At 43.0% G+C, this 65,787-nt stretch overlaps 14 protein-coding genes across 19 annotated transcripts; 3 read left to right on the top strand and 11 right to left on the bottom strand.

Annotated features, from left to right (window-relative positions):
* Nucleotides 1-5,085: 5,085 nt before the first annotated feature.
* Nucleotides 5,086-9,000, bottom strand: LOC131888427 (uncharacterized). Its single transcript, XM_059237278.1, has 2 exons — nt 8,001-9,000; nt 5,086-6,312 (listed from the first exon to the last, which is right to left on the bottom strand). Exons 1-2 carry the CDS (start codon nt 8,187-8,189, stop codon nt 5,329-5,331), a joined length of 1,173 nt encoding a protein of 390 aa, XP_059093261.1. The 5' UTR covers nt 8,190-9,000; the 3' UTR covers nt 5,086-5,328.
* An 8,379-nt stretch (nt 9,001-17,379) lies between these two features.
* On the bottom strand, nt 17,380-20,608 carry LOC131887648 (serine-rich adhesin for platelets-like). The gene has a single exon (XM_059236290.1). The coding sequence runs from the start codon at nt 20,336-20,338 to the stop codon at nt 17,771-17,773; it is 2,568 nt and encodes an 855-aa protein (XP_059092273.1). The 5' UTR covers nt 20,339-20,608; the 3' UTR covers nt 17,380-17,770.
* Nucleotides 20,609-21,458: 850 nt separating this feature from the next.
* LOC131887651 (serine/threonine-protein phosphatase 2A regulatory subunit B'' subunit gamma-like) lies at nt 21,459-25,302 on the top strand. The gene is made up of 3 exons (XM_059236294.1): nt 21,459-22,130; nt 23,361-23,641; nt 24,497-25,302. Exons 1-3 carry the CDS (start codon nt 21,529-21,531, stop codon nt 25,012-25,014), a joined length of 1,401 nt encoding a protein of 466 aa, XP_059092277.1. The 5' UTR covers nt 21,459-21,528; the 3' UTR covers nt 25,015-25,302.
* Nucleotides 25,303-25,398: 96 nt separating this feature from the next.
* Nucleotides 25,399-27,706, top strand: LOC131887649 (pseudouridylate synthase 7 homolog). Its single transcript, XM_059236292.1, has one exon. The coding sequence runs from the start codon at nt 25,539-25,541 to the stop codon at nt 27,657-27,659; it is 2,121 nt and encodes a 706-aa protein (XP_059092275.1). The 5' UTR covers nt 25,399-25,538; the 3' UTR covers nt 27,660-27,706.
* Nucleotides 27,648-30,452, bottom strand: LOC131887650 (uncharacterized). Its single transcript, XM_059236293.1, has 5 exons — nt 30,244-30,452; nt 29,880-30,048; nt 29,270-29,594; nt 28,960-29,201; nt 27,648-28,887 (listed from the first exon to the last, which is right to left on the bottom strand). The coding sequence occupies exons 2-5, from the start codon at nt 29,968-29,970 to the stop codon at nt 27,737-27,739; spliced, it is 1,809 nt and encodes a 602-aa protein (XP_059092276.1). The 5' UTR covers nt 29,971-30,048; nt 30,244-30,452; the 3' UTR covers nt 27,648-27,736.
* Nucleotides 30,453-30,566: 114 nt separating this feature from the next.
* Nucleotides 30,567-31,577, bottom strand: LOC131887610 (prostamide/prostaglandin F synthase-like). The gene is made up of 5 exons (XM_059236239.1): nt 31,527-31,577; nt 31,453-31,465; nt 31,261-31,398; nt 31,080-31,195; nt 30,567-31,009 (listed from the first exon to the last, which is right to left on the bottom strand). Exons 1-5 carry the CDS (start codon nt 31,575-31,577, stop codon nt 30,791-30,793), a joined length of 537 nt encoding a protein of 178 aa, XP_059092222.1. The 3' UTR covers nt 30,567-30,790.
* Nucleotides 31,578-31,843: 266 nt separating this feature from the next.
* On the bottom strand, nt 31,844-33,245 carry LOC131887654 (innexin inx2-like). The gene has a single exon (XM_059236297.1). The coding sequence runs from the start codon at nt 33,152-33,154 to the stop codon at nt 31,994-31,996; it is 1,161 nt and encodes a 386-aa protein (XP_059092280.1). The 5' UTR covers nt 33,155-33,245; the 3' UTR covers nt 31,844-31,993.
* A 100-nt stretch (nt 33,246-33,345) lies between these two features.
* On the bottom strand, nt 33,346-35,478 carry LOC131887653 (transmembrane protein adipocyte-associated 1 homolog). Its single transcript, XM_059236296.1, has 2 exons — nt 34,025-35,478; nt 33,346-33,963 (listed from the first exon to the last, which is right to left on the bottom strand). The coding sequence occupies exons 1-2, from the start codon at nt 35,003-35,005 to the stop codon at nt 33,745-33,747; spliced, it is 1,200 nt and encodes a 399-aa protein (XP_059092279.1). The 5' UTR covers nt 35,006-35,478; the 3' UTR covers nt 33,346-33,744.
* A 790-nt stretch (nt 35,479-36,268) lies between these two features.
* LOC131887647 (valine--tRNA ligase-like) lies at nt 36,269-43,072 on the top strand. Of its 2 annotated transcripts, none has more exons than XM_059236289.1 (13): nt 36,269-36,585; nt 37,359-37,566; nt 37,624-37,867; nt 37,931-38,153; nt 38,211-38,521; nt 38,591-38,853; nt 38,929-39,163; nt 39,236-39,355; nt 40,078-40,185; nt 40,259-40,418; nt 41,896-42,173; nt 42,243-42,452; nt 42,521-43,072. In XM_059236289.1, the coding sequence occupies exons 1-13, from the start codon at nt 36,471-36,473 to the stop codon at nt 43,019-43,021; spliced, it is 2,976 nt and encodes a 991-aa protein (XP_059092272.1). In that variant the 5' UTR covers nt 36,269-36,470; the 3' UTR covers nt 43,022-43,072. The 2 variants fall into 2 exon arrangements, with proteins under 2 accessions (XP_059092272.1, XP_059092271.1); XM_059236288.1 differs by having other exon boundaries at nt 39,221-39,355.
* Nucleotides 40,412-41,726, bottom strand: LOC131887655 (4-hydroxy-2-oxoglutarate aldolase, mitochondrial-like). Its single transcript, XM_059236298.1, has 4 exons — nt 41,581-41,726; nt 41,280-41,506; nt 41,187-41,217; nt 40,412-41,111 (listed from the first exon to the last, which is right to left on the bottom strand). Exons 1-4 carry the CDS (start codon nt 41,627-41,629, stop codon nt 40,438-40,440), a joined length of 981 nt encoding a protein of 326 aa, XP_059092281.1. The 5' UTR covers nt 41,630-41,726; the 3' UTR covers nt 40,412-40,437.
* Nucleotides 43,063-44,946, bottom strand: LOC131887652 (fumarylacetoacetase-like). The gene is made up of 5 exons (XM_059236295.1): nt 44,510-44,946; nt 44,199-44,446; nt 43,714-44,125; nt 43,421-43,645; nt 43,063-43,351 (listed from the first exon to the last, which is right to left on the bottom strand). The coding sequence occupies exons 1-5, from the start codon at nt 44,684-44,686 to the stop codon at nt 43,151-43,153; spliced, it is 1,263 nt and encodes a 420-aa protein (XP_059092278.1). The 5' UTR covers nt 44,687-44,946; the 3' UTR covers nt 43,063-43,150.
* A 2,620-nt stretch (nt 44,947-47,566) lies between these two features.
* LOC131887646 (organic cation transporter 1-like) lies at nt 47,567-50,675 on the bottom strand. Its single transcript, XM_059236287.1, has 7 exons — nt 50,261-50,675; nt 49,286-49,457; nt 48,999-49,125; nt 48,751-48,854; nt 48,482-48,693; nt 48,029-48,210; nt 47,567-47,958 (listed from the first exon to the last, which is right to left on the bottom strand). The coding sequence occupies exons 1-7, from the start codon at nt 50,523-50,525 to the stop codon at nt 47,656-47,658; spliced, it is 1,365 nt and encodes a 454-aa protein (XP_059092270.1). The 5' UTR covers nt 50,526-50,675; the 3' UTR covers nt 47,567-47,655.
* Nucleotides 50,676-51,299: 624 nt separating this feature from the next.
* LOC131887645 (chromosome transmission fidelity protein 18 homolog) lies at nt 51,300-61,245 on the bottom strand. Of its 5 annotated transcripts, none has more exons than XM_059236283.1 (10): nt 60,881-61,245; nt 59,063-60,226; nt 58,736-58,996; nt 58,455-58,652; nt 58,118-58,384; nt 57,796-57,971; nt 56,077-56,536; nt 55,783-55,830; nt 52,879-53,170; nt 51,300-51,451 (listed from the first exon to the last, which is right to left on the bottom strand). In XM_059236283.1, the coding sequence occupies exons 1-9, from the start codon at nt 61,127-61,129 to the stop codon at nt 53,135-53,137; spliced, it is 2,859 nt and encodes a 952-aa protein (XP_059092266.1). In that variant the 5' UTR covers nt 61,130-61,245; the 3' UTR covers nt 51,300-51,451; nt 52,879-53,134. The 5 variants fall into 5 exon arrangements, with proteins under 5 accessions (XP_059092266.1, XP_059092264.1, XP_059092268.1 ...); XM_059236281.1 differs by having other exon boundaries at nt 55,974-56,536; nt 60,881-61,244; XM_059236285.1 differs by having other exon boundaries at nt 51,301-51,451; nt 55,974-56,536; nt 60,893-61,244.
* Nucleotides 61,246-61,848: 603 nt separating this feature from the next.
* On the bottom strand, nt 61,849-63,625 carry LOC131887644 (large ribosomal subunit protein mL46-like). The gene is made up of 2 exons (XM_059236280.1): nt 62,906-63,625; nt 61,849-62,074 (listed from the first exon to the last, which is right to left on the bottom strand). The coding sequence occupies exons 1-2, from the start codon at nt 63,572-63,574 to the stop codon at nt 61,916-61,918; spliced, it is 828 nt and encodes a 275-aa protein (XP_059092263.1). The 5' UTR covers nt 63,575-63,625; the 3' UTR covers nt 61,849-61,915.
* Nucleotides 63,626-65,787: the final 2,162 nt, after the last annotated feature.

Genomic DNA, 65,787 nt, shown 5'->3' with positions numbered 1-65,787 from the left:
CTCCTCTAAAGTTTTTCCCTTGATCCGCGTCTCAATTTTGAGTCTCCCCTTTCGCTCGACTTCTCAATTGAAGAAATAGAGACACTGAAAAGACCGGGTAGGGGAAACACAAGAAGAACAGGGGGGAAGTAAGAAAAGGAATTAGTGCACTCAAGTTCAAACAAGAGCGAGAATTCAAGAACTGAACCATGGACCAACAGCCACTCTCCTGTGGACGAAGGGGAAGAACCCAAGAGAAATCGTGTCTACTGCCAGGGTCTAAAGACCTCCGGCCTTCAATCGCGAACAATCTTCGCTTCTTTTTCCCGTCTCATTCATAGATTGCCAAGACAGTCAAAAAGGAGCCAATGAAATGGTAGATCCATATCAGCTTTTCGTGATCTTGAAAGCTTAAGCATATGGAGTTACATTTGAAACAATGTCTGGCGAAATGGAACACTTCTCAAGGAACCAATACGTAAAATGGTCTCTCTAAGTTAGTCTTCGAAACTTGGCCTCCTGGCTTCAATACATAAATTTATTAAATAGCATTTGCTGAAAATACATTTGAAACTTCCTTAAAAGTTGTGGATCGTTGGTGGCCGGAACGTCAAGTTCAATGTCTCTTCGCAATTTCCTAGAACAGGGAAGATATCTCTATGCGAGTCAACGGTCGTTGGTCGCACCCCTTATTTGGTAAGAATTATGGGATTGTGACCCTTAGTTAGATGTGGTTGTAACGAATCGCCGGTTTTTTGGCGTATCCCCAGGCTGTTTCCTCCCTCTTCCTGGAACAGTTCTAGATCCATTGTAGTCCCCAAATCTTGTTCCCTCCCTCACTTTGTTTCTCAGGCCAATATTGAGGGAGACTTAAAAGCCAAGGCTTTAAGTGTCGTCTTATTCTTTGACAGTGTCTGCCAAGGATAGGGGTGGTTAGGAGCAAGAAATTGCATATAAATGGTTGGTTCAATGATGTTTGAAAAGCCTCCCAATGTTGGAACGGGAAATTGGTCCTTAATAAATGACATCAAAGGAGGAGTGAGCTCAGCACTTTTCTCCCCATTGAGAACAAAGAACTGAAAAATGCCCTCTCCCAATCTTGTTGTTGTTATGGCAAGCAGCTTGGCCTAAATACTGTACGGCGTGATGTATGTTCGACACTTGCCTGAACCAGATCCTTCCATCCCTCTCTTCGATGACCATATTTTTTGTTCTTCCCCAACTTGAGAGGGATTTTCGTCCCAATCCCTCGAAGTACTCAATATGTACTAACGCCTTGAACCACTTTGGATTTCGGGTAAAAACCGGCTTCTTGTCGATATGCAAATTCACTCCCAAAAAAATTGCGGACCAAGCTACGGCTGGGCCAAGTTCCAACCAGTCCGTTGAATCATGTACTGTAGCCCAACTAAGGAGAGCTGAAGAAGTCACCTTGTTCCCGAAGTGATTGGTGGTTGTGGGTGGAACATTTCGTACATACGCCATGCACCATGCATGGATATGGGGGGACTACGTTCCAAATCATTGACACAATCAATCACGGCTGCATAAATTTGAGACAGAAACGTGGTCTTCAAAACTCCTCGGGGAGCGGTTCTCCCTCGTTTTTCTCCCTCAAAGTTTACTATTGCTTGGTATGCGCCACGAAGGAAGGGTGGAACATGGAAATCCATTGGAATGGAATTTTAAACCATGACAAACATGAATCATTCCTCCCTCTGCTTCACCCTTGGGACACGAGAACTTCCCCACAACTATCATGCATGGTCATGGATCATTATGAGTTTTCTTTTTCGTCTGGCAGGAATTGTAGACCTGATCTGAACTTGATGACCGCCCAAATGTTTCATTGAATCCATTTTGAGTGCCAGTCTGGAATAGACAGCTGGCAACTTTCAAGGAGATAAGTACCCCTTAAGTGGAAATGATTTGAAAGGATTAATTTCCCTTTTGCCAAGTTCATCACTCGTCTCATTCCTCTTCAGCTAATCAAGCTCGATGATGGGATGGAGTTGAAGCTCTGTCGAACGAATTCTAGTTCAGAGACTTCTTTCAAGATTGTATTTTACACCCAGCCTTGGATCCACGTTTCAAAGCTTGTTGCAAACGGATGTTTGAGATCTAGGACTTATTCAAATCACATGTCTGTGAAATAAATGATTTCGCCATGGTTGAGGAATGGGTTTGCATTTGAAGATTAAGACACCACCACGTGCGTTGGTTTGCATGTTTGGGCAATGGGGTGAATGCGTATGCAAAATCGTGCAACGGATGCCAAGTGACATGTAGTCGGTTCCAAATCCACGCTTTCACTTGTAGCTTAATTCATCAGGGTTATCGTACCTTCGAGTATTGTAGGAAACTATTATCCACCAAACAAAACGATTCCCACTACCCTCGATTAATCTGAAGTCTCCCATAGGAGCGGATAAGTCAGCCATAAACACTCGAACCTTGTAACCACCGTAAACATGAAGGAGAGGGTATTGGCCTTTGCGTCTTCAGGAACACACACACACCACCCCCTCAAGAGGAAGGAAAATTTTCCACCACCTCCGAGCTTTGCCAAGAAAGTATGCCTTACAATACACACACAGGAGATCACTCGCCATAGAGAAGATAGTAAGAATGTTGGAGTTTTGTTTTGTGTTGATTTATTTTCTTTGCCATCTCTTCTCCCTTATGAAATTGCGTGGATTAGGCAAATCCAAAAATGAAAAGCACAGCATCAAAGTAGGAGTACCACATCAAAGTTTCGTTCCCGGGAAATAAAAGCCAAAAATTCAGAGAAATAGTCCGAATTGGAATGGAAAATTAGTGACAAACAATTGAAGCAGGCACTATAGATTATATAGACTTTGATGGGTGAAAAGTAAATTCAAGTGAATTGAACCCTCACCAATACTCATTCCGAGCTAACCCATTGGTGTCCTTTGTGCCGAAGCTTTCAATCTTGCCATCATGTTTAAAGGAATTTAGAATGCATTTTCATTTCTCGGCATTTCCCTCGCATTCCCGAAAATAGTCTCGCGAATCTCGCTTGGTCGGGGAAATAAAAAGCTCTTGTGTGAGTGCATTTCTTTTGCTGACTTGTCAACTGCTACCAGGAATAAAATCCACGTTCTTACGAAATTATCTTGGCCTCGTTACTCTATGATTGGTTCCCTTCAAGCTCGCCATTGTGATACAAGTCCCAACCAAAAAGACACGAATGCAAGAAAGGGGGAGGAAAATGAAGAAAAGTCATGCTTGAATGGGTAAATAATGCCCAAAGGTGCCACAGCCTCTTTGGTTTATGGACCTTTAGCCGAGGGGGTGAATAATTACTGCACACCCTCAAGATCACTCTCGAAACAATCCATCTTACTCCCAACGTGCTTGTCGTTATGATGTAGGTACAAGTGGCTTATTATAAGCACGACTAACCTACATACATATCGTTCATATTCAAACGAAGAGTTCCATGGCTTCTTGTCCTGGGATAAGCGAGATCAGGAGTCCATGTTAGTCGAGAATTGTAAATCGAAGCTCCTATTCGAGTCGCACCTTTGACTTTGCATGCTTGGATGCATTCGAATTCCCTGAGGAAATGCTTCAAACCATGACAGAGGATCGCCATATTGCACTGCACCAAAACCAAAACAGTTCAACATGACAAGCCTCCCACACTTTGATCCACAGGGTCCCAAACTGAAAGCACAAGACATGGCGAAACAGAACTAGTTCATAGCTTATAAGGACCTTCATTTTTTGGGTCATATGAGCGGTTTGGGACTCGTAAAGCAAGAAATCATCTCTCTCGGTTTCCTCCCCCATTCGGTCGTTCGGTTCCCCGCAAATCTAATATGGGGTGTGAAAAATTGTCTCTCTTTTCCTCAACAGCAGGTTCCATTTGGGTTTCCTGTTCAGAACGGACGGAAGTGAGCACAGAACTTGGTCTTTGGAACCAAGGACTCTGTGGTGAAGAAAAGCGAAGGAAAAGCCCAACGAGCAAATGCGAAGCTAGCTGGAGAAGTGAGTCTCCAAAGGACGATTGTAACTATAACGTTATTGTAAATTGTACACAATAAACACTGAGGGGGGAACGGAGGGAGAACGGCTTGGTTTGGAACAGAGATGGGCCAAAGTAGTCCAATGGGAATGTGAGCGAAGTCGGGGCAAATGGGAACTAGAGTGAGCGAGTCCGAATTGGGTGATGACGGCGACCCTAAATTACTTTCTTGATTAATTATCCAGAACCAGTGGTGTTGAAAAAGGAAATGTGATTACGGACGACTTTTTGCGATGGCAAGCAATTTCAAAGCGAAATTCATTACATACCATTTGGTTATAAGTGAAAGTTCAGAATATTGCGAGTAAGACCTTTTCACCTTCTTATCTCTTCCAAGGAGGGAAAAAAGGTCGACCATTACGAAGTGGTTCTTCGGCCAGCAGAACAGGTACATCCTCTATCCATGAATAAGGGGTGTCAAAAAAAGAACCAACGAGCTGGGAAGAGGGTTGGGAAAAAAATCCTCATTAGCTCTAAATAGGAAAACTTTCTCTCTTAGATCGAAAGCTAGGGAGGTTGTCTGTGTCCTAATTGATTTCGCCTCAAGGAGGGAAGCTCTCGCTCTTAGCAAGGCAGAAGGGGGTTCCTTGATTCGAGGTACAGTAGCAAAGGTCTTCCCTTCCTCGTACGTTTGTACAACAACCATGTCTTCCCGCGTGTCTTGTCTTGTCCCTTCTCTGATCCCATTGGTTTAAGTCTCTTGCTCGTCTTTGCCAAGGGTGGAATAACAAAAAATGTCAATAGTTTGATTGAGAAAGATTATCTTGTTATCCCGGATTTCCAAGACTGATTGGGAAGATGGACTGACTCGAAGATCCCCCCTTTCCTTGGCAAGCAAAAAAAGTGCATTGTCATAAATGAGCAAAAACAACATGTACTGTGAGCGGAGATATGAAACAGGACACCCTGAACAGCTGTTTGTAAACATGTTTGGCGAACCCAATTGATGTCTAACATTATAGGGCATGTCCACTGCCCATCCAATCAACCAAGCATATGCACTTAAACCAAAAAGAGTGGTCCATACAAGTTAATCATAGACCAACCACCCCACCCTGACAACAGTGGGCTGTGGAGAGCATTGCCGTACAGTTGAGGAGAAGACGGGGATTTAGCTTGGTAGATCTATTGCATTCATGGGGGTATTAATGTTCGTCTGATACTTGCGCCTAATCCTAGGGATATATTGGCAGATTGTCAACAGTTCACAATGGCATCCATTTGCAAGTGTAAAGCCTAGCTAAATACCCAAGAAATGAGTGTACCACCGAGATCATTCATTCACTGCCTGGAATCAGTCAGGCTTTTTCGTTCTTCAAGGAGTAAGAAGGGGCCAAGATCACAGTTTGGAGGGAGGAAGCTAGCGAAGTCGAAGACAACGAGGAAGAAATGGTTCCGTCGCCGTGGTCACTGCTATCATCTGACGTGTTTGGATCGAGTTCAGCCTCCTTCGTATTACATCTGCCCTGGTTGACAATTCCCAATTCTGATAATGAGAGTCGCTCCTCCAAGTCATCTCGGGGTGGCATGGACAAGAACCCCTCCTCTCCCTGTACCTCTGGTTCTTCCTCCTCTTCCTCTGCTTGTGTTGTCAAATTCGTGGTGGTGCTGGCTGAAGAATCGCTACCCACATCTTGGTTTCCTCCATTCATATTGATTTGCACAACCAGATAAAATTGATTCCTTGTCATTGGAACAATGCTGGTCTGACAGGAAAAGGGGGATTCGGCCAGATACGTGGTGCCACTCATCGGAGTGGGCTCGCTGGGCATGGATGCCGAGGCCATAGAAGGGGGAGCCCGGGTGACAGAGTTAGAATTAGCTCTACTCGTGCATTCCTCAGATGTCAAAGATCTTGTCATCACTCCGTTGTCTTGCCAAACAATATCCATAAATGAGACCTTGCTCAGGCGAGCCCGAGTCTTGCCATAGGTCACACTGGAACTGGCAGGAGTTGGAGGAAGTGGTGGATGAATTCCGTCACCATGACGTCTTCGGTGTTTATTGATGGCGGCATAAATGGGTTCAAGATTGGATTGGCAGTCCGCCGCTGGAAAAGGTTGAGGTAAAGTTGGCGTTGGGGCGATTCCTTTCAGCCGGGGCTCGTATTTTGAGGGAGGGATGTTCTTCAGATTGTTTTTAACGAAATAATTGGTAAGCAAAGCCATCAACAGAAATAGAGTAATGAGGATAACAATGGCGATTAGCGTCGCGCTGAGGAGGAAAATGCCCACAATCGTTTCGTATGGACAGACGCTTCCCGAAGGTAACCATGGGCCATCCTGAAAATATGGGATGTTATTAGGGTTTCTTTCTTTCTGCCCGACCGTTGTCTTCAGTCGTCTTCAGTGGTGGGAGCGATAAGGAATCTCATATCCCCATAAACGTCTTCTCGAAAACAATCTCGAGATTTATTTGCCTATGGTTGGACATTAAGTTGAAGAGACGTGTCCCTCTCAGCCTTTGATAAAGTCTGAGTCTCTTTTCCTCCGAAATGGGAGTGCCTGGTCACCATGGCTACTACTCGATCCTAGAGGAGATTTACTTGTCACTTTCATTGGGAGTCGGATCAACTTGGGCCGCACTCCAAAATTTCTCTCAAAAAATGCTTTTCAGTAGCACAACTAACTCGGCGAATACTTTTACTTCTCCATAGACGACATTGAATAGGGCGCTTCAAAATTGATCTGAGGATCAAGTAAAATCTGGTTTCGCTATCCATCATTCCGTGTCAGTTTTCAAGTGATCCCGGATTGGTTGGCACCAAACATTGCAGTGTTTCGGGTCCCATGAGAGCAAACAACATTATCAACCCCCGTCTCGTCAGAATAAGTGATTCCATCTCCCTGTTCGTCTCATCTTGCCCACCATCCCAAAGCCCCTACTACAGCACCCACTATGAGTCGCGGCATCAACATGTTGGAACGGAGCGCTTTGGTTAAGTGAAAAGTTTTCATCTAAATTGATTCAATCGGAACCAAGGGACTTTGCCGGAGGCAACAACTGATCGTTGATGTCGTTGGGTTTTTGTCTCGAACATTTGTTGCGTTGGATCTCCAATTCACTCGGATGATTTTGACGAACAGTAGCAACAAAGAGCAGGAGATGGAGGCTCGCATGTCTGGGAAATCGCATTCCCACAACAATCTCTGATCATGATCTCAATTTGATTCACACTTGCCTGGCAAAGCATCTGTCCATTTTTATCTTTCTGGGGAGATCAATAATTTTGAGGGGAGAAAGTAATTGAGGGAAAAATCTGACCAGATGTAGACCTCCCTTGGTCATTATTCCCCATTAGGTTCCAACAAGCCCTTGTCACTAGATCCCCAGGAAAAAAATTCTTTTATTCTTCTTTTTTTTTTCCTTTTTCCCCCATAAAAGAAATCGGGACGCATTGTCACTAAACCAGAAAAAATATTTAATCTACGACAGTGTCAAAACTTTCCAATCAGTTTTGTTTCAAACCGAGCGTGAGCATTCCTCCCAACCTCAATAGAGGGTTGATAATCTAAATCGCCAAACTCACAATGGACATATTTTTTACCATTCTATTATTTTCAGTGTCACTCATGAACAACGGACGTACCCCTCCTCGAATGAAGTGTCCCCAGGAATGCTTCATTACTATAAAGTGTGAGGGTGAATGGGAAAGTCAGAGTCACCGCCATCATCTTCGTAGTATCTCCCCACACTACGTAGACACTACCACCCCATTGGCCGGAGTATGAAGCATCCCCTTGTCACACAATGGAGGAAGGGTGGCAAATATGGGCACATCATCGGCCAAGAAGACTAGATTGAATATCTTCCTTTATAGCTACAACCCCCACCCCCACCACCCGCACTCTCCCTCTGTCTGAAATAACGAGTCTACGAGCCCGGGTTATGGAATATTCGTACACCCTGTTTGACATGCAGTTTTCAAACGCTTGTGTACAGAGGAGCATTGCTAGTAAAAGAGACTCACTAAGCATTGAGATCGGGTGGTACAACCCTCAATCACATGGCACCAGCCACAGTTGAGTGCAGGTTCGAGTCCAACGCAACGAGGGCAAAACTTGCCGCCTTTTTCTGAGCACAAAACCGAAACGGAATTATTAATCGGGGACATTTTTAATGAAATGCGGCCATGGGTCCTCTGCGGCGTCATCATCATCAGACGAGGTAGTTTTCTCCACCCTGTTCGTACTTGGAGTGAGGTCCCTTTGGAATATCCTCTCTATCCCACATCAAATTATGTCACCTCGCCCCATCAAACGTGTGCTCAGTCCTCGGTCTTCTTTGGAGGCTCTGGGTTACCCTCGTTTGCATGCTAGTCAAAAATCGAGGTGGCTGGCTGGCCTCAACAGGAGAGATGGAGCCATATTGAAACTTGGGACGAAATTAGACGACGTTATTGAGGCTGATCCCCTTTTGTCACATTCTCTTGATTAAGTCACAACCCGCCAAGATGGCCTGTTTCCAGGGGAAGAGCTATGGTTGAAAGACAAAAAGCCTTAGACGCAGCCTTTCCCGTCGAGGGTTGAGGGAAAAAAGGGAGATCGTTTAGTCCGGTTGTTGACTTCCTTGCACACTTTTATCTTCATGCATTAGTCAGATGGGTTGGAATTCCAAATTCATTCTCATTGCTCCGTGTCTATCCCTGTGTCTTTGGTTCAGGGTGTTTCCCCGGTCCCGGTCGCCAGTAAAATGCAAATTTGCCCCAAGTTTTTCCAAAGTTGATGGCACTTTCCGGAATCCCTTTTCACAAACACATACCATGCACACTACACAGGATATTTCAAGTGAAGATTGTATGTATCTGAGCTGAGTCAGAGAATTCCCGGAGCTTTTTTCCTCACTTTGCACATCCAAGTAGGCGAATATACGATTGACTAACTGGCTCATTGACTACCTAGGCGAAAAAATGGGAACGTCCAAACTGTTGAAAAGTCAACGATCCATTTCAATGAGATGTAAACAATTCCCCGTGTTTAGCCGTCAAAAGTAAGACCTCTTCTAGTCCGGATGAAGAGGTAATCAGTTTTGGAACGTTCTTTTTGCCATAGATGTACAGCAATATCACATTCGACAATGGGACAGTATCTGGTTAATGATGAGATATTAGCTAAAACAAGAGTCGACACATTCCACACATGGAAGAACACTCTTGTCCATTGATTCAGAGCGATTGCCAAAATCCCCCCATCAAAGATGCGTCATGACAGTGGAACTCCCTCTCCCTGCATGAACGGCGCTGATCTCGAAGTTGTCTTTGAAGACAGGGTTAGCATTACTTTTGGTTACCATCAGTGAAGTAGTGACGAAATTACAAAATACGAAATATTGTTATCTGTTAATACATTACATTTCAAAATGATATAACTGTGACGACTCGAAACAGAAGCAGAAATTACTTGTCACTTATTCTTTTTTTAACCTCTAAAGTGGCTTTTATTATTTCACATGTGTCCTTATTTGTCCACAGGATACTAGCGGAAAAGCTTTCAACATTTGGTAATGACTCATGCTAATTTTCCGCTAGGCTTTTGCCATTATTGTTGCGAACATTCAGCAATCTATAAACAATTTCATTGAAGATGATATTGAACTCTATTGTCATTCGATATTTTTGTCTTTTTGCAAATATTTGCCCAATGCCTATTTTTGACATATTTGGCAAAAGTGGCAATTTCATTTCTCAGACATGTAGAAGTAGGGCTTGACAAGAAATTGTAGAGTGATGAATCACTCATTTTGACTAAAGCAAGTGAACTTCTAATCCAATTTTCTATTGAGGAACAACTAATGCCCTGGTTACTAGTTATACATTTACAAACCAGTTTTGATACAGGCAGTTGTGCTCGCTTTTCCAAAACAATATGATGGGGCAACTCCATGTATTTATATAAGCCGTGTAAACCATTAACTTGATCTGCCCATGCATTACTAAGACTCATTTCGTCAGAAAATAAAAGCGGAATTCTGCGGACTTGCATTACCTGCCAAACATATTTGATTTTTTGAAGAATTATCCACGAGTTCAATGAATTCTTTGGTGAGTTACAAGTTTTCGTAAAAAACAAAATTGCAAATCTCACTTTTTGGTGTTGTTCTTTTTTTGACTTCTTGCCGAGTTCTTAATTTCCCTTCCCTGATACACTTCATAGCCATTATTTTTTTAAATCGAAATACTTCCAAATTGGCTTCTTATGATTTCGATCAGCCCAACCCTGAGCGCAATATTCATTCCATGAAGTACATCGAACAATTGGGCTATTGCTATTGCTTACCGCACCATTTCACGACTTCCAAGATAGCGGAGCCATTTTTCAAAATACCCCTGGTCTGAGACGATTGGTGGCTCCAGGCCGACGAAAAAGAAATGACTCGTATGTACTGTACGCATTGGCTGGATATGTCAATTTGAGAGGGTCTCTTGCTCTTAAAAGAGATGGAGAGATCGACGAGTCGATTAGCGAGTGACTCGACTCCTTTGCGCTCTTTCTCCATTTCCACATTACAACAATGAGTCACTCAAGTCGAGTCGACTCTATATGTGTGTTCCGACTGGGACTGGGACTGGGATAGTATTCCGTTCCTGGGGTAAGATTACGATTCGAAAAGGTTCTTTAACTTCATGTTCCAAAACCTTGAAAAATGGCTCGAATAACCGAAAGCAATGGTGATCAATGGAATGGGAAATCTATTCGAAAGTGTGGCAAGCTGTAAAAAAGATCCAGAGATAGACCAATGACAAACTTCTAGCTAGCTTGTTTTTCATTTTTAGAAACTTCAAAGTTTAGTATGACTATGGAATAATGCTTTGTAAGTAAAATAACAAGCAATTGCGTGCGTCCCAAATGAGAACTTATCCCTCCCAAGCCCTAACTCAGTTTTAACTAGTCTCTGACAAGCTGGAATAATAATAAACCTCACCCCACTACTAGTATGAACGATATTCTGAAAGGATCAGATTTCAACGGGGTTTTTAGGATTCTTTGTTGGATTTATAAGGTCTGGAGGGTCCGAGGTGCTAGACCTGAAAGTTGGACAACACATTCAAGCACTCTGAATGGTTTAGGGCATGAAATCTACCCTCAATCCACGATTTCCCCCCTCTCGTGCTTGGTATTGCCACAATGTGACAACCTTTGAACCGGAAGCAAATTGTATTTCCGGTCTTTGAAATATGTCAAGATAAACCCGTCTCAATGTTGTGCTCTATTGAATTTCTTCCATTGGAAATCCTTAACCCACCCTCAAGCCCACTAGAGGACAATTTGCTTTTGTAGTTCTTTAGCTCACGCCTTGATATCAACTCGAAAGTTGAAACCTTTAAAACCCTTAATCCATGTCCCGAACAAATTTTGAAGCATCTAAGGAGCCATATACAGAAGAGCACCTTGCAAGATTAGTTGCAATAACTCACCCCACGACCCCAAAGACAACTTTGCAAGATCATCATTATCCACTAATGGCCTTTCACCACTTTTGGCCACGCAACTTCTCGGTTTGTCCTTTGCCAAGTGGAGACGGGCTCACTTCTTACTTACCCCTTTACTCCCCATGAAACCAAACCCAAGTTGCACCCTCCGTCGCTCCCTGGTGTAAATTTAATCAGGAGAGTAAGTTGGGCGAACTGTCAAGAATCTCACTTTCATAATGCGGCTTATGTTTTACGTCCCTGTGAGGAGTAGCTACTTTGTAGCAAGAAGGGATGGGGGTGAGAAGTGAGAATGACTTCTTACAAAGTGCCCAAGTGCCCGTTCTGCCATCAAATGGAAGTTCCCTGTTTCATTCAGTTGCCAAGTTACTATCGCCTTAGAGCACAGAAAAGCTGAGACAGAGCCAACGGCCACGGTAGCAAACTTCGCAGGTTATCTCAGCTGTATCATTAAAAAAGTTTGCTCAAGTCGTGCAATTATGCCGCCAGATTTTTTCTTTCAAGCTCTCCGAAGGGGTGTTTTGTTTTAGCATTCTTTTTACCTACCAGATGACTGGTATTTGGAAAGTCCCCATGTCGGCATGGTCAGAAACTTTTTCTTCGTTTCCTTTTAAAGTTTTACTTATTGTTTGTGTTTTGCATAGGTGAACGTTCGTGTAAATACTCTGGCAGGTGTCGCTTGGTGGATAAACATGGGGAAGGGGAAAACATTTGTTCAATTCATCTTGCTTTAGCCAATGACTTAAACAGAAATATTCATCACTTCCTCTTCCCCGGAGTCTTCCAGCATCTCTTCACCCTGTTCCTCATCTGGCTTGCAGTTTGCAAAAGAGGGTTCTAATGAGACAAAGCAAAGTTGGAGAACACTTTTAACCGACGCAGCCCCTCCCACGGGACAACTATCTTCCATCCTAAATGACGAGCCAAAAGTTGAAAGTATAACGTTTCTCATGAGTTCGCTTTCATTGTAGTGCTCTAAGGTGCTCTTGGGGACGCGAGGAGATCAAGCCCAAGACAGAGGGTTGCGTTTGTGTTCCAAACTGAATGGGATTTGCATGGAAATGGGGCTAATTGTGGGACATGACTCTAAATGCAACGACTTTTCCTCCACTTGATATGCTTTCCATCTTGGGCGACGAAACCCCATCATCGGAGAGGGAGGGGAAAAAGGGGATCCATTTAGTTGCTTCTCTTTCCGTCTTCTGGCACCAAAGTTTGTTTCATTTCTCTTGGATTTGAATTATAGGAACCCAATTCGTTGAATGGCGGAACCATTTCCATTGATGGCCTGAATTTGATTGATCTTTAGAATTCGCGCTAAAAAGTTCAATCTGATGGGATCGTCCGTCGTCCCATTATGATCCATCGGAATGGACCCTCATCCATTGCAGGTTACTTAACCGATATTGTTTAGTAAGAGGGTGACCATAATGGACTCATAATGCCTCTTTCATATGCAAAGGGATCTGGAAGAGAAGGGGATTTAGCTATTCATGGTCGCGTATTCCATTTTAGAAAGGAAAAAAGGCCACGCCGCAAAACATTAATGTGGTTCTGCCATATAGTATATACTCCATTCTTAGGGTATTGAAAGACAACATTTGGCTGATTTGGCGATTATGCATGGATCTCCTTCACTCTAGGAGTCCTGTTAAACCCGTGTGGGGGAGGGAGAAGCGGGAGGGGGTGGGGTTCGATGAGTTGCGGGGATTTCCGTACAGACAGACTACTGGCCGGAGATGACGATGATTCCTTCTTTCGCTCTTTCTTCTTTCCATTCAGCTTCATACTACTCACAACTGGAAAGTCATCCTAGGTATGAATCATCGATACTGGGACAAGGAAGCAGGAACTACTTTTGTAGTGGTGGCCACCACCTTGCAAGTGGCAGGGAGGGAGTAAATTGGTAAATGTCTGCGTACACAATGGACCGTAATCAGAACGAGGTATCTCTCTCTCGATTTGGCCACGCTTGCCACTAAGCATTTTGCTTATTTTTAACAAAGAACCATTGGGATGGGTTAAAATTGAGGTTGGATTAGAATAGAGCATTCTATAAAAGAGAGACGATACAATTTATGTATCTACTATCGACATTTGATGCACGGAATCAGAGTGTGATTTTGAGCCACTTTTACAATTCCAGGACTATTGAAGCTTGTTATGGCATATCTTTAAGACTAGCGCACAGTTTTCATTGTTAATGTCGAAAAGCTAAATGTTTCGTTTTAAAACAGTATTAAGTTAAAGATTATGAAAAGCTATTTAATGTATATATGTATAGAGTAGATTGAGGTGTTCCTTCGAACAAAATTCTGTTTAAATCTAGCATTTACTTAGCCGGGTCCCGTCTCAAGCGTGTGCTCTCCCATTTCCCAAAGGTGGAAGAACATCCCTGAATAATATTTGAAAAATTTCAATTTGCATCAATTTTCCATAACGGAAATCAAAGAACTAGAAAATACGATCTACAATGTCGTAAAAATGCATTGGCTTTAAAAGATTTAAAAAAAAACAACAACAGTTGACTTATAACGCAAAAATGGTGCAGTGAGAAATTCGTCATATTTTTAAAGTATTATTGGAAAATTACTCCTCTCAGCAGGTCATTTTGTTGTAAATAACGTGAAAACATAATGCACATACAGTGTTTAGCACTAACATCAACGAATTTCTCTTTGGTATTCATCATGACACTGCAGATATCTGGATCCTTTCAATGAACCACGTGTTTTATGCGTGAGAGAGAGGGATCTGTGGTGGGGTTGCAAAACGACTCACTGGTCTTCCTCAAGCGGCGTCGAAGACCTGGCGCTAGATATAAAGAATGGGGGACTAATTGGACGCATCCATTATCCTTATTACCAGCTCCATCCACTAAGAGCTGCACTGCAAGGGCTGCTCTAGTGTGATTCGACGTGATGCTACAGAATCTGCGGACAAAGGCACTTCGCTAGGATTGATGGATGGTGAGGAACCTTACATTAACCTTTGATTTACGTTGCGTTCCTGGTCTCCCAAGGATCAGGGTAGAAGTACATACTGAAGAGTGAAGGCATCAACAACACGCTCAATTTGTTTCCTAAAAATATTAAAAAGAATTCAAGGACGTTTCAAGTGCAAGGGCACACGCACGCATACATACGTCTGACTAATTTGAGGCCAAACCTATTAGGTGGATGTGGAGAGAGGGACGAAAAAGAAGAATGAATATGCAATTACCTTCAATGTCTCGAGCACTTAAGGTGGCTTAACTCTTAAATCACTAATGATTCGTCTTCCAATAGTTCAGATGGCTCTAAATTTAATCAGACCAAAATAAGGACCACTAAATTCTGCGATTGCTCTGATAAAATTTTCAAACACTGAAACTGGAAAATATATGCCCTCGTTTGGAAACGGCTTAAAGCTCTATTGAAAATACATATTCCGCAAACATTTCTGCGTACTTAGTTCACGGACAGCATATCAGGAAATACAGCTTTTCTGAGCCCTTCTTGAAACAAGTCTGACAATGCCTCGCTATAGATATTGCTTAAACCATCTGTTTGCATCGAGTAAAATTCCAATCTGCAATTGATCCATTTTTAGTTCCACTGCTGCAAGACTCTAGGAGCATTCTGCGATCTAAATCTTGCAATGATGTGGATCAATGAGTCAACCCAAAGGAATTTTGTGGTGACTGACGAGAAAACAAAATAAATCTACCAACTGTTCCAAAATGGAACAGACCGAACATCAAATGGAACTGAAAGACTGATACCAAGTTAAGACCGAACAACTTATTGAGAAAATAAAACTTCCACCCATTCAAGTTCATTTTGCCATCTCTTCGTTTCAGTCGTGGGAACACATAAAATCTCGTGAGGTTTAAGTCAACCAAGAGTTGGAAGAGGTTGAAAGCGAGCCCTTTTGAATGCACTGGAATTGATCATCTAGGTACCAGCAGGAAACACACCGACTGAAGAATCGGGATTTAATTTGAAATTTTCTTACAAAAGAATTAAAATGAAACGACCTCGCCCAGATTAAACGAATGAGAGCGGCAAGATTGTGGACCAAACGGCGCGTCTGAAACGGGAGAATCCAGATATTTTGGATATTCGGTGCAAAGTTCCTTCGCCAAGAGATATTGGAACAAGTTTTGGGCACTATTGCTCTCAGGGTTAGCACTTTAATTAGACTCTAAAAGTTCCAGAGCCTATTTCTCGAATGGAGGTCATTCGAGTTGGAGGACAAGCACAAGTGTGCATTTAAACCGTTCCCTCTGACCCGCGAAGGGTTTCCAATCAACTTTGTGGACCATAAAATCGCACCCCCGTTTGGTCCTCTTTGGTTATATTTACCATAAATCAGTCCGTGCGTCATTGCCGCTCGAGCCAGTATGAAATATTTTGATCGATCGCATATTCTTTTGACTCCAATAGAGAGAACAAGGGTCTTAAAGGGGTTAAAGACACAAAAAAATGAAGACTTGAAACAATGGGCGTGAGCTAACTTTAATTTATGAAAAATATGCTCTTTTTTTCTGAGCAACTTACGTTTATTTCAATTAAGGGCGAGACAATGAGAAATTTGTTTTTATAAATAAAAAAAGAAAAAAAGATGTTAATGATTTAATTTTGCTTTCTTGTTTATCCCTCAAACCATTTCGTATAAAAACTCAATTTTCCAAATTGATTGTCCTAGGTCGAGTTATCCATTGACTCGAATTATCCTGGAACGATTGAAATTGGACCCAAAAACGAAATGAAAGTGGGTCACACGAGCAAGAAAAATGAAATGAATTTCACAGTATATGTAGTCAGATCATTTTTACCCACATTTTTGACCAAGACCTACAATTTTTTCATTGAAACGCCCTTCACCATATGAATGTATTAAAATTGCAAAAGGATAAAACAAACCTCGGCTATAAATTCATTCAAAGAAGACCTTCTCTATAAGATCCTCATGTCATTTGATTTTTGTTATGTTATCCAATAATTTACCACTTACTAAAGGACGAAAAAAACGAGAGTAGAGCATCTCTTCATTTTTCCCGGTTCCTTAGACAAGCGTGCGATTTTTTGATATCCTACAAAATTAAGAAGTCTCAAAGCTCTCTTTCATTACTGGCATTTGTTTCAAAACAGACAGATGTCTTTGTAATTGCCTTTTTCTACTGAAATCGAGGATCCTACCATTACAGCCAGGCCCCACCCACGCTCAAAGCCTAGTCTTTGAAGAGCTAATGGCCGAGTTGAGCATTTGGATGGGGCCTTTGAACTCGGCGTGCTTTGGCCCTGGCCTTGGCAATATTGGACAGTCTGATTTCAGTGCATTCAAGCGAATAGACAAATAAGAGAAGAGCGGTTGAGCTCTTGTCCTTGAATCCCTGGATTGCACGGAACCCGCTTTTCAACACTGTTATGTTCGAGCCAGTTTGTGACAGTTGGGCAGACCCTTTGATCTTCAGTTATTTTGCGAGTCGCTTTTAGGACTAAGTGGAAAAGGGATCGAATCCTGACAAATAAAGACTAAGTTATTGCAATTCCAAGACAATTAATTAAGGTAAACCAGATTTAAACGCGGTTTTGATATACAATATTATGCAATAAGTTGCATAATATTCATTGCCTTCATTTTTTTTCCGAATCACAGGGTCAATGTCTATTTCAAATTGGTTCTCCGAATAAGGGTGTTGTGATTGGCATCTAAAAGTTTCCTGTTTGAGAAAGGTCGGGGAGAAGAATCGAATCGAAGTGGGGACCTCTCTCGCACTAGGTAATTGCACTGACCACTACGCCACGCCTTCGATTTGATTTGAATCGATTGTTGATTTGTCCATTTTCAGAAAATCACGTTAACTCTTTCGACGAAATGTTACCAACTATGTTGAATTTCATCCGATTTTTTATACCGACTTCGATCTGGTGTATTTATGTCAAACAAGATGGAGGGTTTTTATTTAGTGGCACTTGGGCTTATCATTTAAACAGTTGAGTTGAAAGGTTACGAATTTACTAGTGATTATCATTGGATGTGAAAAAAGCACTCTGTGGTGATTTAGGCAATTTTCCACAAAACATGCCTTCAATAGGACGATCATTGATCAATATCCGAAAGATCATCAGTTGCGATGTCACCTGTATGAATAAGTTATTTTGCCCTACAATACAAAAATGTCTCAACATAAGAACTGGAAAAATTATAACTTTGCTCAGACTAACTTCAATCATAGACCACTGGATTTCAATGGGCCAAGCCTCAATAACTCTTTAAAAAATGGTGTCTAGTCTGAAGGACCTTTTATCGAAAACATCCAAATCTTAATTCTTCTCAGGTTGATTTTTAACAATCTTCGTGTCTATGTCCGAATCCGACGTGAAAGAAATATGGCTCAGTGCTACCTCTTCACCTGACGACACGGCCAACTTATCGACATCGCTCAATTGAAAAGTGGAAAAATCCGTGATGGTTATGGCAGGAACTTCTTCGACCTGCCGCACTTCATCGGCTACAAGATCAGGCAATTGGGCTAATGTGTCTTCAGAGGACTTGGCCGAGGACTCCACGCCCACTGGACGAGCTTTTTGCAATCTAGGCATCTCCATTGAGGCCAATTTGGATTTAATATCGGCCAGAGCGGCAGACCCACTGGATCCACTTGAACTAGACTTGTTGATCCCGGTAACAGCAGCTTGCTCCTTCATCCGTCGCATCATGGAATGGGCCCAACTTAGTTTGAGATTCTGTAACATCTGATCGATATCTGGCGGGGTGGGATTGGAACCTAAAGTAGACGACGAGCTCATTGAACTCTCTTTGGTGGAGTTGGTTGAGGCGTCGGACAATTTGGCTGAAGGCCGCCCTGAATTGTGACTTGAAACCGGGCTGGATTTTGGATCACTCTGATGACTTGAAGTGCTTGAAGACAAAGGACCTCCGGATAACTCACCAAGAGATGGGTCACTTGATTGAGAGGATTGAGAGGATCGAGAGGATCGAAGATCTCGTTTTTGACGCCGCAAAGTCAGTTGCTCTTCCAAGGCTCGTTTTTGCTCTTCAAACGACTTTTGAAGCTCCTCGAGCGATATTTTCGTTTGAAACGCTATCTGGGCCTTGATATGCTTCTTCTTACCCATTCCCGAGTGTCTGGTCGTTGGTTGACCAGCATATGTCCCGTCCAGGTCATCCTGGAATCTCACAGTTTTCGAGGAGCTCGAGGATCCACCGGAGGAATTTTTCTGGCTGATTTCTGAGCACTGAGTGTGCAGGATCGAGGCAGGCGTGCTGGCTACAAATCCGGAAGATGAGCTCAAAGAGGAAGGATTGATTGACGATTCCGAGATACTGAGGTCCCGGATCTCTTCTCGTTTCATGTCCAAGAGTTTCTCAATGTAGAAACGTAAGAGATTTTGGTTCGGATCCGAAACGGCCGACGTCTTAAGTCGACCGATGAGCGAGTGAATGGCGTCCGCTTGATCTGTTGATTCAGGGACATCGCGAGAATTGGTCACGGGTCCAGGCTGAAGCGGTCCCGAGATGAAACGTTCTTTGGTGATATCCGTAGATGTATTTGACGAATAACTGGAACTGAACTCGGCCACCCGAACTTGTAGCTCCAATTTGCCGGGTTCGTTCAGAGGGAATCCGAGCACTTTGGACACGAAGTCTTGATCGGGATCCGCTTGAGTTTTGGCTCCTTGACCCCGCCCATCGACTGTCATGAGGTCACGACTTTGTTCCTGAGCTTTTATCAACAATTCGCGCAACTCTTCAAACTCTCGCTCAGAATCATCACTCTCTCGCGGATTGGGAGCCTGAAACGCCGAATTCGGCCCACCCAAGGTCACCGTTAGGCGGCTAGGGGGCGTGGTAGTACTTGTACTCGAATTGGATTGATTTGATGTTTCGGCAGAGCTACTGTTACTAGTACTCGAAGGTCCTCGAACGGGAACTGTATCCAAGTCCGAGCGATCATTACATTTGGAGGAGGAGGAGGAGGAGGAGGGCGATGGATCAATATTGAAAGATACTTCTCGATTCCTTTGCCGGTCTTGTTCATCTTGCTTTCGAAGTTCCTTGATCAGTTTGGCTTGCTCGTGCTCGAATTCTGGGGCTTTGAAGTGAACTCGCCGCTCCGTGGGTCGTTGAGCCTCGATGGCGGCCTCGAGACCGTTGATATCAACCTCACTCAAGGGCACGCGTCGAACTCGTCCCGATTGAGGCCGATGGGGAAAGTCTTGCACCAGAGTTTGTCGCGGCACGATTTTGGAGCGAATCGAATGCCGATCCGGTTCAATCTCGATCATGGCCAAAGGCTCTTGGCCTTTGCTCGGTAAAATCTGGCGTCTCAAATCGGCCGCACGGAGCTTTTCCGTTAACAAAGCGGCTTTTTTCAGCTCTCGCCGGCCTTCCACGTGTTTTTCGGCCCATTGCTGGTTTTTCAACTCGCGCTGGAGGGCTTTCCGACCTCGAGCGTCGGCTTTTTGAGCCTCCAACCGCATTTGCAAGGCTTTGAACCGTTGATATTCTTCCTCTCGTTGGACTTCTTCAAATCCGACTCCGATATCGCGCAAGCATTGGCGATACTCCTCCTCCAAAGTGGTCAATTCCACCATTTTTTCTTGTCGATATCGCTCCAACTCTTGTTGAGCCACTTTGGCCACAGACTTCTCCCTCTCATGTTGGACCCGTAATCGGACGATTCGGGCGTGTTCTTTGGCCTGAATCCGCACCTGTCGCCATCGCTCCTTGCGGCGATCCAATTTTTCGTCGTGGAGAATCCGGTCCAATTCCGAGGAGTGCAGGGGCAGACGACCAACGTGTTGACCACGTGGTTTATGATAACTACGAAGGCCACGAGGTCGGCGTCCACATTTAATCGGACTCATTGTTATCTCTGACAGGTTTTTTCCAGACCATGTCCAACACTTCGTTCAACTTGAATTTTGGAATTGTCAGTTTTGAAATGCGGAGGGCCAATCAGTGTTGCTATTTCGGAGGATGGTCATTGAAGTGAGAGTTCGATTATCAGAATGAATCTTAGAGACCTATGCAACAGATTCAATATCTAGCTTGAAGTTCTGAGTAATAAGGAGGATAAGGTATTTGTTGGATGTACTCTCAAGGAGTTTTTGTAGTTGCATTCAAAATAATGAAATTGCAATAATCAGTTCCTTTTTTTCGAAAAAGAAACTGTAATATCTCCTTATATTTTATAATGGTGTAATTGTAACTACCCATATCACCCAAAAATTACTCGTAACACGTTCCCTTTTCATGCTCCAGGGTGGCATATGATTATCGTTTCTCTCTTAGTAACTAAAGAAACATTTGTTTTAGATATGAAATATCTTGATAAGGTTTATTCCGTACAAAGGTAAAACAGTGAATATCAATACTCGGTAATTATCCTCATAAAAAAGCCTGAAAATTGGGGAGAAATTTGAAATATTGAATTGAATTCCATCAAAGATTTTCAATTTGAAACGTTTTCAAAAACGGTTTCAAAGAACAGTGAAAAAATAAAATTGCGGTTAACAAACCCGTTTTCTTAGCGCTGATTATTCAAAAAACCAAAATCGTTTTTGCAATTTAATAACCTAATTTATGATAGCTTAACAAAAAAAAACTGTTTGAGATAAAGCAGTTCATTAGCGTAACATGTGGGCACGAAATCTTCAAATTTTAGGACTGTTTGATGCAAAAAAAAAACCCAAAAAAAAGCATGGTCTTGTTGTAACAAAAAAAAAACTGAAATACTGGTCATCTGATATATATGAAATGTAATTGTAGCGGGACGGCCATTATATGTTTTGACGAGTAATGATTATGTGATGGATAACACTTTTTGGCCGAAGCAATTGTAACTGTAATCCGTTCCTTTGTTGAGGAACGGCTAACGTCCTTCTTACATTTCCGATCATTTTTAAACTAAAGCTGGTATTGTCAAGATTGATGATACAATGGCAAGCCTGCGTGTTCGAGTGCGGTGATTTTGAAAACGCACGCCGGGAAATTCCTGAACTTCAAAATCAAAACAAACCATCAAAAAAAAACATGAGAAGATAGACCGTAAATCATGTCCGGATTGTCCACGTTGAAGGCCAGACTCAAGGCCGGAATTGCCCACGCTCAATCCCTCAATCCAGATCCACCCGCGCGGAGTGAAGATGAAGAGTTCCAAGAGATCTACTGCCGCATGAAAGGGATATCCTTGAATTCTCCCGGTCCCGCCGCTCCTGCCGTACCCGTATTCTTTCACTCCGTTCCGTCCGAAGACGACGCTCTTCGACTCAAGTTAAGAGAGGAAGCGCGCGCCGAGTTTCTGCAACGTCGCTCGAAATCGTTGCTCGATAATGAGGAGCTCAAGGGTCTCTGGACACTTTTGGATGCTAATGCCACGCCCACTCCCAAGGAACTACCCGGTCCGGTCTCGATGGCCACCGGGAGCGGTGTGGTAGAATCTGAGCAAATGATTGGCTACGAGGCTTTTCAAAAAGTGGCCAAGTTGGCCGGTCCCAAATGTCAGCCGTTTTTTTCTCCTGTGGTGTTTGCCAAATTGCTCCACCAAGACCCGCATGGCCGCATTTCAGTCATGGCCTTTTTTAACTATGTCATGCGAAAGGTGTGGCTACATCAGACTCGGATTGGATTGTCATTGTACGATGTGACAGGACAAGGGTGAGTGCGGATCTGACTTGCCTTTTTTAAAGATTTTCTTTAGGAAGTACGCTTTAAAATTAACCATGTACCCCAGAAGAATCACAAGAAAGCTAGACGAAAATTTGCATCGAAATCTAGAGGATTGGGCTCAAAAGTGTAAACCTTGACATTCACTACAATTGATTCTGAATTCTGGTTGAGGAAGAAGCTCATGGATACTTTTGAAGATGTATTGTTAAAGATAACTTTTGCACCTCCATTAAATACTGCATTCTGCATTGTCCCAATCTTCTTGGTCTGTTGGAATATAGTAGTAGTTTCTGATTCTCACACTATTACTGCTTGCCTTTTTGACAAAAGCTCAAGCTTTTCCTAAAAATGTCAGTGGAACCTCAATACTTTACACACAAAAGAGCAATTATAAACACATCTGCATTTTAGCCCAGGTTTCTTTCCCCCCTGAGAGATAATTAAGATAAAGCACGTAGAGGAACCAAATTTGATCTAGAAACCTGCATGGTTTAGGGTATTAATTTGGGGGTCCAAGTAGGGAGACAACATTGAGGCCTTTTGATTTCAAAGATTTTGAAATAATGAAATATATTGAAGCCTTTGGTATTTGGTTCAAACTTATGCAAAATAAGTTTAATGTTGACTTTTTGCGTGTCTCTTTTGCTTTCAAACAGGCTTATACCTGTGCGTATGAGAATTTTTGTCTTGTGAAAATAAATTATTTGGTGCTTTGATNTTATACCTGTGCGTATGAGAATTTTTGTCTTGTGAAAATAAATTATTTGGTGCTTTGATTTTTTTTTTTTGATTATTTGGCCCACGATTTTTTTTTTCCGAGCCCTTGTGATGGCTCTTATGATTGCAGTAAGCAATATTGATCCTCCAGCATACTTCATTTCAACATTAATTGAAGAAATTTGTATTTTTGGGTCCGGTTGGCTAAAAATATCGGATTAATAAAGTAGTTTTTTGATTAAACCTTCGCATGAAATTTAACACATCTCTGATTGTTGGAAGAGAAAAGTACATAAAAGAGTCAACGCATCTCTCCACCCAAAAGGCTGCTACATTCGGACTCTTCATCTTACTTTTCTCTTTTAAAAGAGTAATGTTTTTCAGCGAAAAATCGGTTTCAATGAAAATGGTGCTTGTATCAGAATTCTTCCTTTAACCGGAGTTTTTTTTCATGCCAAACATGCTATTGCTAATAATTCTGATCATTATTATATTTTTTAGCTTCTTACGGGAGCAAGATTTGGAAAACTACATCGCCGAATTGATACCCACACTGCCGCAATTGGACGGATTGGAAAAGAGCTTCCACAACTTTTACACGTGTACGGCCGTGCGAAAGTTCTTTTTCTTCCTGGACCCGCTCAGAACCGGACGAATTCGTATCCAGGACATCCTGGCTTGTAGCTTCTTGGACGAGCTGCTGGAGCTCCGAGACCAAGATCTGGCCAAAGATGTCCAAGAATCCAATTGGTTTTCGGCTCCCTCCTCGTTACGGGTCTACGGTAAGATCGATCAAAAGATTTCCGAAGGGCTCTCAAATACCAGGGCATTAGTAACGAAATTACAAGTACCGAAATTACAGTAATTCGTTCCTTTTCTTAAAAAAAGAACTGTAATTGTATTTGGGGTGCTAGGGTCGAAGGGGTAACCTCGCCCGGCCAGCCCGGAAGCTAGCCATCACATCATCCGTATAAAGTTCCGATAGGCAGTGTCGTAGTCCGTATCAGATTGGTTCTCCGTCTGTGGGCGTGGTTAGCGTCTAAAATTTTCCTTTAGAAAGGTGGGGGAGAAGAATTGAACTTGGGACCTCTCTCATGTAAGGAAACTGCGCTAACCACTGCACCACGTCTCCTCCCTAATTGCATTACATTTTGAAATTGTGCAATTGTAACGACCCAAAATCTACAAGAATTACTCGTTACTTGTACCTTTTTGCGCCTCCACAATGGCCTTTAATTTTTCGTTTATCTCGTGACAGCTAAAGAACCTTAAAGCTCAACAGAAATTGCCATTTTTACTAATTCCCTCTAGAATATTTTGATCGAAGAAAATTAGGGTTGAAAATTGTGTTTGCTCTTAACTGCTCTGAAGGTGCTATTGGTTTTGAATCTTGTTACATTCTCCATTTCTTTTGAGAAGAATGTTCTGGATGGGGTAAACCATAAAATATTGGTCATTTAAAATTTTAGTAAAAGTAATTGTAACGAGTAACGCCATTACATTTTTTCTAGTAATGGTCGTGTAACGAATTATTATTTTTGATAAATGTAACTGTAACTGTAATTCGTTCCTTTTATTGAGGAACGACCAATGCCCTGTCAAATACTGAATAGTTCTTTCTTTTTAAATCTTACCAGGCATCTATTTGAATCTGGATCAGGATCACAACGGGATGCTCTCCCGAAGCGAGTTGCTCAAATATGGCACCGGCACTTTGACCCCGGTTTTTATCGAGCGTGTTTTCCAAGAGTGTCTCACTTACGAGGGTGAGATGGACTACAAGACCTATTTGGACTTTGTGCTGGCCTTGGAGAATCGAAAAGAGCCCCAATCACTGCAGTACTTCTTTCGAATCCTGGATGTTCGACATGCAGGCTTCATCACTGCGTTTAACTTGAACTTCTTCTTTCGCGACATCTTGCAAGAAATGGAAAAGCACAACCAGGAACTCGTTCAGTTTGAGGATGTCAAGGATGAAATCTTCGATATGGTTCGACCCAAGGACCCGTTCAAAATCACACATCAAGATCTTGTTCAATGCGGCAACGGGGACACGGTCATCAGTATTCTCATCGATTTGAATGGCTTCTGGACTTACGAAAATCGCGAAGTTCTCGTGACGGACACACCGGATGAATCATCGGCCGAGGTTTGATTTCATCTATTTCTGTCTTTCCGGTTCGAAATTTTGTGGATGGATGTCTTTTAACTTGTCGTGTCAGTTTAATGCGTTCATATCCAATCATATACCAAGCCACCAACCTTATGGGTTTCAGAGGACATTAGGGGTCGCGGTGCCTTTAATGATATGGGCATGAGTTTGATATTATAAAGAAACTCATTCAAGACTCTAGTATCGTTTTGACATTTGACTCACTTTCCAGACGCCTAAATGTTTTAATCATATTTTGTTCAAAATATATTTGATCTTTCAAAAAGTCAACCTCTTTCCGACCTTCTATTTTCTCATGGACAATTGATTTCCTTCAAGTCGGCATACATGCCTCTGCTTGAATAAAAACAAAACCATGCTGTTCTATCTTGCTCCCCCCCCAACACACATACACACGCACTGAGATTCTACATAAATATATCGTTGAACCGTTTTAATATTCCCGATTCCAGCTGGTATGAAATTTTAGCAACAATCACAGAGAAGCCCTCGGAACTATCGCAATCATGTCCCGGTATCAGGGACCTAAACGTCAATACAAACCGTTCGACCTCTCCAGATTCGGTGATCCCGGTCCCATTGTCCACGCGCTCCCGCCCAGCGATGAAGGGCAAACCACACGTGAACCCGATGTGGGTATCTCCCAATACGCCCAAGCCGACTTGCCCGGATTCTCCGCCATCATCAAGCACCGATATTCGGACTTTAACGTCTTCGAAATCGACCCTCAGGGTCAGGTTGTGCGACTCCAATCGTTGACCCCGCCCGATTTGGACGCCAAGCCCAATATCGATTTTCAGGAGATGAAGCACTTGGATGTGCCCGAGGATGAGCGGAAGTTCTTCACTAGTTTGACGTGGTTGCGATTGGTTCAATTGGCCAAGAAGGCCTTGCTCAAGGAGGATACCATGCCTTCGGAGACGGTGTCGGTGGATGTGACCACGAGGACCAAAGAGGAACGCAAGCAAGTGCATCAGATTGTGCGGAAATACTTTCCGCATTTGCAGACCTTCACCGAAGACAAGACCATTGGCGATGAGTTGAAAAAGGTCATTTCCGTGTTGTTCAAGACCACCGGCGATCAGAAGAAGGCCGATGACCGAGAGTGGCCGCGAGAAAGACCCAAATTCCTACACTTTACCCTCTACAAAGAGGACTTGGACAGTATGCAAGCCTTCAATGCGTTGAGCAAATGTTTGGGCAAGAAGTACAAGTTCACGTTTGCGGGGACGAAAGACAAACGATCGAGGAGCACCCAACGGTGCGCCATCTCATTTGTCACGCCCAAACAGTTGATCTCGGCCGCCAAAAGGACATATTTCAATCAAGACCGGACAGCCTTGGCCGTGGGTGACTTCTCGTTTGAACGAAAAGCCATTCGATTGGGCGACCATCAAGGCAACCATTTCGCTTTGGTGCTCCGTCATGTGGACTCGCGTGAGAATGCCGAGAAAGGCCTCGAAGGCTTAAAGACCCACGGCTTCATCAACTATTTTGGACTTCAACGCTTTGGCAACTCCTGTGTCAAGACCTCGGATGTGGGCTTGGCCATAATTCGCGGCCAGTGGCAGGAAGCCATTGAGTTGATCTTGAAACCCCGGTCCAACGATCGCTTTCTGATGAAGCAGGCCAGGGAGTTCTGGTGGCAATACCGGAAGAGTGACATTGCCCTTCGAATTTTGGGGCATCACTCGCAATCCATCGAAGGTAGTGTCTTCAAAGGACTCAAGCTGAGCAATGAAAAGTTCGGTAGTGGGGCCATGAACTACGTCAACAAGAACTCCAGACTCATGTACGTTCATGCCTACCAATCTTTGGTGTGGAACAAGGCTGTTTCCAGACGAGTGAGCAAGCATGGTCTGAAAGTGGTCTTGGGTGATTTGTACCTGAAAGAAGAAGTGCCTGAAGTAACCAATGAGGAACCCATGGAAGATCAAGAAGTGTCAGCCCAAACAGAAAATGAGGATAAAGTCCCGTTGGTTGAAGCCAAGGATGAAAATGGAGTCAAGGACGGAAATGAAGCCAAGGATGAAAATGAAGCCAAGTTTGGTCGGAACAAGGTCAATGTGAGCATTGTGAGCCCAGAAAACATCAACGACGTGTCCATCCATGACGTAGTGATGCCCCTCCCGGGCAAAGATATCCAATACCCCGACAACGACATTAAAGACATGTACGAGGCCATTCTCAAGGAAGACGGACTGGATTTTGAGAGCTTTGAGAACTCTTCACGGGAATATTCATTGGGCGGAGACTACCGCAAGATAGTCGCACAGGCTGGCAATCTCCAATGGCGATTCATTCGTTACACGGATCCCAATAAAACGTTGGTTATATCGGATTATAACCGTGTCATGGGCTTGCCGGAGATCGCCGATGAAGAAGAAGGCCCCTATTTGGGCTTGATCCTCGAATTTTCACTCAAGACGTCCAACTACGCCACAATGGCCATCCGAGAGATTTCCCGGATCGATACGGGAAAAGAACAACAAGGCCAATTGACCGAACAGCACCAAACCCAGGATGAAGAGCGAAAACGGAAAGCGGATGAGCAAAAAGAAAATGGAGCAGGCCCGGTCAAAAAGATCAAAACGGATGACACGAAAGATGCGGAATCCACTCATTAGGTTCGTTTATTGTGTTCCAAAAAAATATGATTTATTTAACCATCGTACGTGTGGAGAATTGTAGTAGATTACTTCATTCATATGACTTGGCTGGTGTTATGTGCATCATCCTCATCCTCGGTGGCCTCGTAAGCCATGTTTTCGTAGGAATTCAATCGCTTGATCTTGTTGCGTTTGAAGCTGGCCGAGAGTTGGAGTTTGTTCCCGTAGGATTTGGATTTCTTCACACATACGGGTATCGCATTATTCGTACCATTTTCCAGTAGATTCGTCAAAGATTTGGCTCTCGTGCCTGGGTGCAGGTTGTCTGGCTCGAATGGATTGGAACCTTTCATTTTCAAGGACCGTTGAAGACTGCTGGCCTTCATTTGGGCCTTTTGAAAACCAGTCAGCCCAGGGGAGGGATTGTGTGGAGGTGCAATAGCTTCAGTGCCAGTTTGGGTCCGGGGAGGTTTGGGCACAGGATTGGGACTGCCATCCCGGATGAGTGCTTCCTCGGTATCCGACATGATATCGCAAACAAACGAGCTTTTGCTCACGAGTTGACCATCCAAAATGGTCCACACGTCTACGAAAGCGGGCAGGAAATCGGTGGTGACCTCGGCAAAGACCTCGCTGTAAGTGAAGCTTTCCTTGAGCTTGAGATCCACCGCATTGGCACGAGTGGCGGTCCATATTTGCTCATAGTATCGTTTCTCTTCGAAGCCAACGATTTCTACGATCTTCTCGTTGGGGAAGGTCGGATGATGGGGAAACGAGATCTCGAGGCCGTAGCAAAGTCTCAAGGACCGTGGTACGGGCATGATGTACAGGACAGCCAAGGGATCTTTCCAGGTGATTTCTAAGCCTTGGGGCGCATCTCGTACCGCTAAACGGAGGGGGCGCCAATTATTCTGAACGTCAATTTCCAAGGCCGCCAAAGTCTTCAGACCCACTCCTAGGCCGTGGCGGAAGGCCAGTAGATCCAAGATCAATCTGATATTCGGACTTGATACGTAAGGATTCAACGAGTCAAGAACCCTCTCTGACGATCTCTTTCGGAATGGAGGCGATGGGACGGAGCGACCTCGAATCACATCGATCTTGTTCACGGCCTCCGAATAGGACTTCATCAATTTTCCCCAAAGAGTAGCTCCAATTACAACATGTGTCCAAAGACTGGCAAACATGAGAAGAATCACTTGCGATACCAACAAAATCTCCAAGAGAAACGAAATTAGGAGATGCTCTAGAAAGAAGTATTGAGATGAAATAGCTTTTGACAAGTTTTGTACGAACTTTTTATCAGTTCTCGTCTCACCCGGTTTTCCGTTTCGTATGAGTGAATGGTAGTAGATACTCAAAGCCGAAAGCACGATGAACATGCTCAGTCGAATGGCATTCCACGAATGAAACATTATCACCATCCAAATTTGGCCTTGGGATCGATGAAGTGTGTTGGTAAAGACCAGATTGTTGCGGACTCTACGGTAGTACTGAAGATCTAATTGGACCTCCATCAGATGGCAGATAACCTGGACCACGTGAGCATTGTAGAACAACCTAGAGCGTCAATGAAGTCTGCATACATCTGCCTATGTCTCATTGGTCTTGAGACATTTTTTGCCAACCTGTCATAGGCCAAGTTGAGGAATCCGACGACCAAGCAAAGACCGATCAAGGCCAGAAGAAACCCTTGGGGTTGGGAGCGATGAATCCAGAACGTCTTGGGATGACCGATGACTCTGATTGGGGATGTCAGATCGGGGTTGGGATCAAATAGACTATCCGAAAATCTTTCCAAACCGAAGACTTCGTAACTTGAGTTATTCTCCAAGAAGGAGTCCAAGTCCTCGGTAAAGTTGAAGTCCAACGACGAATCAATCATCAAAGTGTCGTTCACTCCCAAAACGACTTCCCTCTTTAACGGCACGGATGTAGCGTATAAATAGCAACCTAAAAGGAATCAATCATTTTCCTAATTATTGTTCTTAATAAACCCAACTAATATGGTTTTCATGTCAACAAGATGGATGCTTTGATTTTAGTTTTCTGATCAGGATACTGCATCAAAATATATTCGATTCTCGATCAGCCATATTTTGCTGGTTGTGCGCTTGCGATGATAAATATTTTTTTCGAAAGGATAAAGATGTTCAGGGAAGTCTAATAATATAGTAGAAGATTTAGTAAAATCAACCTGAGGAACGCCTTTGTGAGCTAGAGCGCCGAATGACTTACTGGTCAGGATGGTCAAGGCCAGAGTGTAAAATAGAAGCATGTCCCACCATGGTTGAAGGATGGCCGCAGCCTTCTTCTGGCTCAAAATCATGGTCCTCACTTCACTGGGCGAGCTCCATTGTTCAGCAAGGTGCGAATCCTCTTTGAGTGAGTGGACCGACGACGGAAACTGAACCGAGAAACACGAGAAACAACTAATTTCGACCAGGGAGGAGGAGGAGGAAGAGGAGGAGGAGGACAAGTGAATTGCCAAAGGCTCACTCACACTCAAAATGATGAGGGGTATCAAATTTACAGCGATAACACCATCATGCTCAAACTAGTAATCGAATCAAGCCAACTATCCCCCCTCTGTATACCTTACCTGAGTAATACTACCAAACAAGTATAAGGCAATTTCGTACGAGATCACCTTTTACGTAAAGTAGGCACGGATATATTCACGAGCCTCTCATGCGTGCAGACTCACTAGTCCTGAACATTGAGATGGAAGAAGGTAGGACAAAAAAAAAATCTTGCATTTCCGTTTCATCTGGAACTCGCCAGGAAATGAACAAATGCCCATCTCAATGGTGTCTCTACACAGGATGTATTGTTTTATTTCTGGTAAAAGACTGTTTGTTAGAACAAACAATCGCTGTGTCTCATACAGAGGTTTGTGGGGAAATAACTAATATAACAAAACCGTTGGTTTGCATGGATATTAATATATTTAAGCATTGGAAATTGAAAAGTAGATGCAGGATCGATAATAGCTTGAAACAAAAGGGATGGAGCATCCGTTGATTCCTTTGCCTTTGAAGGTATTTCCAGAGTCAACATCATAAATCCGTGTTTTTCTTCATGTTACCATCGGTGCCCTTTCTGAACTTTGATAATCATTTTGATTCGAGTATCAGGGCTTGAAGTTTCTATGTCCAGGCCTCAGTGGAGGTAACATCTTCGGCAGAGGCCACGGGTTCGTCCTCGATTCCCAGAGCTTTCAGAACCTCGGCGTTGCTGACATGATCAGGGGCGTCCTGTTGTACATAAGTGAGAAGAGTCTGGGTTCCTCCTACCTCAACCACCAAGGCTCCTCCGTTTTGAAAGCCATCCCCTTTCATATTCCCACCCAAATTTAGCTTCTTGGCCTAGACAAGAGATCAAGAAAGGATGACGAAGTTAGATTCAGAATGACGGAGATAACGTTCTGGAACTTACCCTTGCCGCAAAATCCCTGGCCTTCTTGGCCAATACGGCGGGGAAAAGGCCCAATAAGCTCATTCGCTTGAATCCCAAGGCACTGTAGCTCTTCTTCTCCATGTCAATAAAGAGCTCTGAAATGGATCAACACAGGCAGGCTTTGGTGCAGAATCGGATTGACATTTGACTGGAAACTCACCGCCACCAAAGAATTTCCCTTGGATGAATTCGTCCACGCCCAAAGGCTCAAGACCGACGCCAATGAGACGGACATTGTTCTTGGCGAAGATTGGCAGCAGGGAGGAGATCTCTCGGGCTGCCAACCGACAGAAAGGTCACCCAAATCGACGGAAGAACACAATCACACAACGATGCTCTTTCCACAACTCACCAAAGGTGACATCCTGTCAATGAAACGCGGGTTAGAGGTTAGAAGTGAGAAGACAAGTTCAAGATGCTTCTTACCGGTCCATCCGGAGCAGTTTTGATGGCATTCTTGGCGATCTTATCGGCCATGTTACTTCCAAAAATTGGTGCTAGTTCTGGTAATGGGGCTAATCATCCAGGTCTTTATCTCACAATTATGAAACTTCGCTCTCTTGCATGCATGATTAACAATTCATAGCCTTAAACCGCACGCGAACAGTTGATCGGCTTGAGCGCAGTCAAAGTGACATGCACTGTGGCCTCCACCCTGTACATCACAATACATCAATTTACAGGGTGCCCGAGAACATTGAATCCCAGTCCCTGTCAAGTAGCAAACACAATTAAAGCGCTAATAAGGTCGGATAGAAATTTATTAGACAACATATTGCAATGTTCTTTCATAGTAGTGTCGGATCAAGCCATGAAGAGGTCATTTAAATGAGGGCATACGTTGGTATTGCTCGAAAGAAGATTGTATTATCATTGGCTATAGATGACCGATGTCAGACCAAGGCCACTTTGCCGATGGGATTCATTTCATAGCGCGAAGATTTCCTCGAGGGATCGAAGTTGGGCTCATAGTCCAGATGGTTGTTATCATCTTCGTCCAAAGTGAATCTCATGTGTCTGGCCAGATACTCGAGGGTGGCCTTGAAACGGGTCGTTTCGAGGTTCTTGGCCAATTGCACCAGGACAAACCAGTCTCCGTAATCAGCCAAGCGAATCACGGTCCGGATCAAATGTTTGGGTGTTCGAGGTGAGAATCCCCGGAGAACTAGTAGACGAGGAACCGAGCTCAAGAACACGATGATTTCGAAGATGAAATGGAGCAAGGTGAAGAGGAACAGGAATAACATCCAAAACCATAATATCAAGAAGATCTTCTCGTTGATCACGTTCAAGGGCATCACACAGACTGCCTGGACCTTTTGGAAGCTGCCCGAGGACGAGAATTCGGACCAAGTACATTTGGTGATCCGGGGAAAGAACTTGGACATTGGGTGAATGGCATCAGAGGTGGAGTCGTGTTGGAGTACTTGGGATCCGTAAGCGATGAACGCTCCTCCCAGAAACGAATCCATGAGATAGATTTGTAGAAATACGTTGACAAACGCCAAGCATTCGCATAAGAAGTACTTTAGGACCAAACATGAGAACGAGCCGTAATGAGTGAAAAGGAATTCTCCCAGAGCATTGGGCTTGTTCTCGTCCTGCTCGTCGGCCAACTTGACCATGTTGGCGATCCGTCCGTTTTCGGCATGTTTCCAGATCTTGTACGGCATATAGAAGAACAGAGCTTGGAAGAACAAGACAAAGCACACCCATTGATAGTAGGTGTGACGGAGGATCGTATCGTCTTCGTCCATCGAAGGTGTGCCTATCATCCCGGGATGAGTCATCATCTTCACATCGTCGGAATCCACGGTCGATGTGCCATGGGTCCAACAAAACGTGTCCAAGACCGCCGAGGGCACTTGAGACTTGTGGGCGTAGCAATGGATGGGCCCCCCAAAGAACTGGGTGGCAGTGGAGAAGAGCGAAGCAGCCAAGAGGGCGTAGGCTGTTACACGATGGAGAGAAAACGTAGTTGACACAGTATTCACATGTTCGTGGGAGTGGCTTAGCCCGCCCTTTAAAGAGGATAGTAAACCGATCAAGGACATCCTCCCAGGTGGTTTTCGAATTTTTTCCACTGTCGCTCAACTAGAAATTCGGTCAGATGCTTGATTTGATGCTAGGCAAGTTCGTTGTACGAGCATGAGTTGAGAGGGAAAATTAACCGGTTTACGACGAAACCTCGTTGGAAGTGTAAAAATTGCGCCAAAAGTTGAGGTGAAATATTGAGTGGAGTGGATTTCCTTTAAAATATATACAGGTTACGTTTATTCAATCATGAGGAGAGGTTCTTGGTAATGCCCCGTAACAATCCTTTGTACAGTATTCATCATGGCTGGGTTTTCTGTTCCCGATAGGCGAACGTTGAGTTTGATATCGGGTATTTCTTGGAATTAGCTGACAATTCTTCCTGATTCTGACCATGGGAGTGTTCAGGGGAGAATGGTAACAAAATCATAGGGTTACTCGTATATGAACGAACGGGAAAAAAATGTTAGAATGAGAATTCGTAAAAACAAGGCAAGCATGTAATGGGGTAATGCAGTCTTCTGACATTGGAACCGTTTAACAAAGGGGCACGTGGGACAGACAGCAGTAGATAAGTTACATGAAATGGGAACGTTAGGGCATGGGCGGGTCAGTCATGTTGTCCTCCGGTAAAGTTGTAATTAATCACACTATCCGGACTAGCGATTCCAGTATTGCGAAGGTCTGATTGCGGCACCCGCGAGAACGAGTGGCTGCCGTTGTTGATCACGATGGGTGCGTTCACTTCCATGGACGAATCCATTTGATCGGGTGGAAAATCGTTGAAGGACGCGCTCGGGTGCATCTCGTCGGCATCGAAGTCGTCGACCTGCAATGAATCACGAAGGGGGTATGTTGAATGATAAGATCCATAAATTATTAATTATTACCTGGGCCTTGTAGGAGAACAAGACTTGCGGCTGAGCCACGCTGAAGAAGGCTCGCAAGAAAGTGAAGTAGATAACGGGCGGCAAGGTCGTGAAGTAGAAAAACGTAGTCAAATTGACGACACACAGACCATTGGACTGACCCACGTACACCAACAGACTGCCTGCCGTCTGAGCCGCATTCAAGATGAGAAGATAACCCACGTATTGGTAGAAAGAACGCTTCTGCGGCAATGTCACGAATCGACGGCACGGTAAGAAGGGCAACAGCAACACGAACATGTAAGTCAGCGTGAACAGAGCCGAGCTCAAAAGCCAAAAGAGCATGCCCCCATGGCCAAAGAGATTCGTTTGAGTCTTGGCCACGTGGAAGTTCGCATCCGGATGCCACAACTCCAGTACGGTCTGAGTGAACGAAAAAATGAACGAGATCACGAAGCTCACCACCACTACTCTCCGGATGCCTCTTTGAGAGTCCAGATGACCGGATCCCAAGCCAAATACCAACACGGACATCTCCGTGGCCAGTAAGGAGAAACGCAGAACAATCCACAGTACCTTATCCGTGGTGTCGCCGGTGGATGTGGCGGCAGACAGACTCATACTGACCAAGCATCGAACCACAGACACGACGGCACACACCAGTACTAGCCCGTAGAAGGCCGTGAAGATGGGTGTGTTGGTGGCTCTCAGTTTGAGACGAGCATATGGCAATCGAATAAGTAAGAAGCTCAAGAACAGAACGTTGGGAACCAAGATCAATAGGTCCCAAAGCCTGACCCCTGAGACTTCGCCTAAAGCGCAGTACAAGATCTTCTTGCAAAAATGCGAATCATCAATGGGAGTTGCCGATGGATTGAAGAAAGGATCCTCTTGGAAGGAATCAAAGGAATGATCCACTGTGACCTGGGACGAATCATTGCTCTGGACCAAGCTATCCAAACCGTGGTTCACCTCCTCCAAGAGCTCCTCTCCCACGTCCATGACGACGATTGGCGATGATTTGGCAAATTGGACAGAAAAATAGCAGAACTGGCCGTCTTATCAAGTTCTGCCAGGAGGAACGAAGAGTTGCAGAGTGATTAGAATAAGTTGCACTTGACGACAGACCCACTTGATGAGGTTGATTTATTCAGTCGTGGACTTCAAGGCCACGCCAGTCAGTCTTGTCGCTCAATTGAAAAGGGCGTTTCTAAAGAACCCTCCACTGAGAGGGTGAACAGAGGAGCACAGGAAAATGTGGAAATCACTCTTGAGGGTCTTCCGTGAAATCAGGTAGCTGTCTGCAAGCGTAACGACCACCACGGCGAGCTCGCATATGTCTTGGTTTCTCCACAGAACACAAAGCAAGCAAGCAAGCATGCACAAAGTGCATTAGTACAAATCCCATTGTGGCCTCAAAAATAGCCGATCCGTTGGTCAGAATGGCGTTTCTAGAGAGCCAATTTGTCTTTTGAGATGGTTTGGGAGTGCTTAGGAGCTACAAGACGTGACGTATTAGGTCAAATCAGGCTTGAGCTGGCTTATTGTTAACGTCTTTGGCAACACTACATGATCTGCTTTCTTTCGTTTTGATGCTGAGATTTATCAGTTGCGTTTTTTTAAATGCAGGCACTGTGCTTGTTTCGTTGCCATCAAATCCATTTATGATAGCAGTGGCTGTGTTAACAAATCAAAATATAATCAACACTCCATGTCTGGGAATTGTTCAGTTTAACCAATATTCTGCTTGAAGGAAATAGAAAGAATATCTAAATTAAAAACAATAATCTACTTGTTACGGTTCGTAATTCTGGAAGAATGGGTGCCTATTGATTCATTACATCTCGTAAGGACTTTTGGACCAAAGCATTTTATGGAAGCACTGAACGGAGAGCTTTTGAGGGGAAAGGAAGAATTGCCTCAGAGTGACCATCTCACTCCACTAAATAGATAAAGCCCCCCAAAAGTAATCCTCAAATACCCATGCATGAAATCACAAATAAAATACAGCTATTTGATGCAATATACCTGCTTATCCCGAGTTTACTTGTCTTCTGATACCTGTGCATGTGGGAAAAGGGCTTTAGATTGGAAACCTCCTGCTCCGATTCGTCATTCACAGTCATGAGTGTGATCCATAACCAAGGCAAGTGTCATGCGCTTTCAACAGATCTAGAGTCAAATAATCTTGAAAATTTCAACATTCATGGCTCTTTGTAATTCCTCTGTGCATTGACAAGCCTTAAGAATCTTAAGATACATATTCAAGTTCCGACCAAACTCACTCCTAAGACTCCATGTCGTGCATGACGTCATAAGTGAGACATGTTTATTTGTTGACATTGAAGTTCAATTGCAACCTCTCTCTACTACTTGGTTTTCTTGTGACCAAGACCCGGACTAAGTTTACCGGCTTTTAAACCGCCTCTCTCTAACCTTATGGGTTAATGTTCCGATTGATAGGAACATGCTTTGGACCCGATTATGTCGAATAGGACCCAGTCACAGACTGAAGTGTTGGACTTATCTAGCAATTCCCAAAACTTTGTGCTCTCATAGTTCATCCATTCAACCCAAGGAAGGTAAGTGCTACCTATTAACTTTGGGTTGTTGTTTTCTAAGCCAAATATTTCTGTAATCTTTGACTTGAACGTGCCAAAGAAAAGATGATTGTCTCTAAAGACTTTTTGCTACTTCGGGCCATTTATAAATGATCGGGTGTTTTTGTTCAAATTTCCTGAAAATCCACGGCTTTTGTGTCTGAACTATTCGAACAATTGACTTTTTCCTGTCAACATGTTATACCAATGGCCATCGATATTGATGCTAAAACATGTAATGAAATCCATTGTTTATGCAATTTGCATTTTTACTTTGAGAGTACTTCAAAACAAAAAAAAAAACAGCAACGTTCTTCTTCGAATGTTTTTGTTTAAACATTTAGCTCATTTTAAAATTCTTGAAAAAATAATTGGCCTGTTTTTCGAGTAAAAGTTCGTAAAATATTTAGCCTCTAAAACTTAAATATTCTCAGAGCATCTGACTATCACGAATATTTAGTAAGTCTTCAAGTAAAATGGAAGTGATATTTCACCAAATAGTTCAAGCCACCATGTGATTCATCAGGTTGTTGCATAATTTTGGCTTTGATGAATAAGATACGCCTGCTCTAGCCAAGGCTAAGATATCGTTTTATAGATGCACTGCGAAATGACACATTGGATGTCGAATCAACGGGATTACAGAGCAAGAGCTGTTGATAAAAAACTGAACCTCTATTCACATGTTGTTGATTGAAGGGTTATCACGACTCATTGGTTCCATGATTAAGATGTTCTTAATAAATAATCTCCAGGTTTATCCGGTCCGTTTCCTTTGAAATATGACTCCAATGAAGTTGAATGTGGCTGGTATGATTGGTGGAAAACCCGAGGTTACTTCCAACCCTGTCCCACTTCCGAGGAAGCTCCATTCACTTTGCTCTTACCTCCACCCAATGTGACAGGGATATTGCACTTGGGCCACGCCCTCAGTACCACCATCCAAGATGCCATTGTTCGACGGTAAGACGAATGTACTGATGAATATTTCTTGGTTAATCGACGGGTCCGATGTTGCAGGAAACGTATGCAAGGTTTCAATGTGAGTTGGATGCCGGGTAGTGATCATGCCGGAATTGCGACTCAGGTTGTAGTAGAGAAGATACTGGCCAAAAAAGGCGTGTCCCGACATGCCCTGGGTCGCGAAAAATTCTTGGACGAGGTCTGGAAGTGGAAGCACGAGAAAGGAGGCGTCATTTTTGAGCAATTGGCTCGTTTGGGCGCCTCCTTAGATTGGAATCGGACCACTTTCACCATGGACCAGGTTTGTAGGAATTATGTGGGAATGCTTGTGCAATCCATAAATGTTTCTCTTGACTAACGATAGAGTCATAGTGAGGCCGTGACCGAAGCTTTTGTCCGACTCTTTGACAAAGGATTGGTCTATCGAGCATTGGCTCCCATCAATTGGTCTCCTCAACTTCAATCGGCCATTTCCGATATCGAGGTCGACCATTTGAGTGTCGAAGAGAAGACCGCCATCCAAATCCCGGGATGTGACCAACCCGTGGAATTTGGCGTCATGTTCGATGTAGCTTATAAACTCGATGGTATGGTAAATTCATGCATCCATAATTAAAAGTGATTGACATCTTGATCTTGGGCAGGATCCGAGGAAGAGATCACTATTTCAACCACTCGTCCCGAAACAATTTTGGGGGACGTGGCGGTAGCCGTTCATCCCAATGATGAGCGTTATTCTCATTTGATTGGAAGACACTTAGTGCACCCATTTCGCTCAGACACAATCCCCATTATCGCCGATACCTACGTGGACCCTCAATTTGGAACGGGGGCACTGAAGATCACACCGGCTCATGATGCCAATGATTTTGAGATTGGGCGCCGCCATGACCTGCCTATCTTCGAAATTATGGACAGGAATGGCTCAATTGCCAACTCAAAATCCGACTTCGATGTGAGTTCGGTGCTTATCTTCATGGAAAAGAAGAACATCATTAAAAGTGATTGTAACTATCATTTCAAGGGCTTGTCCAGATTTGCTGCCCGTGAACGAATCATAGAAGAGCTGAAAACCCGAGACTTATTCCGCGGGTCAAAATCGCACAGTATGCAGATCCCAATATGCAGCCGCACCGGTGATGTAGTGGAAAAGTTAGTCCAACCTCAATGGTTTATAGATTGTGATCAGATGGCCGCCAATGCCATGAGTGTGGCCGCAGATGGACAACTTGTGTTCCATCCCACCTCATATCACAATGTTTGGAAGCATTGGTTGGAGAACATCAGGTGAATAAAAGTGCCTGAAGTTTTCACCCTTTTTTTAACTTTAGCACTGAATTCTTGTTGATGTTATGATCTCAGGGATTGGTGCGTTTCTCGGCAAGTTTGGTGGGGTCATCGGATCCCAGTATGGAAAGCCCATGTCAAGGGTCAAGAAGACCATTGGATCGCGGCGAGAAATGAATCCGAGGCCAGGACTAAGGCTGAAATTCACTTCCAGTCCAAAGAAGTTGTCTTAAGTCAAGAGGAAGATGTGCTGGATACCTGGTTCTCCTCGGCCATTCTGCCCTTTGCAAATCTGGGTTGGCCGCAAATGGTGATTGCCTTGTTTATTCCCTATCTCATATGATGTGTGGGATCAGGGATAGATTAGTTACTATATTTTCAGGAATCCAACGAGAAAGGATTCCCCAATTCGATGTTAGAAACAGGCCACGACATTCTGTTCTTTTGGGTGGCCAGAATGGTCATGTTGAGCTTGGAACTCACCTCGAAAGTTCCTTTTCCCGTAAGTCAAAATCTGAGACAGTCATCAGCAAAGACTCTTTGGCGGATTTTTAAATATTCAGGCGGTTTTTTTTGAACAAATCTAAAAAAAAAAAATTGGACGATTTCTTATTCAAATAGTCTTAAAATTCGACTTTTTCTCTCAATATGTTTCACTAATGAACATCGAAATTAAAGCCTGGTGCACATGTTCTAAATTTGTTGCCTTTTGATACTTGGAGGAGTCAGCATTTTTGGTGGACCTTTTGACTTGGGGAAATTATACCCTGCCTACAATGCGCCATTTTTGTAAGTTGATCTTAACTCCTTGTACAACTTTGAGATAGCTAACCTATCAAGTATACTTGTTGGCTTAGTACTTGATTAGCTCCTTTCCTGACAAAGTTTATTTTTTAAGCTATATGTTCGCAAAGTAAATGGTAAACAATTTATATTAAAAAACTACCTAGTGACTAAGGTTTTGTACTTTTTACCTGTTATTTGCAAGTGTTCTTGAAAGCATTTCAAAAATTGCAAAAGTCATCGGTATGAAGTTTAATATTTAAATTTTGGCTGTTTTTAAATACTTTTTTTATATTTGCCCTTTTATAAAAATATTATTTCTATATTTTGCCACTACGAGCTCATTTTTTTTTTTTTTGAGTCTCTACTGTACTGATCAATGACCTCAAATTCAATGAGTCCTGACTGAATCTTCACTTTTAAATTATCTCCCTAAAACAGGAAGTTCTGCTTCACGGTGTGGTTTGCGACTCTCAGGGAAGAAAAATGTCAAAGAGTTTGGGCAACGTCATCGATCCATTGGTTCTCATGCAAGGAACAACCTTGGAGGTACATTTTTTTTAATCATAACCGACCAATTTAAATTGTATTTTCAACACACCTAATGCTTTGGTCTTGGCAGAAAATGTGTCTTCAAATTCGTACGGCAAATGCAAACGGAACAATTGACGACAAAGAGATGAGCAAAGCTCTCGAAGCAACCGTGAAGGACTATCCCGAAGGCATTCCCGTTGCTGGGGCCGATGGTCTTCGTTTCTTCTTCTTTGTGTATGATATCAAAGGTGAGCACTAAATGAATCATTAGGCAGATAGAAACCCTTGGCTTTGAAACACATTTCGAAGCCTAGCCGTTTCTCCAGTGTTTAAGGGCAAAAGCGGACTTCGCGTGGGTCCACCGTAATACCCCAACCAATCCATGGCCTTTTTCAAGCCCGGAACGCCCAAACCCTTGGTCACGATAGCATTGGGAGTGATCAATCGGTGTTGTAGATCCCGAGCTTGGCCCAGGGCACTCCTTTCAACTAGACTTTGAAGTTCAACCACCTCTTGAGGCAATGCATTGGCAAGTGCACAAATCCCGCCCACTGCGCCCACTTGTAGTGAAGCCATGAGAAAACTGGCTGATCCAGCTAAAACCTGGAAATCTTCGTCCTTGGTTAAATGAACCATTTCCCCGATTTTGGCAATATCTCCCCCACTTTCCTTCATCCCAATTATATTCGGATGACCACTCAGTTCCTTGACTATTTGCACGGGCAGATCGATGCCTGTGTTGGCGGGTACACTGTAAAGTACCACGGGTATGGGTACGTTGTCCGCCACTCTAAGATAGTGTTGCTTCAAGGCCTCTCCATTCATTTTGCCCTTGAAATAGCATGGGGTTATGATCACAGCCGCATCCGCTCCCACTTGAGCCATGGCCTTGGTCATCTCAATAGTGTGTGTGGTGGACTCGCAACCTGATCCGGCCAAAACTGAAATGATCCAAAAGGCAAGTACAGACATCATTCATCCAGCACATCTTACAATACCGTAGATGGTTCATTCACCTATCTTATCATCCGCGGCAAATTTCTTAACCTAGAATGAGCAATCCAATGTTTAAGAATGGTACTTGTCATTGGTGTCGATGTCATCCATACCTTTTCGATCATGTCGATCCTTTCTTGATGAGTCAGATAACAGTATTCCCCGTTGGAACCCTGAACCAAAAACCCTTTGAGTTTGATCTGGTTCCATTTGGCAATGTTATTTTCAAGTTGATCCCAAGCTATTGATTCATCAGGGTTGAAAGGGGTAGTAATGGGTGGGTACACGCCGGATAGATCCAACGACAATGGCCCTGAAGTACTCATGTTACGCCCGATCACTGTGAAACGAGTGCACATGAAAGGAAGGAACTCAAAGAGATAAATAAAAAAGCAAAAATCTCGAAAGGTTTACCTTGGGGTTGTTTGAGCAAGGCTCTCATCATCCTGCCAGAACTTGCCATGTTGAACTGAATTGAGTGCACTTGATGGTCAATTGTGTTCAATCAAGTCCGGTTTCCTTTGCAAGTGGATATGTGTACTTCATGGCCTGGCGAGTAAACAACGCCCGACGTAATAGCCTGAAGTTCAAAATGCGCGGGGTTTTGAAGCGTTTTTCATCCATGCCACGAAGTTGTTGGCAAGATTTTACCAATCAAGTATTTGATAGTTGACTCTTTCAATAGCTATATATGAAAAGCACTCATCTGATTTCTTCTAATGCCTTTAGCCCAACATATCAATGCAGACACTACTATTTTACGATCCTCGTCAAGTTTCTGCAACAAGATTTGGCAAGCCTCGAGGTTTCTAGTTGGGTCCTTGGATCGATCACCGCAACTGATTCCGTGGAAAATGGAGCCCTATTTAGCCCAAAATCGGTGGATTTTGTCCCGTTTAGCCGTGACCGTTCGAGAAGTGAATGAGCACTTTGATAGTTACGATTTCTATTTATCATCCCAAGCCTTGAGGAGGTTTATGTACACAAATCTTTGTGATGTTTACTTGGTTAGTGGTTGATTAGTTCTATATTTGTTCATTTTGAATATTTCGTTTAATAGGTATTCTAATTACTAGGAATCCATAAAACATATCTTGATTGACCCGGCACATCCAGATTTTCGAGAAACCGCATCGGTTCTTCATCAAGCCTTGATTTCCGGCCTGACTTTGCTACATCCGATTTGTCCATTTATCACCGAGGAGCTGTATCATCGGATTCCATTACTTGAAGGAGAAGTCCGCTCAGAATCAATGATGATCCAAAGTTATCCCTCGTACTGTGATGTGAGATTGGTTTCTACAGTTTTGAACCAAAATATCTTTTTGTGATGAAAAACTATATTTCTTTCTAGTTTGAGCATTATGAAGATTCCAACCTCATGAGTGAAATGGAGGTAGCCCTAGATCTAGTGACTGCCATTCGGGACCAAAAGAAAAACTATGATCTCAAGCGACACCATAAACCTAAGATTATCATTCAATATTCCAAGAGCAATGTACATGGCGGTTTATTAGAGTTGAAAGACATCATCATTCAATTATGCCAAATCGAAGCAATCACGTGGGCAAAAGATGTTTCGAATTTGGATCCAAAATGCTTCATCAAGTCGTCAATAGACAGAGACACATGGATCTGGATGGATGTGCAAGGCATGCTTGATTTGGAAAAAGAATTTGTTAAATTGACTGCCAAGCGAAACCAAATTCGGAAACAACTGGAAAAACTGACCAAGAAATTGAGTAGCCGCAAGAATCATGCTAAGCAGGCGAAAGACATGGACAAAGTTGCACTGCTGGAACAAACTTTAGTCGAACTGGACGATCGAGAGGCCTGGCTTAAGGCGTTCAAATAATGAACAATATTCACTCTGTTATTTTATCAATACATCCAGAGTTTCATTGCATTTTTCTTATATTTCGACTGCTTTGCACAATTACATAATTAAGATGAAGGTTCGCCTCACGGCCAATCAAGAGCGTTCTCACATTTTATGAGCAGGGAGGATTTTCCCTTCACAAAGACCAAATCCGACCCTAGATCCGTTGCCCTGACAAAAGCCTTTAATGATCACATTGTCTCCATCTTGGATGAATTTCCTCGTCTCTCCCGTGTTATTCTTCAACTCCAAAGTCTTGCTTCCTCTCCATGACAACTCCAACATGGATCCATACGAGGTCTCCTCCTAAAAAAAGGTCTCATTCATAACCATTTCTTTTCCCTCCTAATAATCAACTTCTCATATATCCCATACTGGTCCTGAAATCGTTCCCGAAGCCAAAAGGTCCCCCGGTCTCATGTTGCATCCGGTCACACTGTGATGAGCCAGTTGCTGTTTCATGGTCCAATACATGTGGCGGAAGTTCGAGTGGCAGAGCGGGCTGGATTGGCTGGCTCCGTCAGGCTGGATGGACACTTCTAATTGGATATCGAAGGTATACTTGTCGTCATGTTGCAGGTAAGGAAATGGTTTGGGAACCTAAAGGGAATTGATTTGTTGTGAAGAATGAGGTAAGTTTCGTGATCAGGATTGTGGGTTGGACTGACTTGAGTGTAGTTATCCACTGCGAAAGGCATTAAGGCTTCCATGGGGACGACCCAGGGGGAGATGGACGTTCCAAAGTTCTTGGCGAGGAATGGTCCGAGAGGAACGTACTCCCATTTTTGAATGTCTCTGGCGCTCCAATCGTTCATGAGAACCATGCCAAAGATGTGCTCATGTGCCTTTTCAATAGGGATGGGTTGGCCCATCTGGTTCCCGCCTCCGACGAAGAAAGCCATCTCCAGCTCAAAGTCCAGTAAGCGACAAGGGCCGAACTTTGGGGGCTCATCCTCAGAGGGGCGTGTCTGGCCATTTGGACGGTGGATTGCAGTACCACTGACCACCACTGAACTGGCCCGGCCATGATATCCCACTGGGATGTGCTTCCAGTTGGGCATCAGGGCGTTGTCTTTGCCTCTGAAAGGAGGGTAAGGAAAAACGAGTTAAATGATCGCCCCCTACCAGATAGCAATAGTCTATTTATGGGTACCTGAACATGGTACCGACGTTAGTGGCATGGTCTAAGGATGAGTAGAAATCCGTGTAATCACCAATTTGAGCCGGCAAGTGCATGAACACTTTACTCATTGGAACAAACACCTCGGCACGAAGCTTGTCATCATCCTTCAAGGTTGAGCAATCAGCCGAGAGAAGCTTTTGAATGGTTTGGCGAGCTTCCTTCCAATGTTCATGACTTAAAGCCATGAAGTCGTTCAATGTAGCCTTTTCTAAGACATGCTGAAGAACCAAGAGGCATATAATTTGTTGGCATTGGACTCAAGGGACTGTATGTTCTCATACCTGTTGATGTTGCATTAGTTTCCCCGTGAACAAATGCTTAATCTTGCTCAAGTCGAGCACATTATCCCCAATAGCGACCCCGATGTGTCGAGGACCATTCTGATCTAAGCTGAACACTCCATAAGGCAAATTCTCAAAGGAGAAATCACTCTGAGGATCCACTTTGATAAAAGACATGATGATTTCAGAATCGATGATTTAGGTAGCTTGACTGTCGTTGCCGAAGGATGAAGTAAAACGTGCCCAGGTAAAATGAGAAGAAGTTGAAAATCGAGTTCAGCTCTGGGGAAGCTTGAACGTTTAAACCCGTTTGTAGTCAAGCCTCCAATCCTTAGCTTATCCGACTTTTGATCACAGTCGAAAAACAACACTTGCTCTACGCCGGATGCTTCAGGTCTGAACTCTGAACCAATAGCAACTCTAGGCGATCCTCAGCCAAGCAGATGTCTGTGGAGCACTAGCAGAAACATCTCTCCATCCAATGATCCTTGCTCCAGTCCAGCAGCAACAAGCCAAATAGAAAGACAACGTGTGCATGTACTTTGATATCGCTTTGCGCAAGCTGAAAAGTGTCTTTTGCTTCGAAATGAGTGATGGCATTGGACAAATGGGGTTGGACCATTTGTTTTGTAATTAATTGTCAGGGCTATTCAAAACATGAAACTGCATATTTTTTAATTGTTTTGATTGCTTCGCATTACTTTGTTTATTCATATTTTTCATCATTTTGGCTCAAGACTCTTTTGCCCATTTTACTATTTTTGCTTCTTATTGTTTCAAATGTTTGTCTTTCGTAACGGCTCCATCATCTTGCTTTTTGTACAAGAATTCAAGATAATGTCGCTTCTGCTTTCAAAATAAAGTTGGTGCAAATAGTTTGCTTCTTCCTGCACACGTCCAAAACATCAAGTAACAGACGAAAAAATGCCTCTTATGGTGGTATGCTTGCTTATTACCACAAAGAAGTTGATGCTTTGTTATATCTGCAATAAAATAAGTTAAATAAAACTTCCATTATGCAAGAAGTGTTTGTTCAAATCAAATAGTATGGGTTTCTTTAGTAACCAAGCACACTTTGGGTAAGAAATACGACTTGCTATAATAATAATAATTATTCAGTAGAAAAGACTGCTAATGGAGAAGGTGTGTCCTCCCTTTTTTTATGAGCTTTTGCACTCTTGCTTCGTGAGCTGTTTTTACTCATTCATCATTTTGCTTATAATTCTGTTAGAAATGAGCAAATAGAGTGAAGCTAATTTTTTTTTGCTTTAATGTATATTTTTACTGGAACAGCCCTGGCTATTGTAATACACTTACGTTTTTAAAATTTGAGTGAAAGTAAACGTTTGTATGGAGATTTGCTTCTAAAAAAACTCCCTGCCTTTCTAATTTCGCTCGAGTTGGGTAAGGTCCTTCAAGCTAAAAAGCTGTCATTCGTTCGAAATAGATCGCTAATGTGCTACAATCACTCTACTGCTCGTTGGGGTTCTGCTGAAAAAGAAGCAAAAGAACAATTGCTCGAAGGACCATTATGAAAAAGTTTTTAAATGTCGAATATTTGAATCAGTTTTAATAAAAGATGGATTGCAATTGACGTCGAGCACTTCTAGCATGCGCCTATGACATATGGAAACATAATTAATGTATGTATAATTTTTTCTGCTTTATATTTTGACTTGCGAAAACCGACGCATGATTGGGCAAGTTCTCTTGGAATTGTAATGATAATTCGTTTTTAAAAGATACTTGGAATGAGTTTGTCCACAAGAAAAACAAAAACTCACCTGCCTCATTTTTACTTTTCATGGAATTTTGATGTGACATCATTAACTGTTGCCATTTACTTACTTTTCTCGGCAGTTCACGCAAGTAAGTTGTATGTAATGAGTAGGGGTCGGAAAAAGTTTGTGATTTCGGTCAAGCTAGTTGATTTTAAGTTACAAAAATCAGCAAAAGCAAGTTCCGAAAACGTAAAAATAAGTAAGAAACAGGTGAATTTTTGTTTTTGTTATTTCTCTGGATATTCAAGTAAAGTGTGTTTTTACCGGTAAAAATTGCTTGATTATTGTTTTTCATAACCTTCTTGCTCTTTGGGATCAGCACAATCCCAGATCTTTGCCCTCAGTTGGTTCGGTTGTAAAGGGATTCGCTGTTCTTGGATGAAGTTCTCCTCTTACCAACAGTTTGTTGATGGACCCCAAAAGGCTCACCCACTTCCTTGGGCCTCTTGCCGGTCTTCAGCAGGCCCTTAGTTGTGGTTCTGACATGAAGACTGCTTTCACTTGCATTTTAAAACATTGTTTTGGTGGCAAAGGATGGAAGGATTACCACCCGCATTTAGGTTAAAATAAGATCATTTTCTGTATGACACCACTGTTTAACACCACTGTATGTATATAACACTACTCTATGTGTAGAACACTACTCTATGTGTAGAACACTAATCTATGTGTAGAAAACTACTCTATGAGTAGAACACTACTCTATGAGTAGAACACTACTCTATGAGTAGACCACTACTGTGTGCGAATGACACTAGTTTTGTTTGTTACGAAGTCAGATGGCAGCCCTCTCGCTGGGCCAGCTATCTGAATGATGGGTGTCCCAATTGAGGGATATTCCCGCTTCGTCATCACAACCAAGATTAATTATTACCTCACCCTCGGGAATGACCGCAAGTTCGGCCATTTAAGCTGTTAAGGCAGCAACTTATGCTGTAATTAAAATACCGCAAAAAACGTGGATTTGTCAAACCTGGGATCGAACCAGGAATCGCAATTTGGAAAGCAGTTGCTCTACCAATAGGGTAACCCAGCAAGCCTGAATGACCATGAGCTCAACACTTCCCCTTAATGAAAGCTTGAGGTTCAATTTCAAACAAATCTTTGACCGGGGACAAACATTGGCCCCTAAACATGACCAAAACCCCTGAGTTTCCCCGAAAATCCTCGGTTTTAGGTTATTTTATGGTTAAAATTCATGAAATAGGGTTTTTTGCTCAAAAATGACCAAAATACTTGAAAACTTAATTTGACCTAAAAAGATTATCTTTCCGACCCCTAGTAAAGAGATTTATTGATACAACTTGGAATGTCAAATAAAGAATGATTCAAGCACCAACCAAGAGGGGACAATAATAATTGTTCTTAACAACCTGTTTTCTTAGCTTTCGCTGGACGATTTGAGAGGAGAGAGGTTTCGTTTTCAGAGAATGTAATCTGTGGAATGTTGAAATTCCGTCTCGCTTCTTCTTTGGCTTCTTTTTTGGCTCTCCATTTGTGCACAATGGGTACATAGAAGAACGTATGATGCTTGTCAAACTCTTCGGCCTCTTCAATGGTGTCAGGCAAGTCCACATCCGCGGTTTCGGGTAGGAAGAGAGCTGTCACGGCCCCAAAGAGGGATCCCAAGGCCAAGATCATGAAGGGCAAGCTCTCCCACGCTTTACTCTGGAACAAATATTGTTAGGAGTTTGTCCAAATGTGACTCGCCTTTAACGTAATCTCTATTTTTACATACAGAATACACAATATAAGGCGAGAAGAAATTGGCCCCAAGGGCGAAGACGTTGGCTAAAGCGTTGCCTTGACCGCGTAATTCGGTGGGAACGATCTCGAAAGATATTTGGGCCCCTGTATTCATGGCAAATGTGATGAAGAACCTTCCCATCATGGCAAATACGGTAGCCAAGGGAATGTTGTCTAGAAGATTAAATGAAGCATTGCCCTTTGATTTGGCTGTTTGTTTCGCCCACATTTACGGAGAGGCTGAGAGAGAGAATTCAATCCATTGATGTCATGGTTAAAAACTTTTTGCTCTTGCTTTATCATGTCATCGATGTGGAAGCAAGAGCTATCGAGCATTACTACAGGCATACTTTTCTATTCTTCGTAGGAGAGCATTCAAAAGCAAGGCAAGTTGACGCAGACTCCTTAAGCTTTTTTAGCGTCACATACTGAGTATGTCACTTACGTAGGTTGAAACCGCATACAATCATGGCCAAGGCCGACAGAGTCATGGATAAGAAGGCCGACCATCGACGTCCTAAAGCGTTTAAGCTCCAGACAGTGCAAAGGTCAGCGGGCAATTCCAAGGCGGCAGAGATCGAAAAGGTCCAATAAATGGAGTATTTCAAATTAGAAATGTTCCGAATGTGACCATCAAACATTGAAGAGATGCACATCCTGAAAGCCAGGTTATTGTTATGACCACAGGGACAGATCAGGTTTGTTGTCTTTTACCAGGTTATGATCATGAGAATGGTGTTTCTCCTTAGACGAGGAGTTCGGAAGAGATCCAACCAAGATTTTTGACTTTCGTGCGATTTCTCTTTGATAACCAGCTTCTGAAAAATGTTTCTGCTTTTTATCGGCGGCATGAATTGGATTAATGAAAAATGACATTAAGAGAGCGGGATCTTTTTTTTACATACATTTACAAATTTCTGCCGTTGAAATTGGAATCTTCAATTAACTTAGGGCGTCCTTACTTCAAAGCTTTTGTAGATATGAGGCTCCACGGTTTTCTTGTTAAATTTTGCAATGGCCTTCAGGACTTCGATACTCTCCTCGACTCGACCCTCAGACGCTAACCATCTCACAGACTCGTGAATGAACCTAAATTAGACGATTACAGATAGCTTAGAATTATGTGTAAACAATTGGTGGTAAATCAATAATAATGCAATCCACTAAACTAGGCAACTCGATATCGACTCAAGCGTAGGTAGCAGCATGAAAAGGTTACAATTTAGTTTCATATCTTGGATGAACTTACCCTCTTGGAACGATGGCAAAAAGAACTTGAATAAAGAGAGCATGATGCCAAATCTTCCAATCTTGCAAGTACTTTAACAACCAAGGCTGATAAACCCCCCCGACAGTGAGGGCAACCGCCAAGCTTATGTTCCCGATAAAGGATCGCTTCTCGATGGAAACATTTTCCAGTGCTGTAATTAAAAAACTCTCTTCATTCACTTGGTTTAAATTGAAATATGCCGAAACAAAACTAAAATAACATGGCAGCACTTTTTAAATCAGGGAACCAAAAGAATAACTTTGTTGCTGTAGACATATTTTAATATCTAGTCATAGAAGTACAAAACTTTCCTTACAAAGATCATCTCGTAGAGATTAAGATTGTCCAACTTTGATTGTATTTTTACCCTGTTTTGTCAAGCTGTTCTTCTCGGTTCCCCGAATTAAAAAAACTTTACCCATACATGACTTTGTTTAGTTAAATTGTATTTTAAACCAAGCGTTTACAGAGGGTTCAAAACAAACGGAACCATAATCGCGTCAATCATGACTCTTGATTGAAGTGTTGAATTAGCTCAATGTCAATGCAATGTGACATATTTGCCCAATCCACGGACTCAAAACTACTAAGGAGCTTAAAGTTGTCGGTTCAATATTCAAACTATAAAGAGCTATCGGTTCAAAGGTCATTTTTGAAACAAGAGCATCCAAATGTTTCTTTTTCGAAATAGTGAAAGTCGTGAATCGTAATGGATGCTATGGAGAGATAGCGCAAATAGAAACCCATTTTGCTACCTACGAATGGTTCTCTAATCCATCTTATTGAGCTTAATATTTCCTTTGAGAGCCAAAATTTATCCGAGTTTGAAGCATGTTTTCTTGTTCCTTTTCTTTTAAAGCACCCTAGATAGAAAAATATACTTAAGCGTCAATGCTCATATCTTTTGTTGTTACCAAAATAATTTGACGTTGATTAGATCGTGAAAATGCTTACTGAGCAAAAAGAATACTGAGAAGAAGGTGGTGTGGGTGAGTCCCATCAGAAATCGGATGACAGTGAAGGCCACAAAGTTCTGACAGAATGGCGTGGCTAAGCCAGTGACCAAAAGAAGGCCATTGGCTGAGTATAAGGCCCACAAGCGACCGAAATGATCTGCAGCGTATCCGAAGAACAAGGTCCCTATAATGCCTCCAAAGAAGAACATGGATTGCGTGAAGGCTGGTTTCCAAGACTCATCGCATACCCAGTTCATCTGCATGGAGTGATTAGGCCAGGGAAAGGAATAATAGACAGATTAGGGCAAACAGCGTCGAATGTTGAAGTACATACAATACCACTTCGAACTTGTCGTAAAATACTTTCAGAATCTTGGAGTTGTATCATCAGCTGCTTCCCATTGTTTCCGTTCTAAACTCCTTCATTAAAATGTATCAGCTAAATTTTATGATTTTATACTGGGTCATGACAGCAAATATTGGGGATTCTATTCAATGAGAAAGGTTATGCGATCAGTAGACTAGCAATATAGTTTTTAAAAAAGTTAAAAGTAAAATTCAAGAAACTTTCAAATATCAAACTCAAATTCGATTTTTATCCAGATTCACTTTCGAGTGGCTGCATTTTAATAAAATTTTGTGCCTTAACTCCATTCAAGACATCTGTCTGTGTTCGGTAAATCAAATATCATTTTTATTTTTGACTTAGTTTTCGACAACCCTACATTCAAGGACTAGCTCGGTCTGCCAACTTGAACTCGTTGGTAGACCAAATATTATATAAAGATTGAAAGGTAATATATAGACGAATTATTAACCTTTCATTTTAATGGTACTGGGAATTACATTCCCCGTAGAGGTTAGAAGAACCATGAAAAACCAAAGCAAAAATAATAAGGTACAAAAACTTCCAGCATTGCTTTCAATTGGACCTAGCATCAAAGCTTGGATTGAGGAAATTTCCACGAGTTTAGCTTGTATATGCTGTTTTGATCCTATTATGTACTATTTTTTTTTTTACACATTAGAGCTTCAGCTGAATTGAGGCATGTGAAGTATATACGAAATGAAAGTTGCCTCACATCTGTGAGGGTGAATGAAAAAATCCCGTAAAGTTGTAATCGTGTCCTTGTGAGCAAGGCACGATCGGCCAAGAAGAGTTGGAACTTCGATATCCCATGGAGAACATCTGAAAATAAGTAAGATGATTCAATCCAAACAATTGATTCTTCAACAAGGAAATTTTGTGGACTAATGCACCCGCTAGAATCAGGGGGCCAATCCCCACAAGGCATGGGTTCGAATCCAGCCTTTTGTCCAATTCCAATATATATATCAAGATCTCCCTCATTAAGATTAAAAGATTACCTGGTCCACCTTGATATAACACTCCAGTGAGCAATTTTTTTGCGGACTTCCTTACCGCTACTGGTATTGGAATCCCAGCAGTTCAAGTCGAGAAATATATTCATTTTTACTTAACTTTTATTTATGTATATTATTTGATCGACCAAAGAATTCTGACTAAAATCCTGCTACTGGATCAACGCCTACAATACGCCCTACGAATATTTGAATGCAGCAAATTGAGCAATGAAGGAGCCCAAGAAAGAAGAGAGTTGGACTTCATTGTTTTAACTAGCCTGGATTCTCGAGGGCTTGAAGGTGCTCTCAAAACGCACATTAAGCCTCTACGGTCACTACAATTGACCCTAAATCCTGGGTGGGACAAAGCTCATGAATGCTTTTGAAAACGTACAATATCAGATACCTTTTGTACCTTCTCTGAGTACTGTACAATCCCAACCTTTCTAACCTCTCCCAATACGAGAGCTCTCTCGTATCTTCAATGTTCCTAGTAAAACATCTTTGGACCTGCTTGAGCTTTTGCAAACCTGCCTGATACTAATTGGAGCCCAAATGGGAGAGGCATATTCAAGATGCGGCTGAACAATTGACTTGTACAGAGTTAGCATCATGACACTATCTCTGGACTTAAACGTGCGATATATCCAACCACATGTTTGAAAAGCAGATCATGACAGTTTATTTCAGAAATTCTTCAATAGGCTCAAAAAAGCCAGTCGTTAAGATTGAGAGTTTCCTTGGGAGCCCGAATGGAGCCAATAGATTCTCTATTTCATCACCTACATCAATTGCTCCACATCAAAAGATTAGTTGTACTGTCGGGATCTCTTTCTCTGTTGTTGCAGGTTCTATGGCTGAAGAATTCATGCTAGACTTTTCATTTGATTTTTCTGCTGTCGTTTTGCTTTCGGCTTCTCAGCTATTCAAAACATGCGCTAAACTTTCTTCAAATTGTCGAACCTCTCTGATTTTTACCCAACGTAAAAAATCAAATAAAAACTCGAGGTTTACTAGATGATACGAAATTAGTTGCTAGTACGAATTGGATAGATTTAAGGCGTTGGACACAACGTCTAAATTGATGTAAATATTTCATCAACGAGAATCTGTTTTCTCCTCTTTTGTGCCTATACTCTTATCGTGCACAATGATGGAAGAACATTACTGCACTCCAATTGAGAATCATTGAACTGATCATTGGCATTGAAGAACTTGCAGAGCTCGATACAGCCGGATACCTCATCTTACCTCTTGATGATCGACATCGTACATTTCACATTGGCTTCGTGTTCCATCTGAGGTAATAGGAAATGCCAAGGGCTCCAATTCCGAGGTGATATTGTCTATATGACACCAGTGATCGGGTACGTAAAGAAATAGAATCGGTGAATAGGCCACATAAGACAGAAAGAGCGTGAATGGGAAGAATGTGACGAGAAGCAGGTATTGATAACGACCCCATCCTCCAACGTAATTCAAGATGTCCTCAAATTCTTTGATGGGCTCAGACGGGTCCGGCAATTTTTTTGAAGTATCGCCGCTAAAAACAAGCCAGAAGGTGTATTTTGATCAATTTAAAGTTGTCTTAAAAAAGGAAGGAGGGGGGGAATCAGGTTGGGGGTGGTTTGTTTCTGAAACAAATGCTCTTTCAATGCCAATTGAATAATTTCAACACGCACGACAACAAGTGAAATAATCATGATGCAAATACATCATATTTTATTTTATAGTTATTTTTACGCCATGACATGACCAAGAGCCGCAATAAAGATTATTATTATTATTATTATTATTAAAAAGACACAGGGCTCTAATGGTTCCTCATTGAAAGGAACGGATCGCATTTTCCGTTCCCTTGGCCAAAATGAGTGACTCATTAACTACTCGTACGCTTTAAAAAAGAAAGAAATGTGATGGCTTTCTCATTCAAATTATTTTTCCAATTTTCCAGGCTCATTGACTCATTATGGCTTTACTGCTAAATCACTAACTTGCATGAAATTTGTCAAGTGTAGAAAAAGAAAATGAACCCCATTCACTGAGACATGAAGTGCAATCTAAAAACATTCATTTTGACTCTTAAGTGATTATGTGAATAAATGTATTTCGACCGCGGATGCGTCGTGTTGCAACCTATGGGAAAAAAAATCAGTGACAGTATCACATTGTTGACTAGAATGATTGACAATGTCAATGATAGAATAAGGGCCCTTATTTCCAACGTCACACGACCCAAAGAAAACGGGAAGACGCGCGGTAGATTGCTACATAAACTGCTCTTACCTTGCCTTGAAAGCAATTTCTTTTTCGGACATTATGTGACCCGAGGCACTAATAGAAAATAAGATTTTGATAAAATTAGTCAAAAACAACACAAACGCATTATAATTCAATAACAAGGAATTGGCCCAATCGGCCCTTTATTTGGTAGAGGCTGATTGACAAAGCGCCCTCTGGAGTGCAGAACGTAAAACATTTTTCGTGCAGCGTAAGGGGGCTATAACGAGAAGGCATGAATTACCAATGGCCAGAGTAAAACTTCATGTAACGAAAGGTTATTAATCTGTAGACTTTAAATCAAAATGAAAATAACAATTCCATTCATTGCAAAGAATAATTGTCGCTACTCTAAACATGTCAGATTTTTTAACGCCTATTTTTGCCATGCAAATTATTGTGACAGTTTACGAGCTCTTCGTGATTGTTTGATGTATTTCGAACTTGTTGTTCATACTGTAAAGTATCTAATATTTACTGTAATTATTTTTCGCGTTTTTATTTGAAAATACTTCGCTGGAATTATTTTCCGCGTTTTCCTCAAACTGCGGCTAAATTTTAATAACAGGCATGCTCGCTCACGAACACCAGAATGCGTATAGAGATTATTCGCTGGAATCAATTTTCGAGGAAAACATTTCAGCGCGAAAATCGCGAAAATCAATTACTTAATAGTATTTAGACGAGGCTGACAATAAAGACAATTTATTAGAGCGAAATCATAAATTTGAAAAAGGTTTTCACAAATCGTGCCTTAATTCATCTTTTAATAAATGCAATATACAATAATGACATTGACGTCACCAAGTGGTAATTTACTGTGTTTACAATAAAAAAATGACACTAATATCAACGTGACCCAAAACGATCATTTTGTAAACTTACTGCCACAATTTAGCTTTTTTAGTTTCTATGATTCACTTTCTTATTGCGATGTTTCGCTTACATCAGTACGATCACAGAAGTCAAGAGCGTAAGTGCAATGAAGATTTTCACAACCTAGAATACAACCTAGAACACTTGGCCAAAGTTAAAATGATGTAGATGATTCATATTGAAAACTCTTGGAGGGAGTCAAAATCTGACACAAGATTTGTTTTGATTGACGTGATTTAAGACACAAATCGTCCCAAGGTAGCCCTTTAGAGACATCTAATGATTCGGGGCTGAAAAATTGTTTCATTCTTGAATAATGTTTTCAAATGATGGAGAGCAATCTTACGTTGGTTTCTTGGGTTTTAAGGATCTTGGCAAGAATTCAATGTTGGGCTGATCAATTGTTTTAGTGCATTGTATTGGTGTTACGTCGAATTAAAAGATATGCTCGTTTGGGCCGACCTAATGAAATAATTCCAAGTCTTAATAAAGTTGCAATTAATTGGCTTAGTTGGATTGGTGACAAGTTAAGAAACATTTCTCTATATCCTTCTCGTGTTACATCAATGGAAGAGTCAGTGGAAGGAGAAAAAGTATTTTGAAAAACCTTGTTTATGGTGTGTTTGAAGTTTATGAGTAATGAGTTTTTTTATCTTTGAACTATTATTAACACTGAGCCTTTTTGTTATGAATTATCCATTCAAAAATAGTTTGTTCATATGTTTGTAGTTTCGCACCTTTTGGAAATGCCTAACCTGATGAAAGAAGGCATTAGATCAAAATGGATGGACAACATCTTTTCTCTAATCTTCAGTGTGTGAGTCATAATCGTCTTTATTCTTATCCTTGGGACCAACATTTTAGTATATCGTACATACTAGTTGGTATTGCTTGGACAATATGATAAGTAAATATTAAAAAGAGTGACAAATAAAAATGGTTGAGGCAATAAAGTCTGTTAAAAAAAGTCAAATATTACCAACAATCAATCAAACTTACTTTGAGGACGAGTCCAGCAGAGATATAGTTTCGATTTCCATAGCCACGCTTGAAAGGAGAAAACTTTGGAGGGTGATGGAGACGCTAGAGAACTTTTCACCAACATAAAATTTATTTCGTCGTCAAGAATACGGAAGCCCTTTGGGAGAGCCAAGGATAAAATAGTTTTCCACAGTTGCTCTAGGAATTACCTATGATTTGTATCTAGTATCAGAGCAGGTCCGTGATTCTCACGTTTTTTCGAACGGCGTTGTTATATCCTTCCTTGAATTTGAACCAGATGTCACTACTCACAATCTCGTTGTTATAACAGTCATGTCGATCACGGTCGGCCTTTTGGCCCTCGATCTTCCGGCCAAAGAAATCCACGGGATTGTGCTCGACCACGTCGATTTCTTTGGCTTTCAGCTTCTGCAGATGATTGGGCGTGGTGGAAGAAGAAGAAGAAGAAGAAGAAGAAGAGGAGGCCTCTAGTTTTGTTGATGTTCTTGGGCCTCCTGTCTGATCCTCACTAACTCGACTCTCATTCTTCGACCTGCTTTCTCCCATGTTGTGGCCCTGCATAGACGCTGACGACGCTGTTGATGAGACCGAGACAGTAGATTGAGCACTCGAACTCGCGCCTCGGATTTCGTCGGCACGCATCTTTTCCAATTGGATCTCATGGGCGATCACTTGCTTCAAAGAGTAGGTGAGACTCGAGCGGTGTGGGATGCCGGGGAAATGAGAGACCTCGTCGACGCTCGGGTCCAATCTAAGGCGGGGAAGTAAAGACATCGATGGAATCAGAAAGATGGAAGAGGATTGAAATGAATGGATGGTGATGAGAGTGGGGTGTCACTCGCACCCATTCATTAGAAACCATTTGGAATAGACGCTTACTAATTCTACTCTCCTATCCTTAGTGCAATTGAGAATAATGAGAGATTGAGAGGCCTAACTTGGCTGCCTGCCAAAAAATGAGTGGTGGTGTAAGTACTACATAAAGAAAGGCGGCGGCCTTCATGGAAGTTATTTTCACCATTAAACATGCCATCGTAGAAATTTATCGGTTAAAGGAGTTCACCATTTGCGCTCTTCTCTTGGAAACATTTAGAGGGGAGGTTTTGCCGCATGGATGGAGAAATTCGATTATGTTGTTGTTGTGCACTTTCATGACATAACCAACCGTACTCACAAAAATATGTCGTTTCGCTAACAATGGACCTAAAATGATCGAGATTTACCGCCTGACTTTCATACTTTCCTCGTTAATTTTGTCAAGTGTCGATCCGAGAACAGAAAACAAGACTCTTAGCTCCAGGACTAAGAACATTGTCTTATGTTAAACCTTCTGAAGTCACCTCTTTGTTGAGGACAAAAGCATAAGAGTTAGTGGGGGTGGCCTTTATAATAATATTCGGATCTGCTAAGGTTCAAAACACTGGATCTTATTTATAGCAAAAGACTTCCTCAAAAGAAGCTGAACCGACATTTATGGGCTTAAAATCTGACCTATGTCGGGCATTAGACTGTTGATAGGGCTTTACTGAGTGATCAGTTTGGAGGAAACAAACAGAAGCACTTGATTGGAGTTTTTAGACCAACAAGAATGACGTTATCTCCGTCGATCAGATAACAAACATCTGGAATAAGGGGACAAATAATGAGTCCCAAATCTAGGTTATTAAAAATTGATCGGAAGAAAGCCAAAGCAGTTTTCCTCATCTGTCATTCTTTTATGTTGGTGTTGAGACTCTCCGAAGCCTCGGTTCAACCGAAAAACAAACGGTCTTGATTCTGCTTTGTGAAGCAACCACATGTTTTTGTGGAGGCAAATAGAGCTTCCAATCCAACAATGTGGCTCTTTCCGTCTCAGCTTTTACTTAAGAACTGTCCCATTCGTCGAGGGAAATGACTTGCGGTGGTATGTTCATTCAAGGCCAATCTCCTTAGTCAGCATTCTCTCTTTCTTGCTCGCAATGAAGGCTGTTTTATGATTCGGGTTTATTCTTCGATCAAGAGCCTTCTTACCTGTACTCATATTGGCCGTCAGCACCGAGTTGTTGAACATATTGCAGGTTGTACGCGATCATGGTTTGGACCAGATTCTTAAGCTCTTGCTTTTCACGTGGAGAGTAAAGCTGGGTATTCACCGGTCTCAAAACAGGCTGCATAATCTCCAAGAGCATGGGCAGGGTATCAAATACCTAATAAAGAGGGAAACGTTCTTTGAGTGGAAGTGAAGGGTTTAGGAGAACGATTTCCTTTTTCGGAGACTCACAAGAGGCCCTTTTGATAAGTGATAAGAGTCTTTAGAGAGCGGATTGTTGATCTCATGTACAGCTATACTTACGATGGCACTAGTAGAGGCGAATGCTCGAGCCATGGGAGCCATGTCACTGATCATGGAAGAAATGAGATTCTTGGTCTTGTTGAGGGCATTATTTTTCTCGGAGGGTGTGTAAGGATACATGATGCGGGTTTTATGTAGAGAGCCGAACAACAGATGCGAGGCCACAAAGGCGAACGGCTGGTATCCCATGAGCGCGTACACTTGTGAATGGCCAATCATCTCCTGGGTCAAGTCGAAGAAACAGAACCATTCGTGACCAGCTATCACCTATAATCACATTAACACAAGTCTAGCTTTCATCCTTTGAGAGGGTATCGCACATAGGCAAATCGCTTACATTTTCGAGTTGAGAGTCCTTAAATTTGACTTGCAAGTAGTTTTCAAACACGCCCTGCATGAGTTTATCGTAGTCACCACAAGAGGAAGCCAAATGGAACATGTTACTAAATCGAAGCGGCAAAGACGCTCGACTCTCCTCGATCTGGACGAGCTCAGACCGCACTCGCTTGGTCGTTCTCTTATGGCCTCGAGGGAGCTACAACACGCCGAAGAACCACTCTCAGAGTAATTATTTGTTTTACCGCAGTACCTAGACTCTCATGCCAGTCGATGACTTACTTGGAAAAGCTCGTTCCACACAGAGAAATGGCTCTTTTGAGAGTCCTTTTGACCCACATTAGCTTGCTGGACATCCATGGTCCGGAGAGGTTTTCCTTTGGATTTGAAGAACTGCAGGGTGGACAGACAGGATCGGATATCGTTCTCAGTTTTCTCACAGAGAGCATTCAAAGCTGTGGTGTCGGTCAAGAGATTCTCTTTCCGGGAAATTTCCAAGAGCCTTTGGGACAAGCGACCGGATAAAGTGGGTGGGAATGGAACCTGAAGGGGCAATAATCTAATGAAGAAATCGTCCAGAATGATAGTGAATGAATCTCGTCAACTCACAATGAGACAGTGTTGCTTCAAAGGACGAAGTGCGGGCACATAAAGGTCGTTACAGATGCAAATGATGGGTCGTTTCAAGACCTCGCCTTGTTTGCTTCCTTTCTTGGTTTGTTTCCCGCATATCAAAGTAACCAAATGGTTGATGGTCTGAACGGGTGATCCATCGATCTCGTCGATGATCAAGCAATTGGGTCGGCGATCCTTGGCACTTACAGATTTCATTTGCGTGGCCGCTTCCAATTTGGCTCGGAATGTCTGAAGGGCTCGATCATCGGATGCATTCATCTCGACCACGTTGTACCCGGCATGACGAGCAATCACATGAGCTAAAGTGGTTTTCCCGAGCCCTGGAGGACCATGAAGTAAAGCCACTTTTTGCCCCGGTCGATGATGTTCGTCCAACTCTTCTTGGACCTCGGGAACGTTAGAGAATTTCTTCCATTTCCCGAACTTATCGTTTTGGTCGTTCTCTTTCGGCTTTCGGACCTTCACCGGTTTCACTTTGCCAAACACCACCTGATCCCAAAGTTTGAGCCACTTTAACAGAATCCGATTGGTTCCATCGTCCGACAGGAGTTCCAAATATGATTTGGGCTTGAATTTCTCTACCCAAAGGCATTTGCGTGAGCCCTCCTCATCCATAGACTCGCAACCGGAGTCGTTGGTGTCGGTGTGACTCAATCGAAGCTGATCCTGGAGCTCCGGGGTTAATTTGGCTTGCTCCATAAAAGCCTGTTCCTTCAGATCGGCATATGGCACCCCGCACAACTCGCCAAATTGGACCTGGTTCTTCACCAACGACGTCGTGGATTGCGTCACTGATAAATAGTACCGTTCACCCGTGGCCAAAGTAACGGATTGAAAGTCCCCATCGGGCACGCGTTTATGAATCAGACGCGAAGTGAGCTTTTCTTCGGTATTGGGCGCCATGGCGGCGGCTATGGAATTCGTGATATCGGACAAGACTTTCTGACGCTTAGGAAGAGGACTTTGAGTTGGATCCCGGGGTAGGGGTCCACTGCTTTTGATTTTGGCCGCGGGGAGTTCATCTAGATTCTCGAAATCCTCAGGCAGATCAACCAATGGCAAGGAAGTGTTGTTGCCTTGATCGTCATTGTCGTAACTCGTATCACCTTCCCCACGTGCTCTTTTAGATCTGATGTGCTAAAGCAAAAGATGAAATCATCAACCCGGAAAGTTCGAACGAAGGAGTTTACTTTTTTATACCTTGGTCATCCAAAATTCAAACTTTTTGCTCTCTGTCTTAATGAAAAAAGGGCTGCTATTTAGCAAAATTGTTTGAATAAACCCTGGCTTCACTGTGCCTCCCTCATAAGTTTTCTGGATTGTTGATCGAAGAAAACTAAAAAAAGCCTTTTGAAGAATTCCAAGAATTCCAGCCAATTTATTATAATAAGATCAAAAAGTGAGATTTGCTAAAAAAAAAAAAACAACATTAATCCGACTTGTGAGTAAATGAAGCCTGGCCAGAAATACTTGTCTCAAATAGGCTCGTTTTACTTTTTAATCGTTGCATTTTGTTCACATTTTTTGGCACTCCCTGACTTCAGTTTAGACTTATTGTATTGATAAATCAATTGAAAAAAAGACGGTATTCGAAGGATAAAAATTGTTACTCTAATCAATACAATTGCATGGCTTTTCGATGGACATGATCAGTTTTGTAGTTAGTGATACATACCTAGATATTCACTCAAAATTCAGGATACTCAAGAGGATGCTACATCCTTGGATTTTTTCAATCTAAATACCTGAGATTTTCTAGAACCAACATGAATATCAGGTGTCCTTACCCACCCTCAGTAATACCTGACTATCCAGTCGTTGGAGTTCTGAGACTTCAGAACTATGCTCTGGCTCATGCGGTTGGTCTTCGTTTCCCGGATCGGGATATCGCAGAGCGCGTTTAAATTTCCGTTCGTGGCTCTCCATTTCCCGGAGATGAGCCAAATCCTCTTCATTATCCGGGTCATCCATATCGTCCTCGGCCATGAAGTTACCCTGGTGCATTTGAGCCAACAGCTCATCGTCGTCGAACAAGTCCATGAAGGGAGAAAGATCACAATGTCAAAAGTGAATGGAAGACTTGATGTTGATATTGAAGAGGTGAGAGAGATATTTGGCGCGGAAGACTCAGAACAACGAATCAAAACAAACAGGGTGGCCATATGGCCATATTCAGTTGTTCACACTCGGTCATATCCGGGGTTTGGAAGTATCCAGGCGAAGTTATTCTCTTTGTGCAGTCAACTGGAAAATAGACAGCAGGTTTAGGTGTATGGATCGTAGTAAATTTAGTACGAATTCAATACTAATATCGGTCAATCCTGAAAGATGTAATGATCCACCGTCCGGAACTTCAGATTTGTTATCCGTAAAACCTTGGTCATTAGTCTATAAGATCAAGGATATCCAAAATCCAGGGACCATGGTTGATACGATGAAGTACTAGATATAAATAGCATTGTATATATGTGCTTGGAAAGATATTGATGACGAGGATTTGTGGAACAAGGAAGGGGGAAGAATAAAAGTCATCATGAATTGCTTTTCAAAAAGAGACTTGGAAGCAAGATTAGTTTTTGATTCGTTTGGAAATGAGTAAAATTTCTTTTTAGCACTCGATGGCGATGTTTGAGGGCAGTATCCTTATGTTGGGTGGAACACTTCTATTTCGATGTAGCCTAACCTTTGCTCCTGAATTCGGGTGTACTGTGATTCGAGGAGGTCCGCAGGAAACCGATTTGAAATAACGACATAGCATCCTGATTGAAATGACTGTTTATTTTCGGATTCGTTCTCTGCTCAAACTTAATAGATCGCCTCCCTTGATCAAGGCTCTTCGTCGTACAATATATTGGCTAGTGCATTTCTTTCATCGGACAAAAGATGTCCTTGGAGTTCTTCGCGTAAGGCCCACTGATAATCCTCAATTGCTTCGTTTTGTATCTCCACTTGGCCTTCTAAATAATGGGCCTTGTAGATGAACATCTGAAAGCCCACAAGATGAACATATCAGATTTATTAATTCTTATGAGCAAATTTAAACTAAGGCTAGGTATGAAAATAATTCATTTCACTTTGGCAAAAATTCTTCTCTATTCCGGTTCTAATTCTGTCTTGACTCGGATGATATGATCAGAGATCGAGCACTTGGCGGTCTTCAGCTCATCCAGATCTTGTTCACGCCCAGTCTGTTCCGATTGGGAGCTCAAGACCGGGTTCAAGGCCACTTGATGGTCAGGGGCGAGTAACTGCCGAGCGTGAAGATTGACCCGACATTGAACATTCAGCTTGATATCCAAGACCCGATCTGACTCTCGTTTAGCGAGGTCCGGCCTCTCTTCCCAATAGATCATGCAAAGCATGCCTAAGGCAAGACCCAAGGCAAAAGCACCACCAGTGGCCAAAAAGAAGGGAGCACTGGAGCAATTCATGTTGATTGTTTAGGATGAGCTTTTTATCCGAAGCAGATATCCGTTCATGTATCTCATTGGTGAGAGAAAGTCATTGTAGGGATGTATTCGTCAATATTAATGGAAGGATCTGGATTGGACAAGTGCCAATCGTCGAAATGACCGATGGTTAAATACTAAGAAATATCAATTACTTACCTGGACCAAAAATTGATGATAAACATGACTCAATATATACAGGAAAAAAAATACATGGAATTTACACAGGAATAAATTGGCATACAAAATTGATAACAATTTCAACACTTCTCAACAACTATCAGAAACCCAAGGGTGGTTCCCACGACATATCCCACCAGCCAAACTTCATTCCTAGGCCATTAGTACTACACTCCCAATGTCTCACCTTGCTGCCCATTTTGCCGCAATGGCCTTGCATGGTCTTGGAATATCGATTATTGTACACAGCCCACGGGGCCAATCCCAGAATCTGGACCTGCAACCGCGATCCGACATTATCGAGAACAGCCCTTTCGGCTGTCTGCCGCAAAGTCTCGCCGGCCAACCGCTGGGCCATGGGCAACGTCCACACAGGCGTGGCACCCCGCAAGTGCCGCACCATCAGCACCACGGGACGCGTCAGGGTTGGAGCCGGCTCATGGGGCGTACCCCGCGCTTCGGGATCCCGCGGAGGCAAAGGAAACTGAGCCATCTCTTTCTGCCAATCGTCCTCTAGATCCAAGGTGGTTTTGAGACCCGCCTCCCGTTTCTGAAGGCTCGCATCCACGGCTGACTTGGCCCGAGCTTCGCGTTGAATGGCCAATTCGTGATCGTTGAGCAGGCTTTGCTCGATTTCTTGTTGGCGCAAACATGTTAGAAACGTCTTTGGCAGCTCAGCGAGGGGCGGAGTGACCCGAGGGTGGCGCTCCACGCACACACTGACGGCAATGTCCCAGAGTTCGGCCGGGGTGGGCGTGGCCGATGATTTGGCGGTCTGAGAGGAGGCTCGACGGGGTAGAGGGGCCCACGATCCACGGCAGAGGGGCAGGAGACGGGGTAACCATGTGGTGCTCATGGTGTAGATCGTGGATTTGGATGATATGGTCGTTACATGTCTTCCATTTTTGGGTCAGCTGCCACTCTCGCGACATGTAGCTGCTTTAAATAAAAACGTTGCCCCGACATTTTTCAACCAAATGCAACCGTCATAAACGTATAGTGTGCGTGACCCTGAGTAGAATTTTGATTGGCGTGAGTTCGAATCTCGCTGCACGGAATCTTTTTTTTTTTTATTGCAGAATTAAGCTCTAATCTGCCGCTGTTTCCGAGGCCCTTGCAACCGAGCTGCCGCAGGCTTGCGCCGCGGCCTAGGCGCCCCCAGGCCCTTGCAACCGAAAGGTTAGGTTAGGTCAGGTTAGGTTAGGTTAGGTTAGGTTTTATTCTCTTCTCGAAGGACCAAAATATCAGCTGACCCAAAAACGGAAGATGTGCAACGGCCATAATTCGGCTTCTCGGTTGTGGCATTAGGTTTGTGGCCATAACATGAAGAAGGTTGCGTGAACACAACACATCAGCTGTCGGATTGGCCAATCAGGGTGACCTTTTGGACGACTGACGAAAAATAAATCAAGATTTTGAAAGAGACGAATGATGCGCTGAACTAACAGATTGACCTGTAGATACGCAATAGAGCGTACACTAGTCATGCGCCACGTCCAAATATGCTAGCTTTTATTCGCCTTTTTTGGGCCAATTGCCACTATTCTTGGACTGAAAAAAAATGCAATTGTTAGGCTGTCCAAGATGTTATATAGCCGAAGTATTGGTCTCGTTGGGTTTCATTGAACATTTCGTGTAAATAAATGCCCTATTTCAAGTTCAAAGGGCCTACATGGACTATCTAGCGTCCAATGAATTGGCCGCGTGTCTTTTATGTCAGCCAGCTCGTCTGCTCTTTTCAGGAGCCCTGAATGGCGCACTCATTCTCTCTCTGATTTCAAATGTGTTTCAAATGTCAACAACAAAGCTCACTTTGTTCTCTTCCATGCATGCATGGCTAGCTAGACTACAGTTCTCATCCTCCTCATCCAACGCTCATCCGTCCGACCCATCAACCTGAGCGCGGCTGTCAATCGGAATGGCGGCCGCCAAATACCGACGAGTGGACCTGGTCCGAGTGCACGAGCTTCCATCGCCCGCCCAAAATGCTTCCGACCTGGGCCATGATGTAGGCGTGCCCCGGTTAGCCACCCACGGGGGTACGTTGCCGGAAATCCTGGGCAAATTCTCACCCATAGGTGAACAACCCCACGATGACGAACTGACCCGCGTTCTCCGGCCCCGTCCAGCCGTGGTTATGGCTCAAGTCGAAAAAATTGAGCCGTTTTATCACGCTCGACCCGGTCAATTTGCCGCACCGCTCAATGACCGTCAATTCTACCACGTGCGAGAGGTGACGCCCCAAGGCCAATGGGGCTGGACGTATCATCTGACCACTTTTGGGTTGTATGCCCGCAATCTAGCCGACCATGTGCGAGTGGGCGACTACGTGGTGATCGAGAACCCCACCGTGGTCACTGATCCACATCCGGTGGCCAGTCGGGGTCATGATTTAAGCGTGTGGGTCGGACCCACCCTTCAAATGGACTCGAAAGTGACGGTGCTTCATCTGACGTTTTCGGGACCTCTCTTTTCAGCCCATGCGGGCACCCGTGACATGCAGCGAGTCGAACCCGAGACCGAGTCCAACGCGAGCTTCACCTTGAGATTAGATGACGAGGATGAGGTCATTGAACCCGCACGGCCAGCCAAGGCTCCAAATACCCCGGCCCAGCCACCACCACCGCCCAAACGAATTTACGTGCCCATCAATGAATGCACGTCCATCCGGAAGGCCGAATATAATGTGTGGGCCGTGATCACCCGTGTCTCTCGACCCGTGAGTGCCACCAAAGGGCAGCATTTGATGGCCCAGGTATTCATTCAAGATCCCGAGTGTACGGGCACTTACGGATATGCGGACTATCAGTTCAGTTTACTCGGCTTGAAGGACGACCAATTCCCACCCCTGGAAGCGGGGTACGTTATTCGAATTCACCACATGATAGTGCAGGAGTGGAATGGCGCTAAGAATGGCCGAGTCTATGATGCTCGATCGGTTTTAGTGGTGCCCGGTGGACCCAATGATCCCATGCAACCCATTTGTCGGGCCGCGGCCTTTGAATTCACTGAGCCTGATGAGGATCGTGTCCAAGCCCTACGAACTTGGTGGCATGGGTACCAAAACCT

The sequence above is a fragment of the Tigriopus californicus genome, chromosome 10 (assembly GCF_007210705.1).
Source record: "Tigriopus californicus strain San Diego chromosome 10, Tcal_SD_v2.1, whole genome shotgun sequence".
Taxonomy (NCBI): domain Eukaryota; kingdom Metazoa; phylum Arthropoda; class Copepoda; order Harpacticoida; family Harpacticidae; genus Tigriopus; species Tigriopus californicus.
Note: the sequence above shows the minus strand (reverse complement) of the source record. Positions and strands in the feature narration are given on the sequence as shown.

Excerpts from the sequence above, each read along its gene's own strand:
- LOC131888427 (XM_059237278.1), bottom strand. The coding sequence starts at position 8,189 with ATGATGATGACGCCGCAGAGGACCCATGGCCGCATTTCATTAAAAATG. Across the intron at positions 6,313-8,000 it reads CCACCCGATCTCAATGCTTA|GATGGCCCATGGTTACCTTC; the intron begins GTGAGTCTCTTT and ends CCATATTTTCAG.
- LOC131887648 (XM_059236290.1), bottom strand. The coding sequence starts at position 20,338 with ATGAGTCCGATTAAATGTGGACGCCGACCTCGTGGCCTTCGTAGTTAT.
- LOC131887651 (XM_059236294.1), top strand. The coding sequence starts at position 21,529 with ATGTCCGGATTGTCCACGTTGAAGGCCAGACTCAAGGCCGGAATTGCC. Across the intron at positions 22,131-23,360 it reads TACGATGTGACAGGACAAGG|CTTCTTACGGGAGCAAGATT; the intron begins GTGAGTGCGGAT and ends TATATTTTTTAG. Across the intron at positions 23,642-24,496 it reads CTCCTCGTTACGGGTCTACG|GCATCTATTTGAATCTGGAT; the intron begins GTAAGATCGATC and ends AAATCTTACCAG.
- LOC131887649 (XM_059236292.1), top strand. The coding sequence starts at position 25,539 with ATGTCCCGGTATCAGGGACCTAAACGTCAATACAAACCGTTCGACCTC.
- LOC131887650 (XM_059236293.1), bottom strand. The coding sequence starts at position 29,970 with ATGATTTTGAGCCAGAAGAAGGCTGCGGCCATCCTTCAACCATGGTGG. Across the intron at positions 29,595-29,879 it reads GGCCTTGACCATCCTGACCA|GTTGCTATTTATACGCTACA; the intron begins GTAAGTCATTCG and ends GATTCCTTTTAG. Across the intron at positions 29,202-29,269 it reads CTCAACTTGGCCTATGACAG|GTTGTTCTACAATGCTCACG; the intron begins GTTGGCAAAAAA and ends TTGACGCTCTAG.
- LOC131887610 (XM_059236239.1), bottom strand. The coding sequence starts at position 31,577 with ATGGCCGATAAGATCGCCAAGAATGCCATCAAAACTGCTCCGGATGGA. Across the intron at positions 31,196-31,260 it reads AGGGAAATTCTTTGGTGGCG|AGCTCTTTATTGACATGGAG; the intron begins GTGAGTTTCCAG and ends GATCCATTTCAG. Across the intron at positions 31,010-31,079 it reads CCAGGGATTTTGCGGCAAGG|GCCAAGAAGCTAAATTTGGG; the intron begins GTAAGTTCCAGA and ends TCTCTTGTCTAG.
- LOC131887654 (XM_059236297.1), bottom strand. The coding sequence starts at position 33,154 with ATGTCCTTGATCGGTTTACTATCCTCTTTAAAGGGCGGGCTAAGCCAC.
- LOC131887653 (XM_059236296.1), bottom strand. The coding sequence starts at position 35,005 with ATGGACGTGGGAGAGGAGCTCTTGGAGGAGGTGAACCACGGTTTGGAT. Across the intron at positions 33,964-34,024 it reads TGTTCTCCTACAAGGCCCAG|GTCGACGACTTCGATGCCGA; the intron begins GTAATAATTAAT and ends GATTCATTGCAG.
- LOC131887647 (XM_059236288.1), top strand. The coding sequence starts at position 36,471 with ATGCTTTGGACCCGATTATGTCGAATAGGACCCAGTCACAGACTGAAG. Across the intron at positions 40,419-41,895 it reads CTTTGTGTATGATATCAAAG|CCCAACATATCAATGCAGAC; the intron begins GTGAGCACTAAA and ends TAATGCCTTTAG. Across the intron at positions 42,453-42,520 it reads GTTATCCCTCGTACTGTGAT|TTTGAGCATTATGAAGATTC; the intron begins GTGAGATTGGTT and ends ATTTCTTTCTAG.
- LOC131887655 (XM_059236298.1), bottom strand. The coding sequence starts at position 41,629 with ATGGCAAGTTCTGGCAGGATGATGAGAGCCTTGCTCAAACAACCCCAA. Across the intron at positions 41,507-41,580 it reads CTTGCTCAAACAACCCCAAG|TGATCGGGCGTAACATGAGT; the intron begins GTAAACCTTTCG and ends CTCGTTTCACAG. Across the intron at positions 41,112-41,186 it reads TGCCGCGGATGATAAGATAG|TTTTGGCCGGATCAGGTTGC; the intron begins GTGAATGAACCA and ends GGATCATTTCAG.
- LOC131887652 (XM_059236295.1), bottom strand. The coding sequence starts at position 44,686 with ATGTCTTTTATCAAAGTGGATCCTCAGAGTGATTTCTCCTTTGAGAAT. Across the intron at positions 44,447-44,509 it reads AACTAATGCAACATCAACAG|CATGTCTTAGAAAAGGCTAC; the intron begins GTATGAGAACAT and ends TTGGTTCTTCAG. Across the intron at positions 43,646-43,713 it reads CAGTGGATAACTACACTCAA|GTTCCCAAACCATTTCCTTA; the intron begins GTCAGTCCAACC and ends AATTCCCTTTAG.
- LOC131887646 (XM_059236287.1), bottom strand. The coding sequence starts at position 50,525 with ATGCAGATGAACTGGGTATGCGATGAGTCTTGGAAACCAGCCTTCACG. Across the intron at positions 48,211-48,481 it reads TGTATGCGGTTTCAACCTAC|ACAACATTCCCTTGGCTACC; the intron begins GTAAGTGACATA and ends TTAATCTTCTAG. Across the intron at positions 47,959-48,028 it reads CGCCTTATATTGTGTATTCT|AGTAAAGCGTGGGAGAGCTT; the intron begins GTATGTAAAAAT and ends TATTTGTTCCAG.
- LOC131887645 (XM_059236283.1), bottom strand. The coding sequence starts at position 61,129 with ATGGACTTGTTCGACGACGATGAGCTGTTGGCTCAAATGCACCAGGGT. Across the intron at positions 58,997-59,062 it reads TGAAGCAACACTGTCTCATT|GTTCCATTCCCACCCACTTT; the intron begins GTGAGTTGACGA and ends TTGCCCCTTCAG. Across the intron at positions 56,537-57,795 it reads GACGGCCAATATGAGTACAG|ATTGGACCCGAGCGTCGACG; the intron begins GTAAGAAGGCTC and ends TCCCCGCCTTAG.
- LOC131887644 (XM_059236280.1), bottom strand. The coding sequence starts at position 63,574 with ATGAGCACCACATGGTTACCCCGTCTCCTGCCCCTCTGCCGTGGATCG. Across the intron at positions 62,075-62,905 it reads GCGGCAAAATGGGCAGCAAG|ATGTTCATCTACAAGGCCCA; the intron begins GTGAGACATTGG and ends GTGGGCTTTCAG.